This window comes from Argiope bruennichi, chromosome 2 (genome assembly GCF_947563725.1).
Source record: "Argiope bruennichi chromosome 2, qqArgBrue1.1, whole genome shotgun sequence".
In the NCBI taxonomy this organism is placed as follows: Eukaryota; Metazoa; Arthropoda; class Arachnida; order Araneae; family Araneidae; genus Argiope; species Argiope bruennichi.
Window position 1 is genome coordinate 53,820,157 of NC_079152.1, and position 72,089 is coordinate 53,892,245.

The window sequence follows — 72,089 nt, forward strand, 5'->3', positions numbered from 1 at the left end:
TTTGGATATTCCTACTTTCATAAAATCTAGCAAACTCATTTCGCTATTCAAGAGTTTAATTTCCTCCCATAAAATTTCTGAACAGCACAGACAATAATATTTTTATTCATTGCTTTATATCTAATATACGTTCCCTATTCGATTTTATTGTCTTCAAAATTAATATTCTCTTTTCAAAAGAACCAAAACTTTTTTGACAAGACTTCGAACCGTTTTATACTTTTCTAATGAGTCTACGTCTTATGTGTATCTCTTTAACAGCAAGCAGTTTTAACAATAAGGGATCGCTAAAATGCATGTTAAGTAAATAGATATTCAAAAAATGTTACAGTTAGATGTATTCCTACTATATCTATTCCTACAAGTTATTTTGTAAAACATTACAAAAAATTACAAAAACTTGTTTTTTTTTTACAGGAACAACATTATTTTAACAATAACTAATTTTATATTTAACATCTTTAATTCCTAATTAATAAAAAAAAACCTCTTTAAAGAATTCTTCAATCTAATTTTGGCTGCCTGTGATTATTTCAAGAAAAAAATTAATCTAGTACCAAATAACAATTTGTTTATTCAGCGAAATAAAATCAATTTTGATTGCAAGTTATATCAATTAATTTCAACATCAGATTTCTTTTCCAGCTGCAACATTTCACCTTGAACCTGAACCCGAAAATCAACCAGAACCAAATATATAATCTTAGCCTACGCCTCGTCGAATACTAGAATCGCCTCTTTTAATTCTTCATCAGAGGTTCAAAGAGCATTGATTCAAGAAATCTAAACAGCAACTGTAAGTGCGTTGATCTAACTAAAATTTAGACCTGGCAATATTCAAGATATAACTGGAAGTGGCCAAACAGGATTTTTTCAAAGCATCACCAATGGAACTGTCAAAGTATCATTAGAGAGAGATTTGGTTTGAATGCACAATTTGTTCTAAATGGCGTCTCATCATTATCACAATTTTTCCCAGAACAATTTAATTTAGAAATCGATATATATCTTGCAGGATCTTATTCCCCCGATGTGCAAAGAAGAAGTACTCGAAAAACTGTGATAAAAGATGCTGATTTGGGAAATGGTTTACAACTATGGACAAGAGCTGCTACTGGGGAGAAAAATAGTTCAAGAACCAGTATCATTGGAATGTTACAACAGAAAATGAATCATTTTAAGCAAAAAATGGCAGCTCCGGCATGAAAAAATATCAGTATGGATACATTTCCAATAGAATACCAGATACTGTAAAATCACTTAAAGATAAAAAAATACGAATGAACTGCAGCATTTCATTCCGAAAATAAGTACTCCGTTTTTCATCCTGATAGATTTCAGAAACAGAACTGCATGCTCTAAGTCTGTTACCAAAATGATAATTCAAGAAACTTATCAGATATGATAATTCAAGAAACTGATTTGACGTTTCTGAAATGGAATAATCATAATTAAATGTCTGAAGAAAAAAAACCTTCATTAAAAACCATGAGAGTTTTTAATTTGCATATCAGACTTGGGATTTGAGTTCTGTGAATTCTATTTCTTTCAATTATGGTAAATCAATGTTTTACAATTTTGTCATATTTTCAATTCGACAATGATTATAAATAATATTAATTTCTAATGTATCAATGAAAGGGGATTTTCCTGGATGTATTTTAATATTTAAATAAAATATGCATTAAAACTCATTTTGTCCTGATGTCTCTTCTTACAATCGAAAAAAACTATATACTTTCTGTAAAAATTTATTATATACTCTTTCCTCCAAATGTTTACGATCAACTAATTTTGGGCGGGGTAATAATTTTTAAATAAATTCGTATATATGTATAAAATTCGTATAAACTCATTGTCCAATTGTTTTAAATAAGGAAACTTTTTCAAGTTAGTAGTTGCACTACCCAATTCAATTAAAGCAATTCATTTAAAAGATGGAAATGAAAAGTTTACTGAATAAAGGGCTGCATAAATGATATTTTAGTAAGGGATATATTTTCTAAATATCATGTTTCATGAATGGGAAGAGAAGACCACAGCTGGAGAAAATCTTTTTCACTTTCATATAAGGTTAATTGAATGAGAACTTTGAGTATCCAGTTGCCTCTTTAAGTAGCCCCAACGATTTTGAATAGCGCTGAGGTATAGACATGTCTAAAACAATCCATTCGTAGCAAAAGCTTTAATCTTCTTAATATTCGCTAATGAGGATGCTACGCTGATGAAAAACATATAGATCATTAGCATGAATCTGTGGTGGTAACATTATAAGCCAGTTAACAACTTCCGGAGAAGAGTGTACACTTTTGTCTAGTGGTTATGTTACTCGGCTATGAACCCTAACGTTGCGAGTTCGAACCTCAACCCGTACATTGGTGACCCTGGTTCTGAACAACCGCATCCTTCGTTCAGCTGTCGTGGCTTCATCTACCGGCAGCAACCACTCACACACGCTCGCCGTCGCCCGCCATAACACTTGGCGCGATTACAACGTTCGTCGCTCGCCATAACGCCTGGCGCGATAATCACGTTCGTCGCTCGCCATAACTGGCGCGATAAACTCTACCGACTCACTGGTGGGGGACTGTTGTGGTGGTAACATTATAAGCCAGTTAACAACTTCCGGAGAAGAGTGTACACTTTTGTCTAGTGGTTATGTTACTCGGCTATGAACCTTAACGTTGCGAGTTCGAACCTCAACCCGCACAAATCCACCACCGAATTCATCCCCATTTTGTATTTACCAGTTAACTTCATTGAATTTTTGAGAGCAAAAAGACTGTCAGCAAGCTTAAAACGCAATAAATTGTGAGCTTTCGTTGCTTCAGTTGATTAATATAATTTCCAAAAGCGGCTCTGTTAAAATATCTGTAGAAAAACATTGAGCATCTTGTTGACGATGTCTTATATTGCATAATATTTTACAGATTATCTTAGAAATCTTTTTAATTTAAATTTTTCTGTTCAGATTAATAATTTCTTATTTAATCATTAAAAAACGGTGTTTCAAATCTTACCATTATCCATTCAAAACAGGTCTCTAATTTTCCTGGTGGAAAATTAGAGACCTGTTTTGAATATCCAGTTCAAAAGCTTAAGCCAATAAAACTGCAGTTACGCATTTCACCATATTTTGATAATTTTCTTTGCAATTCATTTGGACTATGTTTCATGCTTGTGAAGATAAATTTTGTACTAGATTTTACTCTTTCTTCCCTTTATACTAAGGTTTTGAAATTAGCACTTACGCATTCTCTACAACAATATATCATTCTAAAATATTCAGAATTTCCTTAATAATTAATAGATTAATTTATTTAAATTAAGATTTCGTACATATGGAGCCTCCTGCTAATTTATAAAAAAAATATTTTCCCAAGTTCTAAAATGCTTATAATAATGAATTATAAATGAAAGTCTAAAAAGTGGCAAATAATTAAATTAAAAGAACTCTAATTTTCAGTACACAGTTTTGAACCTTTCTTCTTATTAAATTTATTTTAGTTCAAATATCATGAACAGGTTAGTTGTTTAAGTAAGAATAATTTTCAATATTTCAATTAGATAGATAAAGAAAAATGGAACCACCATAAATCGAATTTTGATCAAACTGTAAAATATAGAAAGTATATGTTTTTAAAAATATCTATTTTAAATTAGCAAATGAGAGTACGTTTTTAAGTTTTTTTAAAAAATTAAGATTTATCTTTTATTTAAACAGCGCGATATTCTGGTGGTAAGATCCTGTTTCAGAACAGGAAGTTTCTTATTTCGAATTCGATTCCTAAAGAACTACATGAAAGCAGGCTTCGTGTAGGCTAATCCCGCCAGGATTAAGTATTTCCCTGCTGATGTGGAGCACATGTTTTGAAATGTGATGTCGGTTCAGGTGACGTCCTTTTCATTTGACCATGATAAAAAAAAATTACTATGTCCATCCAAAAAATATCGATCGTGTTGGGTCAAAACTGTAAGTGAAACAATATTAATTAAACACTTCCAAATTGAATAACAAATACAAATATATCAAAAGGTTTAGGTACGCAATCTTTCTATTAAAAGATCAAACACTGACATTGCTCGATTTTTAACGTACGTAAGGATCGCTTTTGCTCTTTGCCATTTAAACTATCTCATTCACATTGTTTCTTTCAGTAGAAAAGAATTTTCTAAATCCAGTTTTCAGCTGAAAATGTTTTTAAACCTTTTAAACGGCTTATATAGGAAAATAAATGAAAAAAATGCCATGCTCGAATATAAGTTTTTATAAAATATGTTAATGAATAGTGGATAATGGATGTGATTTTGGTTTTGGAAATGAAGAAACAACGATTCAAGACCCAATTCCTCCAACTATCCATTATGTTCGTGGGCTTAATACAAGAAAAATCTGCTCTAAAAGGTCAAGCGTTCTCACATTGATGAAGTGTAGGAGTTTGAAGAGTAGAATGCGGTTCAAATATGGCCCCATCATAAGATCATGGTTCAAAATTATCAAGTCCGTAAATGTAGCTTTCAAAACTGGACGTTGATCAAACTGATCTACTTTTGAAGTCTTTTCCTTGATAGCTCACTGATTATTTTTAATTCTAAATATTTAAAAGAAAAAAAGGTAACATCTCTGGAATTTTTTTATCTCGAAATTTTATTCCATGACTCATTTGGGGTCGGGATCCATTTTCAAGAGAACAATGATCAAAGAAATGTTCCTTAAGCTAAAGTTCGACATCTACGTGTGAAGTTGTTTGAGCTAATACCTTTATAGAAGCTTCTATTTAATATATTTTGTTTTAAAAGAAATCATACTTTGATATTTTTGAAAGTTTTAGTTAAAGTTTGCGTGCTAATTCTTTCATCTGATAACACATGTTGTTAACAGTTTGAGACTTCCCTAAAAAAAGACTTGAAGCTGAAATTGCACGGAAATTTGAAAAGCGCACTTGTCAACAGGTAATAACATCATTAGCTATTACGGAAACAACAGTCTTAAAGATATGCATGATAAAATTTCTGTTTTGTAAGTTCTGCAAATTAAGAAAAATCTTTAAAAATACTCGATTCATGCTTGACAAGAGTTGCTATACCTTTCATTCTAAGATAGCTTCTACTTAATATGAGTAAAGAATTCGCTTCAATTAAATTGCATTAACAATCCATTTTGAAGCCACATAAGTACGTACTTCATTATATTGAACTGTGTTCGTGAAGAAGACGACTCCAGAGCCCACATCTCACATTTCCACATCACAACAACAGGAGGACTGTTGGTCCACTGGGTGCAATTGTGAGTCAGTTTCACATACAGGAAGTATCATATCGAAACTCGAATCCACTAGTCTTCCTTCCTTTCCTTGCAAATGAAACTTTACCACTTCACTTCCATGATTCTAAATAAAAAATTGTTAAAAAATGTGAAAATACTACAAAGTCACTGATGACCTTACAAAATCTTCAATGATGACGTATTAAATTCGTCATTGTTTCTCGATTGGAGTTATAATAAATTTCCAATAATAGTGTGAAGTTTTACTGCTAGAATCATATTTCCGAAATAGGTAAGTGAAGTTTAGACTCTACTGATTAAATACCTACTTAAAAGAATTAATAGCGGCAATATTTATGTAAGCCTAGAAGTTATATATATATATATATGCCGTTTGTTATACATTTGACTTTAAGTTTCTTATTTTTAGGTTGTATATATTAACTCTTTGATGAGTTTGAAGGCTTTATTGAATGAAGAATTGAATGCATTTTTGCATCTCTTGTATGGAAGGAATATAACGAATAATTTACTGTAACGTTTTTAAACTTAATCCAACTTAACGATGAATATTGGAACTGTTGTCTCCTATCTGATTTAACTGCCAACAATAAGTTAATGATAGTCTACTAAGAATCCACCATAGTTAAATTGTTTCAATGAGTCCATTTTAAACTCTCCGAACCTGTAATTCGAGGTCATATCTTTAACGTTATAATCGAGCAATAAAGAATATTCGTTTGTTCAAAAGCATAAAAATCTCTATAGATACTGAAATAATACAGGACTAAAAAACTACTTTTCACTCGTGTTCTTGGGTGAAGCAAGTTTCATATAAATACACAAATCTTGGAATATTTGCTTGAATTCCCATTTGCTTTTTGCTGTCATCTTAACTTTTAATATAAAGATTATTTTGCGTCTGTTGAAGGAAATTTATCAATCTTTTTTTACTCGAATTTCTTTAGTTATTGCCTTTTTGCAGCTTAAAAGTACATATTTCATGGCTATGGATTATAAAAGCTGATGTCTTTGAAGAGAATGGTATTTATTTCATTAGTATATAATTACGTTTTTTTAACATATAAACTCTTATAAATGACCGTTTAAAAAAATTTTTTGATTTAAAGCTTTCTGTAATGTAGTAAATTAGTTTCTGCTTGTCTGTTATTTGCATAGAAATAAGTATCGCTTTAAAATAATTATCCAAACTTCTTGGCTTCAGGAAAAACTTCATGAATCTTGTTCGTGAAATAAATTCTTCCAACAAATACGTTAGAATTGTCATTATAGAATTCTTTCAGATAATATCTACTGAGACTTGAATTATTTTATTCCTGTCTTTATCATTCTGTTCCACTTTGCGGATATTAGACTCGCAATGTATAGACTGGAATAGACGGCAATTTTTTTTCTGTTTTCGTATATTTTGACAATTAATGCTATACAGATAATTTAATGCTCATCAATAAAAACGCTTTTTCTTTCTTTCATCGTATGAAATGAATGGAATGGTTAACTCTTGACATCACGGTGCTAAGACCTTGTTGGTCGCAATTACTCTTGGCGTTTGTTCTAGACTTTCGACAATAATACGAAAAAGTGAAATTGTCCATTTCTACTAGACTTCTGATAGGAATTTAAAAAAACTCTAAAAATTCCTTGATTTCTGAATCTTGATGCTAATAGTATACATCTTAGAAATCCATTTGTTTTAAGAATTGGTATAACCGATGTATATACACAGTGCAAAATGTTGCACTCATATAAGGGCATCGTTTCGTCACAATAAAGCATTTTCGATTATATTAATTATTTTACTATCTTCAGTACCTTGTATCAATTAACACTATTTTTTCCCCTATGTTGATTTCTTTTTTTCTGAGCTCTGTCTAAATTTCCTAGCTTTCGAATGAACTCAACCACTGTTTAATCAACGTAATTGAAATTGCACTGCTTAAAGTTTATAAACCTCGACTAAAATATTTACCGGGCCATGAGTGAAACGGTAAAATGGATACCTCTTTGTATAGTATCAAATATACGTAGGAAAATAAAAATTATGGACTTCACTATTTTGATGTATCTTTACGTTAGTCTGAAAAAGCATAGTTCGGAATCGTATTTGCTGTTCTATCCGTAAACATAACTCAAACGTACGAAGTACTCTAGAAATTTTAGTGCCTCCTATCATAAAGAGAAATAAAAAAAAAAATATTGAAGGTTTTTGATATTTTTTGAAATGAAATTACTAAAAGTTCAATACAGAAGATAAAATTAAGCTAGAATATATTAAGAGGTTTTTCAGTGACTTCGATAAAACATAGTCTTGTAAAAAGCAGCCAAGTTTTATGTTTGAAAAAAGAATTTTATCCTTTCTCCTTTACAGAAAGTTATGGCCACAGAAAATAGAATTCTTGTGAACCATTTGGACGTATAAGTATTAATGTTGAAAACTAATCGGATAAAGGAACTTCTTTATGAACTCGTATTTTCAAACGGACAGCTTGGAGATTCAGCTTGAAAAAAGAAGTGCTGGGCGTTTCAATATTAAAATCCGCCTTTGGTGGCTTTTTGGACTGTTAAATATTAACGTGTACAGCGTATTTTTTAAACTTTCACTTTATTTGAGATCGGAAAAACATGGATATAATGGAATCAGTCTAATACAAATTATAACAGATGAGTATTAGCACACGAGTCGAAAACATAAATACTATTTTCGGATATTATTTATCGCATACCAGGGATTAATCGCCAAAAACCTCGCCAAGAATACCACGATATTCAATAAAAATGTTTCATAATTGCTCGTCTAATGCCATGCAATCCGACATGGGGTAACGTCTTTATTAAATATTATTTGTGAAAATGGAGACCACTTCTGCTGGTTTTATTTTAATTTTAACATTGGCTAAAGAATTCCGATTAAATGCTTCTATGGATGAATTTGGATTCCAAGATAAAAAAATGTGTTAGAATTTATTGCAGTTAAAATAATTTATTAAAAATAAAACATTGTACAGAAATGAAATTGATCATTAAAAAGCAATTTTTTTTTAGTTCTAATGTAATGTAAAAGGCATGTGTGTAATAAGATTTATGATAGGATTGATATGTTGGATATTTTCTAGATAAGTTCTGAAAGATGGAGCCACCAATTCCAGTTAAGTCATAGCCATTATTCATTTCGCAATGTTTAAATTTATTCTTGCTCTCGATTGGTTTTTACATCCACTTTTCTCAGATTGGGAATTTTTAAAGTACTCTCGAAACCACTTGAAATGGCTACAACCTCGAACCTCGTTGAATTAAATGCGTGTAAAGTTATTTCAGGTTTACACTCCGCCAGTTATAAGACGGCCAGCAGGAACGCATGCATAGGAAGGCTGAAAAATGGTGTTCGGTCGATGGCAAGTAATTGTCCCGATAGGACTACATGCAGCTGTATGTATTTTTTTTTCTCCTTACTGCTCGTGCGTTTGTAGAATTTGGCATGAAGAAAAAAATTGATTAATTACATTTTTTGCTCTTTGTTCTTTCTGATGCGAGGCTGTTTATTTTTCATTTCTTTTCTATACTTTTCCAAATTTAGGTTTGTCGACCTTTTTTTTATTTTATCATGTTCCTTTGTGTAAATATCAATTTTAATACGATACGCAGTGAAAATTAAAAATTCTGGAATGTGAAAATGGCAAGCATGGAATGCTTGTATTCATCTTATGAAATTGGGGCACACATAAATCGGTCCCTTTTTGCGAATGCGCTGCCTATAGGCCAGTCTTATAACTGGCAGAGTGTAAACCCGACATCAAATGTAGCAGTCTGAAACTTCCTTACAGCGATGCGTTTCCATTTGATTGTCAGTTCACAATAAGCAAGAAGGGATTTACGTGACATGTACGTTAGATTTTGTGTGCCTGTGCATATCATATAATTATAGACGGCTCACTTTTTTGTTCAAAAAAATTGAACGAGTATAGAGTGGTGACAATCGGCTTTGTACTCGTCAACAAAAACTCGTTACCCGATATTAGCTCAAACCAACTTTAAGATCTTTACAAATTCCTTAATTAACCTTTTGGGCTGCACCGGGACTGCATATCCCACTGATATTTTTAAATTACCGAAAGGAATAAGCAAATTGAGAATTTATTGAAGTGCATGTGCCAGTGGTTTTCCTGTGATTATTACATTCATGTTAGTGCAATTTTTATCCTCAATTTCATATGGTCACCTCAACCCCAAAGGAACACGTGTTCCGTTTAAAAAGACCGCCGAGACGCGCACGTCCCACCTCCAAAATTGCACCTATAGCAAATCTGTTTTTATTTTAGCAGAATATAGCCATTTATACTTTATTTGACCCATTAGAACCCTAAATTATCATTTTGGAGAAGAAACTCGTATTGAAAGGGTTAACACGTTTCAAGTATGGTAACTTACAAATTCTATTGCAGTTTGTGATAAAATTTGTTATCAATTGGTTTCTTTCTGTAGGATTCGCAATGGCAACTGACACTCCAGATGGCGCTCCAAAAGAGTCTCTGTATCTCGTGCCTTCGTTTACCAGCGACAGGTGGAGTGATGGCATATACGATACGGAAACATCGATAGTGTCGCCATCGTTGGTCATCAAAGAGGACGATTTGCTGACTTTCGATCAGAGAGAAGAACGGGAAACGCGCTCCCTCGTCTTCGAATACCAATTCAAGTATGCCGAGAAAGAGTACGAATTGTTGAAAAAGGAATTTAAGAACATTGAAGCAAAGCTGAGTCGTCAAGGAGCTTCTGCTGCTGAACATCCTTTTAAAGAACCAAAAGGTGTGAAGAAACCTTCCAAAACACGAGATCAGAAGAGCTCATCAGAGTCGGAAACGGAAAAGGATCAGTCCATTTCACCCCGAAAGAACACTTCTCGACTTACAAGATCGAGTAAAAAGCCATGATACATGCGATTTGAGTGTCGAGTCTAATCCAGCTGATATTCCGAGCTTGTCTTGTTTTTGATAACGTATTCCTTATTTGAGCCTAATAAACGTGTTAAAGCAGTATTGTTATGAAGTCGTTCTTAAATGGCGTGCATAAAACAAGTATTATTCTTTACAAATTTGGTCCGGTTAAATAACCGGAAGAAATTCTGATACAAAATTGGTCTCCAAAAAAAATTTTCGGAATTTTTAATTTGAAATAAAGGCTAATTAAAAATGTCTTCAGAGGTTAATGAATATACACCACTTTTGATCGACTGGCTTTAAAAAAAGTGAGATTCAGTTCCGATTCTCCCATTTCAAACTTTTCTCAATTATTTTGAACTTTTTCTCAAGTTTAATAAAATCGGAAGTATTAAATTCTCATTTAAATATTGATAACGCATGAATGAATACAAGATGCTTACAAATATGGTTTACTTTTAACCCTTTTATCTGGAATTGGCAAATACTCGAAATTAAAATTCATTCAATTGTATGTCATTAAAATCATCCGCAGTTAAAAAGGTTTAAAACTAGCTATTTCTAATTTTAACGTCTTTCCTGTTGCATAATGTATGAAAGTTTCGATAAAACACAGACCAGACCGTTTTCTGTACTCATGTTTTACAAAATAGGGCACGACTTCGGAACCAAGGATCAGATTTGAAAATGTAAATGCTAGTTATGGAAACGTATATCTATTAATGGTATGGCTATACGTTCTTTTTAGAATTCTTTAGGCTACAATCAGTTGAAAAATTATCGTGATAATTGAGATGGAAATTTCTGGCTGTAGTTTTTGGTGCTTTAATTCCATTGATGCGACTGGTGAGAGATTAACTGTGCATTGAACTTTTAAAGCAATGAATATCTGTGCGAAAGGTTTTGCTTTTAAAATCCAAATAATCATCAAGAACTAATCTGAATACATAATGAATCATAATTCATATGCTTCTGAAAATTCTAAGTTTTCTGTATTCGAATATTACTTCTGCAAATAATGTTACTCTTGCATAACGAGTTTTAAAGCCATAAATTAACGGTTACAACTCTTCTGATAAAAACTCAACAGTTAACTATTTTCAATGAGTACATTGAGCGTTGTAGTTTGTTTAGCTAACCAATTCTTGAAACTTTTAACTAAAGCAAAATTGGCAAGAACATTTTTTCGCAAAATTGAACTAGTGTCCATTTTGAATAACTTCTATTCTTTTTGGTCGATTTATAATTCTTTATCGCTAGTATAAAATTTTGTAATAATATAAGAAAAATAATCAATTTTAAGTTAGAGGCAATATTACGGAAGCCACTTTTTTTCAATTGAAACGGCTAACACATAAACAGATTCTCAATTTCAAAATAGTATATTGTTATCGAAATTGCGTAAATGTATAGAAAGTAAAAATTGCAGCAAATTCGGTAAATGAATAAAAAGTATATAGAATTTTTATCTTTACAAATGTGAAAGTGCATGAAAACAACTTCAAAGACGTATTTTATTGGAAATTCACAAATGGCCATTAACCTCTTACGCAGTAATGACGTGTTGACACGTGCATCGAATTATTGAATTAATATTTAAATCTGAAATTAACTATTGAATTCTCTAAAAGCAAAAAATATCTTGTAGAACGTCAGTATCTCAAGTGTCTTTTATGTTATTATGGGAATGGAATGAAAATAATTACCCTAAATAGGATGTGTCGTCTAATTTGGAGGTTAAATAAATTCGAAATTGAAAAAATGAACCGAGAACTCACTTATTCACACTCGATTTGAACTCGGAAACCACCAAATGTTCGTTAGGTGAAATTTTTCATAGTTTCGGACAATTAATGACTTCGTTTTTTCATTGTAAATAATGTGATATTCAGATTTTCCATTGTAATATTCGATGTTTAAAATTAATCCAGAGTACATCCTTAAATTTTGGAAGCTTATTAAGCTAAAACAAAATTCTAATAATAAATTAAAAAGAAATTAACCCTTTTTAATATTAAGTTAATATTTACCTCCCTACTCTGATTTTTTCAATAAACTGTTCTGATATTGAAGCAGACTTTAGTCTCGTGTTATAACAACCAGATTCTCTAAACAAAATCTTACTCGGAGAGCTCAACATGATTGGGGAAAAAAGATTTCAAATCTGGAAATGTGTCCACTTTTCTATGAAGAATATCACAAACCTTAAAATTGAATTTAATCATCTTAAGAATTAACTTGAAAATTAAGTTCTTATAATGAATAATATTCTTTCAATGCAAAGTAAAAGTTAGTGGAAGTGTGTTTAAGTGGTTAATTTATAAAATTTCTCTTAAAGTAATTCTTTTAATATAAAGATTTTAGAGGAAAAAATGGCACACTTCATACGATTTTATGCGGCAAATTCATCAGTGATATATGAATTTTGTTCAAATAAAATGAGCTCTTTTGAAACCTCACAATGATCAAATATGGGGATCATTCTTTAAGTTTTATAAGAATTCCATATTAATTTCCAATTCTGTAGTTTTTTGTGGCAATATGATTTAAGTAAAATTATTTACCTCGCCATTAAATTTTTACGCAATTAACTATTTTTCCTTTCAGTTTAATTTGGTTGCTACATTTGAATGCCCAACACTTACCCGATTGTTTTTACAGAACTTTGCTTTATCTTACATTATTGAACCGAATATAAGTAAACTTAGTATTCAAACGAGCAATATATATATATATATATATATATATATATATATATATATATATATAGTATGTCATGTATCTCCGAAATGGCTCAGGACCGCGGTGGCCTGGTGGTAAGGTTTCAGGTTCGAGACCCTATTCCACCGAAAAACCGTCATGTAAGCGGGTATGGTGCGCATTAAATCTGTCGGGGCCAAATGTCCTCCCACTGGTGTGGTGTGAAAGTTTGAAGAGAGGGTGCCACCTCAGGTGTCGTTCACGTCATCTGATCGCGGTTCAAAAGTACGAGGTCCGCCACAAAATAGCCCTAGTGTTGCTTTTAAATGGGATCTTAATATAACTAAACTCGGAAACAACTCTAACGATTTGGATCAGATTTTGTATTTAGATGAGATTTTGCTATTTAAGTTTATTTATATAGGTGTCTTCGTTGAAAAAACGCGATTTTACACAAAAAAAACAAAAAAAAAACATTTTTTTAATACTAACTATTAGAATAAATGTATTCAACTTCCGCTTCGAAGTGTGTGAAGTACAGCATAGTGATCAGAACAACACGAATGACGCGTGTGTTGCGGGTTTTCGGTTCGAGTCGCAGTTTTTGCTTTATTTTTTAATTATGTATTTATATTTAATATTTTTGCTTTTTATCTATATAGGATCCTACATCTATATAGGGTATATCTATATAGGATCTATATATTTTTTTCCTGGAAAAAAACGATTTTACACACAAAAAAAGGCATTTTTTATAACTAATTATTAGTATTTTTCTGTCTGCCCTCATGCTGACAATGTCATATGGCGATTTCACAGTAGTAAAACTGAGTGTAAGTTCAAAAATATATATAATGCTAGATAAACTGTAAAATAAATATTGTAATATAGCAGATTTTTTCGAATATTATATTAAACTAAGTTCATTATTTTTTTTATTTAAATGACCAGTTCACATGTAATCATTATGCGATTTCATTCTAAATATTTTCTCCGAAAAAACAACTGCCGAGTGGAACTTGTTTTCCGGATGTTATTTATTATTGTCAAGCATCGATTTAAAAAATATGTGCCAATTTTTGAACAGTAAATTTAGTTTGTTCTTTAAACTTTTAGTCTGTTGAATAAATACATAATCTTCCAAAGTTTTATGTCTCGATTTTCTTGTTTGAGGATCGCGATTTTTCACTAATGTAGCTTAGCTATTCTATCCAAAATATGTTTGAATCTTGTGATTACTTTTATTGAACAGTTGTTACTTTGTTTGCAGTTCTTGAACCTTAGTTTCAAATTAAATTACACTTCCATTTGATTTTTTATTTTGAAATAATTATTCAAAACGGTTTCATTTGCCTTTATGAAATAAAAAAAATTAAATAGGAAATTTTATTCATATTTTTTTTACAAAAGTGAATGGGTTATTTTTAAATGCTCCAAATAAATGTTTTAAATGTTATTAAACATATCTCTTGAAAAATATTTTTTTTCAAAGTCGAATGTAAGAAATCGTTGATTAAATTTAACAAAATAGATTAGAATTGAAAAAGATCTAATGAAGTGATAAATAACAGAATATTATTATTTTAGGCATGTTGTAAAAATATATTATAGCCATATTTCTATCTCGTATTTCTTTGATTTGGCAGTCAATTAAAAATGAGATAAAGATCCATTAATTGTAACACATTTGCAAAATAACATTTTTAAAACAAAATTATTGAATGGTATTAGAATATTATACAAGCCGTTTAGATTTTGGAAGAATTATTTTTTTAATATTTTTTATTTATCTTTTTTATTTACACGTTTAAAATATACAGCAAAATCAAAGGTTTCCAATTCTCTTATTTTCCACGAATAACTTATTCTCCTATTTGCATTTAAGTTTAGTTATATTTTAATTTTTTTCTTCTTTTTTTTTGGCAACGAAATTTTCCTCTTAGCTACATGTATGTTAGCTTTCATAGTATATTTATGAATCTCAAAGTCTTAAAGGTGTTTTTATGAAGTAAGCATTTGGTTGGTGTAAGAGTTTTATTATTTGTTTTTCCTCCATTTTTTTCCCTTACCGTTTTCACTGTGTAAAGTTTCGATTTTTTTTGTGTAATTTATTAATTAGCATTAAAATTAAAATAATTTCACATGCATATAGTAACACTTCTCTAAAACATATTTTGAAAAGTGTTTGATTGAAATATATATGCTTGACAAAGGTATGTTCATTTAAAGTTTTAATTATATATTTAATGAATTGTTTTGTAAGGTTATTATTAATTTATTACTTAAAACTAAGTCTCTAATGTAAAAATTTTATAGTAGTTAAATGTAACTTCTTTTTGAGTATAACATAAATTCTGAACAAGTTAAGGATTTTAATTAGTTGGATCTATTTGTATTTTCTCAAATTTCTTTAAAATATTTTTAAAATTTAAACTTTCCTAAACTTTAATAACTCTTTAGTATTATTCTTGTGAAATTCAAACTGGTCAATTGTCTGTAAGTGTATTTCTAAAAAGCAATTGCTAAATGACAATCATCAAGATGTATTTATAAAATGAAAATTATTTAGAGATCCATGTGATCGTATAAAAAAAAGTCAAGGAGGCACTACTCTTAATTTTTAGCCAATGTTAATTTGAAAGTGAGATTAGCGTTTTCTGCAAAAGATACTTACAGATTAGCTAATCCGTAAGTATCTTTTGATCTTTTAAGATAAAAAAACTATTATTTTTTATATTTTAAGATGAGTGATTAATTGCCAAAGTCCACACCTAATAAATTTTTTTCGTGACTAAGTTATAACTATGTGCGCTAATGGAATGCGTTAATAGCATGTCACCAAGCGACCTTTAATATTAAATGTGAAAAAATATCTTTCATCCTGTTTTTATTCAGTTAGATGTATTTCGCAAAATCCTTGCTTCTTGAAAAAAAAACAAGATTTTTTAAAAATGCTTTAGATTTTATTTTCACAAAATTAAACTATTGACTTAATTTACAAATACCCCCACCCCCTTCCTACCAAAAAAATTCTAATAAATTAGAAGTAGAAAAATTGGTACTTCAGCATTCAAGGCATACCATTTGCAACCATTTTCCTTAATTGGATGCCACTGATAAATTTTAGGTTAAATTGCATGTCATAAAACATAATCAATCAATTAGCATAATAGCTCTGATGATTTTTTTTTGTCAGTGAACCAAGGGCTGCTATAAACATGATATCTTTGTATTAACCGCATGCCACAGATTAATCGTCAGAGTACCAACAATTTTTACAGTTGTATTAAGATATAAATTATATATTTCGAAGAGCAGATGAGCTATTGAAATATCTTTGTGAATAAAAACTAAATTTTAAATATAATAGACATAAAAATAGATTACTGATTTTTTTAAAAAATAAACAAAGTTTTTATTAGAAAAAAATATTTTTTTTTATTCTCTCATTTGCTCTGATTTGTTCAACAAAGATGTTCTGATCTGAAATTTAAGACTTCATGGGTGATTTTATAAAATACCAATTTAACTTTTCGTATTTACTTCTTAGAAAATATTAAAAAGAAAACGAGCCATAAAGAAATCGGAGGACATTTATAAATTCCATAAATGGAAAACAGTGCAGATGCAATTGGAGATGTCGTTGATGCCTGCCCTAAAAGAGTAAGAGCAATAACAGCACAGAACCAAAAATATACTGGTAGTAGTAATGGTTCTGGTTTTACAGAGCTTTCGTCATTTAGAAGTCATGATGGAAAAAGCCAACAGAAGAATGAAGTTGAAATTTCTGTGAATTGTGATTTTAACATCGATAAAAAATAAGAATGTTTCTTATCTTTTTCTTTTTGTTGTTTCAAATGTAAATTATTAAAATATAAATACTGCACTTCAGAAAAAAACTGTTTAATGTGTTTCTCCCAAGATTTGTTCCTTTATGGGCTAAATGTAAATACAATATCGCTTATTATATTTACATGTGGGTTTTTGATCTCCACATTTTTAGAATATCTTAAAATAGGATGGAAAATAAAGAAAATATTAGGAAGGTATAACAATTTGCGTGATATCGAGCGATATCAAAGGCCAGCTAAACTCTAGTAGCACACAAATACTGTACAATATTGTATGACATTGATCAATATTCGCAATATTGTATAATATAGTGGAATATTGATTAATATATAATATCACACAATATTACAATATATTTTGGAATATTGATTAATATATAATATTGTACAATATTGTGCAACAGGCTCTGCTACCTGGGAAGTAATTTAAAGTGGAAAAACTAATGCGAAATGAACAAAGTACATAACTGGTCAGCGATATTTAACTTGAATCTCTCTTAACAAAAATCGCTATTGGCATGCCTTCAATACTCTAGGCTTATCTAAATAGCTTATTAGGATCAAGTATCTAAATCTTGCTAGCTTTAAACTCTTGCAAGTTGCATTCTTTTATAATTTTGATGAATATATCATAAATAATTTGCCCCAAATACACTTCAAATAATTGATTTTTAGTCTGATGAAGCAAAAAAATTGCATAAAAATTTCTGTTGTGAATTTCATGAGGCAACCCGCATATTTCGGATGGATGAATGGCCAGACTTTTATGAACATTTATTTGTTTTACATTTATCTAGCACATTTATAATATTAATAGCTAATATTCACATAATAGCTAGCTAAGAGTTGGTACATCGCCGTATTAAGTATTCGATAAAATTCTACAATAACAAGGGTAACACTGCCAACTCTAAAATGGTAAATAAAACAAAAAAATATGCATAGCCTAGATATTCAATTGAATTTTTAGAAGAACACAGTAATATCCATCTGCCGAAAAAGTAACGTTGAATTTAACCCTTAAATGCATATTGTTGCCAATTGTCTACATCCAGTTCCACTTAATTTTATTCAAAAACCCATTGATGACTATAGACAATAAATCAAGTATGAACGAAAAAAAAATTGACATTACTTTTGGCAAATAAGGTTTTTTTTTTTTTTTAACATTTAAAAGTGGTGAGTGATGAAGTTCGAGGTGTTACTTGAAGAGATAGTTTCTATTGTCGACTTCCCTATAAAGGCATGATTAATCGAATCTAATTGTTAAAAAATTACTTTTCATCTGTTGTCAGGTAAGCTATCAATGTCAGATGTTGTATTTGAAAATTGTATTAGATGCAAACTAGATTTTTGGGAAATGCTGTATGTTGCAAAAAGTCTGCATACAACTTTTTTCAAAATAAATATACCATATTATTACCCGCATTTATTTATTTTTTATTATTATTTTCCTATAATAAACGATTTTTCAAATTCTAAATAAATAATCATTCATTTAAGGGTTAATTCAAAAATTAACTTTTGGGATTACATGGACAACGAACTCTATGCCCATTTGCTTCCGAGTCTGATGCAATAAGCTCGCTTGTTCTAAATAAAATTTCGCATTATTATTATCATCACTGATATATGCGTTGACAACTGATGTTAAAAAAATAATGAAATTCGAAAAATGTATGTAAAGATGTGCAAAGATCTGCGAAATAGTTATATGCAAATATTAAATTTATTTGTTTTACAAATCTATGTTTCAAACATTTATGGAGAATTAGTGATATGGCAAGCATAATAAAGAATGTTCACAAAAGCAAAGCATCGTTTTTAAGGGAAAATATATTCAATTTATCTATTGTTGAAGATTAAGGAAGAAAGATTCTTTTAATTGCTTGTACAATTTTAGTGACTAATCAGAAAGTGAAGTTACATTTTCACTAAAGATAACTTACAGTTTGAAATGTATTGCATTGACACGTAGGTTTTTAATGCCACTATAATCTGAGATCGACTTCAATAGGAATGTTCATGTATGCCAAAAACACAACAGTTATGAAGACATCAAAATGACACGGCTTTAATGTTGGTAACTATTTGATGTTTAAAAGGTTGAATTGAATTTTAGTGTACCCCTGAGTTTGTCGCCAATTTGGTAACCCAACGAAACGATCTTATAACAACCCTAATGCTGTTTTGTTTACTACTTTTACAGTGGTTGAGTTCAACATTAACTTCAACTATTTTATGAAAAAAGTTAAATTAAAAATAATGAAAGAATATCAAATAAAGATTTTAATTTAGTTCTGTATTATAATTAAAAGTTTTTTTTTGCTAATAAGGCATTTTAATGTTATTTTTAATTTGAATATGAACGGAAAATATTTATTCTTTTACAATACTTAACTGTCGGTATGCGTTTTTGAATTCGTCTGAATTATTAATTTAAAAATCTTCTTCAATGGAATTCCTTGCACTTTTCGTAATTCTTTTTCTGATATGACGGGTTCGTTGCTAATTCGTTATGTTGCTAATTGTTCAAGAATGGATGTCTGGTGATGGCAGGAAATATTTTGAACCTGCAGAATGGATGAAGGGTGAGTGGAATATTTATATAAATATATTTTTTACGAGTTGATAAAGTTGGGGAAAGGATGCTTGTTTGAAATTTTGTATATAGAATGCTTTGATTTCTTCTTCCTCCGTTCTTTCTTTTCTTTTGATTATGTAATGTTCCTGTTATCCACACAGTCCTTATGTCAATGTGCTATCGAAGCTACTAGGATTCTATTCCCGCTGTTAGAGAAGCCGTAGGATGCTTTCTTTTAAGTTAAAAAAATCTGGCTGGTGCCTTCTTCAAATGTCGAAGGCATTGTGTGCACTAAATTTTTTTTGTCAACACAACAGACCGGGGCAGCCGATTTGCAGAAGTACTTTATTTCAAAATTGTAAAGATAAACAGTAATAGTAACCTTAAAGGTTCAAATAAAAGGTATTCTCAGATAAAACGAAACTTATCGGTAAAGATCATAATTTTAATGCAGAAAGTAGTAACCGTAATTGTTTTGCAGATTTGTTTATTCGGTCCGCCATCTTTATTGGCGACTTGGCATCCTTGGCATAGCAAACAGCACACTAAAGTACAATTTGACCGTTTAAAAATATTTTGCTAAACTAAGTATGATGCTGTATAAATAAATAAGGCGAGTTCGCAAATTGTGCAGACTAAGTCTATGGCAAAGGATACCGACGTGATCTGATTGGTTTAAGCCTTGGCATCTTTTTGGCAATGTTTTGCACTCATAATAGTGTAGTTTTCGCTTATTTGGCTCAAACCTTGTACCTTTCATTAGTTTAATGGAAGATACGAGTTAATATCAACACGATCTAATTTTTATTAATATAATTGTTTTCTCTAAATATTACTAATACTACTAATACTAATTAATAATAATAATAATAAATATTACTAATAATACTAGTAATACAAGTAACTAATGTTGTTTATGAACAGAAGTATAAAAACTAAATGAAATTAATTACTCAACATATAATGCAGCAATTAAATAATTCTTATTCTTTTATGATTTTCGTACCTTTATTAGATAATTTATGCAGTCATTGAAACTTGTTGCTGAACGTTTGTTACTTTCCCATCAACTACATATGGGGAGATGATTACTCAATGCTCAAAACGTATAAAGATGTAAGCTTTAACGGAATATGTGATTTTGTAGCTAATTTTTTTTAGTTATATAAAAATAATATTAAGAAACACACACAAAAAATATTTTTAATAAATTCCAATTTTTATATTTCCTGAATTTCGGTTTCAGGATTTGATCTTTTCTGCTGTATATGTGTTCCAGATTAATATTACATGTACACCCTAAAAATAGGGGGGGGGGAGATAAATTTACATATTTTATTTATTTTTATAAAAATATATTTCGGTATGGCATCTTTTTGGCGAAACATTGCCAAGGCTTAAACCAATCAGAGCACGTCGGTATCCTTTGCCATAGACTTAGTCTGTACAATTTGCGAACTCGCTTGACTGTCAAGAACGACTAATCTTTCCTAAATAGTTGTAGGCGTCCTGATTTAAAGCCAAATAATCATAAATGAATTTTACAACGTGGAGGCAATTAATTGCATCCCCGTAGACACACCAAAAACTTCAACTTCTTTCATTTTTATATAAGTAAGATAGAAAATATTTTTTGATACATAAATTATCGTTAAAGAAAAGTTAACCCACGGTATTAAAATAAATTTTGTACCCCAGTATTTGCATCATATTATTGAGTCAAGATTATCACCTTATTTTAATTTATCCAGATAGGAAAGATTACTTTTAAAGTATTGGTTAATTTTTAAAAAAAATGCAATAAAATTCTTCAATAATAAAATGTTTCTTTCAAAATTTTGAAGCAAATAATAAACTTAGCTCGAAAGTTAAGTTGGTCCTTGAAATCTAAATGGATGCGAAAAGTACAAAAACTGCTATCGTAGTAAAATAAAACCTAAACCTGGTCATGTTGATTTTTTTTACGGAAACAGTAAAAATTTCTCAGAGGAACGAAGAGGTATTATTTTTCAATTTTTAGTCAGAAGGAAAAATAATATAATACGAATCTGATAAAAGCATGTTTTGTTTTAATACAAAGCTGCTAATTTCTTAACATTACATACAAACTCAGTATTTTTTTCTTATTCCTTATTACCGAATTCATAATAACGACTCGTTTGATACTTTAGATTTTAAATCTGGCTTAAATTACTTTTGTATCAGAAATGTATTTATTAATTTCTCTCTCTATTTAAATTTCCAAAAATATATAACTCAAATCACATGAACTGTATTTGCACAATACATGAATTAATGGTATATTAGATTCAATCTTTTTGCATAATTCCATGCGTTATCTGCTTAATGCCAAAATTAATTATTTCAATAATTTATAGTTATTGTGAGTTTCTGAATTATTTATTAAATAGATTTCTGTAAAAGTTTACAATTGGGTGCCCCTTGATTTTTTGGCGATTTTTTTACGCCAAGATCGGCGATAAGGAGATTTTTGATAGGTAACCCAATAGTAATGTCAATGAAAATAAAACATTATGGAAACCAGAAGTAGTGCTTCATCGCTGAAATTTGTCGCCAATCGAAGGGGCACCCAAATCTACACTAGAACCTAGATCTTTCAAATCATTGCAATATTTGAATAGTATTTTTAGGCTCTCTAAAAACGCTCTTCAAAAGCCCTGACAACTTCTATTATTGTTTCGATTAAAAAAAAAAACTTTAAAATTTTAAAAGTTATACAAGAATACAATTTTCTTTTTTCTTAAAAGAAAGAATATTTAGGATCTTTTGAAACCATACAATCAATCGCACCTTCAAAAGTATGTAGCTATAGAAAAATTATTTATATACCGGCTCCATAAATTTTAATATTTTTCAGAATGCAAGCCATGACCACTTATAAGGATTTACCAGAAAATAATCATTTCTCAGGCCAAAGATTTTGCAAAGAAAATAAAAGAAGTAGTAAGTATTATTACACTTTTCTTTAAAGTTATTCTTTTTCGAAGTACAAAAGCATATTGAGTTACGTACATATTCTCAGTAGGCCATTTGCATATTTCAGGATTAACCACATGGCATTGGAAAACTTCTGTATTAATATCATGCAATAGTTACATGGTTTCTGGCAATTTTTGGCGAGTAATCACAGGCATGCTGTTAGTACATCAGTACTTATATCTGAACATACCAGTATAAACAATTATTCAAATATAAGGCAGGAACATTTAGCAGAAACTGTCGAATTTCATAAAATCATTAACGTATGTAGATGAAGAAAAAATTAGCATAATTATTAATAGAAATATATTTATGTTTCTTAACATTTTTATAATTATTAACAAATGCATAACAATTAGAATTCTCTTTCTGAAATAATTGTTTTAATAAAAACATGTTAGGGTCATCAAATTTTTGGTGTCAGATTTATTACGATTAATATTTAGCGATTGGTGAAACATGTTAACAAATTTATTCTGCTAAGAAACTGTATTGTTTTTTGTGTAACTCAATTCTTTATTGGTTACTTTAGTAATGAATCTATTGAATAAAATGCATTAGATGAATTAAACTCATTTTGGGTTGCAATCTACTTTAATGTATTTCTTGATTTTGTCATTAATATGGTAACTTAAACAATCAAGCGGTGTATTTCTGTTAACAACTTTGTACATTTAAATGTTACCTGTTTATACATTCACATCATGAATTTCAAATGAACTGAGACTTAAAACACATAACAAATGATTATTTATTTAAAATTGAATTAAGATGTCGATGTATTTTCTTTAAAATAAAATTATTAGTCTGATTAAAAATTAATATCATTCACCAAATTTGAAAAATTTTGGGAACGAATTTTTGCCAAATATGTATTGCTAGCAATTTTATATTGAATCCTTAGAAGCTCTTTATTATTATGTTTTTCAACTATCCAAGGCGACAATCGTTTGGGAAGTTTTTGAAATGTTGGCACGATTTTATTGTACTTACTGAGGAATCAGCAACTAATTTTAAGTCTTTGCAATTTATTTTGTACAATAATATTTTGGCGCTATTTTTCTGGATAAAATTGGAAAAGGAATTGATTTTCCTTTGTAAATAAAGGAATTTTTGAATTTATCATTTCAATTAAAATTCTGCTTCCCAGCTTTTTGGAATTGAGGAAATGTGAAAGAAAGACAAACATCTCAGTATAAAATCTTCATTTCAATGGAATTTTTAGAATTTTTTTTTTTTATGTTTTTCTAGCTTTTTTGATTCTTTTTAAAAAAAATCCTTTAGTATCAGTATCTCATGGATTACTGAAAATATGCGTGGAACCGATGGTATCTGGAACAGACACGTAGTAACGGTACATTTAAGATCAATATGCAATTTCTCGCCAGAACATAAAAATCGTGCCAATCATCCAAAAAGTCCGCCGTCTTCGATGGATACCAGAAGTAATAACAGATGGCTTCGAGGGTTTCAACAAAAATTGCTATGATCACATCTGACGAGAAATTGACCCAGAATAATTCGACTTTGACGACAATACTGTAATCTTAAGTCTAGCCGGTGGCTGACATTCTTTTAGTCTGCTTTTTGTACTAACTTTTGCTATCTTTATTAAGATTTTCGGAATCCTTATTTTCAGTGTGCTATTAAAGCTACTAGATTCTTGCTCCTGATGAAAATTAACAATTATTAATATTTGTCTCATTCATTCCATAAATATGAAGCTTTCAGAGAATCTGGAATTTTCTTGTTAGCCGCAAAGAAAATAAGATAATACCGCAAAATAAATAAATACAGATAAAACAGCAATATCTAGTAAAATTGCCATTCTTTAGAGGACATAAATGACTCACGTATAAATGTGCAATATGTATAACAAAAAATAATCAATCAATTACTAGTAGTTAATTATCTTCCCTTTTCTTCTTTCGTTAATTGGTTTTGGATCTTGTATAACCATTTTATTCATTTCTAATTGGTACAAAAAATCTATGCATTTTACATTAACATTTTTATTTTATCTATCTTTTTTATTGAGCTATATAGTCATTCTATTTAACTATTTATTTTTAATCCATTATATTTTACTTTTTTGCTGTTATGCAAACCTCCAGTTGTAAACTCTCATAAGCAAGAATGGCCATAACAATATTTATGGGTCCTGAGCAATGAATAGAGAGAGGGATAACAACAAAATAAAAATTCACAGCTGCTAATTTCGCACTGGTCCTTTAAATTTTCAGTAAAACAAGTAATATATTTAAAAAAAATTAAATAATTCCTACTTAGAACAACAATTTTTTTTTATTATTTCAGTTACTTTCTATTAACAATTACAATTAATATAAAAATATATATACATATGACAGATTTACAATATTAAGTGGCAAAATAGAATACTAATTTTCTTACAATTTTCCATTTTCCTTTCTATATATAATGTTGGACTATTATTTTTGTTTGTTACTATTTATTCGCTTTCTTTCTTTTTTTTTTTTTTTCGTTTTTAATCTAAAAATACAAGTTTTATATATTACTTATTAAAATTTTTAGCTTGGCGACAAACTTGACGACCGTTTGGCAACATGGCGACGGATTTGGGCGACTTTAGCGACAAAATAGAAATTACTGGACAAATTTAATTAATTAATTAATATTCGGAAAAAAACTGTATTTAACATCAAGTGTCATCCACTACAAGTTTTAAAAAATGTATTTGAACTTGAGTGGATGAATAAAACGTATTTTATTAACGATTGAAAAAGTGTGAAAGAAAGTTCATTAATAAGAATTCATTATGCTTAGACTATTAAGTATATTAACTATTATTTAAACGTAAACTATAAATGCTACACATATATACGTTATTCTTGAGTTGGCTTCAGGTACAAATCAGAGAAAGTCAGCTCCTCGAAACTTTCTAAAAGGTACCCTAATAAAGGTATTATACCTCCCTCACTCCTATGCACAAGCTCAGAGAACTAAACAAGGTCATTGAACGCTTTGAATATTCAAATTCTTATTTTCTGTGTCCAGGTCATGAAAGTCACGTATTTCGTAATATAATAAAGAAAACCGAATGCCCAACGATTAAAATCAAATCTGACACAGAACTATAAATTTAGTAACAAATCAAATACAACATTTTATTTATCTTAGTCGTTGCTTTTTTTTTTAATTACTGCTTTTACACACATGCATACGAATGTATAGACCGTTAGACGATAGACTAACTCACTGACGGATTTGGTTTCAAATATGATATGGATTTATACTTTTCATGCTATATCTGTGAGCATGAAAATGTTTTGTACGTAAATTTTTGTTTTGTAGTTATCGTTCTCACTTGTATCCAAACAGACAGACAGACAGACACACAAATTTCCTGTGGATGTATTTCGTTAAAGATTTCGGGAAAAAATTACAAATTTGGTTTAAAAACCATAAACTAACTTTCATTCATCAAGATGTTAAGTAAGTAAGTAAAGTAAGAAAATAAAATCTAAATATATCGTGGGAGCACGCACGCACACACACACACGTATAACGTTTTGTCCAAATTATCTTGTGAACAGGATAAGTAGAGTAACTTTGTTCACTGGCTTGGAGCATGTTAGAAATGTGAAAATCTCGGACGGGTTCGTAAATGGGTCATCAAGTTCAAAAGGGTAAAAATGATGGGGGTGGGGGGAAGAGAAATTTTGATTTTGCTATAGCTTTCTGAATAATGAAGACAGAAAAATAATTCTAATCAACCAAATGAATGTCTCATTGAGACAAACAACTTTTGTATTTGAAGACAAATAATCTTCTCGTTAAAAGTTTAATAATTGCTTATGGGGGAGTCTTAATTTTGAGACCAGAGGATTGTGAGTTCTCAAGACTAGGTTGTGTGGAAGATCCAACATGTAAATCAGTAGCGCACCTACATTTTTTCTTAACAAAATGAAATAAATCTTCAGTTCGCCGACAGGCTCAGATTTTATTGATTATTAAAGTTTTATAAGCAATATTTTGGAATTAAAATTCTCAAAAGTATCTAGAATTTCTCATAGCTCCATTACATTTTTCGAAATGATCACTTCAATAAAACAAAATAATTTTAACATAAGACATAGCAACTTATTAAGTGGATAAAAATGGCAGAAAATACAAATTTATTCGCAACAAAAGAAAAAAATTAAAGTATCGGTGTCCTGGCATAGGGGTAGTACGTCTTCTCCGTGATCTGGACACCCGGGTTCGAGTCCCGGTTCGGGCATGGTTGTTCTATATCCTGTGTTCTATCTATGATGTGTGTGAATGCACCCCCTGTAAAAAGGGGTTGTGCAAGCGAATGTGACGTATAAAGTAACTAAATCGTACTCTTGGCCCCAGATGGCGTTATTGAAAAAACAGGAGACGCTCACTCGGCTTAAATCGCTGGCAGATCTGTCAGCGGGCTTGTAAATTGCCATAAGTAATAACAAATTTAAGTATATGATTTACGATGTCTGTGTGTGTTTTTAATTACACGATTAAAAGTATTTGTATTTTTCGTGCGAAACTTGAATAAATTCGAAACGTTCACTGCGAGGCTGTGATTGCTATACTTATAAAATGTTTGCACTTTAATAACTGCTCTTTTCATATATATATATATATATATATATATATATATATATATATATATATATATATATATATATATATATATATATATATATATATATATATATATATATATCAATCCAAATTCTCATGTTGGGCTGCGGTGGCCTAGTGGTAAGGTCTAGGCTGCGGAACTGGAGGGTTTCGGGTTTGAGATCCGATTACCCCGAAGAACCATCATGTCTGTGTGTCTGGTGCACGTTAAATCCGTCGGGGCCAAACGTACTCCAACTAGTGTGTTGTTGGGAAGTTTGAACAGGCGGGTGCCTGCTCAGGTGTTGTCCTCGTTATCTAATTGCGGTTCAAAATTACGAGGTCTGTCCCAAAATAGCCCTAATGTTTCTTTAAAACGGGACGTCAATATAATTAAACTAAACTTAACCAAAGCTTCATGTTGGTCGACGGCTATACATGTCATATAAAATAAAAAATTACCATTCGATATAAAAAAAACACAAAATTTCTGTAAGATGTAATACAAATGTCATTTAGTGGTATGTTTTCTTCATATAAGTAAGCCTATTATAAGTTTGTAAAAAATTATATTAAATTCTTAGGTATAGAAGTTCTTTCCCATATAATGTACCTCTCTTTACAAAATGAATGGATAATTTTCTTCAATGCATCCAGTATTCTCCATCACTTGTATATCGGAATTTCTCAGCATTTTATTTGTATATCGCGTAATCCTCGGTAACACTTGCTACAAGGTAAATAAAATGAGCGAATAATGAATAATTTTCTTCAATGCATCCAGTATTCTCCATCACTTGTATATCGGAATTTCTCAGCATTTTATTTGTATATCGCGTAATCCTCGGTAACACTTGCTACAAGGTAAATAAAATGAGCGAATAATGAAGGCCCTTAGTAATTTCTGATTCACAAAAACAACTTTTCTTGGATTTTTTTTTTTAAATTATTGTAGATGTTAAAATCTGACGACCTAGTACAACTACAGAACCTACTCATTATTCGGAAATTATTCCTCCAATTTTATACCAGTTACAGAATCAATATTTACATTTGCTTCTTCGGCAGTGTTTTTTTATATTATTTTTTTTAATTTTCAATAGCAGTATTTTTTCAGCAATGAAGGACAAATTTTTTTATCTAATAAGAAAGAAGTCGCGTTCACTTTATTATGATTTTTTCGTAAAATTCATTATGCAACCTTTTATATTGTGATGGATCAATATACACGTCAATGCTTGATTTTGATTAAACATCGCATAAAAGACTTAAAAATATAGCTCGCATTTAACTGATTAAGAGATCCACAACACATTTCATTTCAATCTACATCTCATCAATTCACTTTACCATAGCAAACGATAATGTTACATCTCACAGATGAGTTGATTTCTAATTTCTTCTTCTAAATTTATTACAGATATTAAGATCAGAAAATAACTACACTCGATGTAAAAGCAACCGAACTGCTTCAGATAGCAAAACTCTTTGATCTAAAATCTAAAAGAAGCATTACCCATTTGAAATAAGATTGTCTAGTAAGATGCAATAGGTTAAGATAGTACCGGCTGTTGCAAATATTAAACTTCTTTTAACTGACGCTATCTTCCAAACAGTCATAGTCATTCCCTTTTCTGCGACACATAAAAACCGCTGTTGAATTGGACTTGGAATTTGATTCGCATTAATAGTTTCGTTTACTTTATCCCATATACCTGATGAGGCTTCATTGACAAGCGATCCAGTGCCAGCCATCAGAATGAAAGAAACAGATCCGACACCAAATAAAATGAATACAACTACACGAGGCAGTGTACTGTTAAAGTCTGCATATTCCCCATAATGTAACAAAAGAGATATTCCAAAATATATGTTGCATGAAAAATACAAGAATGATAAAAGCATTGGAAGGCATAGATCCGAATCAGCTTCTTGGACAGACTTCCTTAAATTCATGTAAATTTTCCATTTGGAATGGTAACTTAAAATGGACGTGTTCTCAAGACTTTTTGTAAAATGTAATATTCTATAGTAGAAATGAAGGCATATTACTGCATAGTACATCGCAAATATGGTGACAGGAAACATCATGAATATAGTAAAAGAAACTGAAAAAAATATTTCTGTTATTAATCTTAGATAAGGGTATGGCAGAAAGTAGTTGAATGTCAATAAGCTCTTATGATAAGAGTAAGAGATAATTGATGCAATAACGGCAAGGAAAATGTGAATAAAAAATGAGATATAAGTTCCAATGTAGATGAACTTATAAATGCGGTATTCAGAAAATTCACAATTGTTAAGTTTCTTAGTAACTCGAACATGTAATTGTTTAAATCTTTTCTCGTGGTAATAAATTACGATTCTGACTCCTATAGTTGTTACATGTAAAACTATGGTACCTCTGGTAAAAGATGCATCTACTTCACCATAGATTAATGAAACAGTACTGGTTATAGTTATCAAATTCAAGAAAATATTCAAAATGCTCACAAGTGTAGCTCTAGAACAAATGAATAGATTATGTTTCATTGTTTGGTGTCGAATCAAACCAGAAAAACATAATAAAGAGAAAAGGTGTTTCAAGACGCGTATTTCATCCTTAGGTAATGAGTAATTTGAATTCACCATCTTTAATTCTCCAGAATTCACTATTGGACTTGCTTCACACGCGTATATTTCTTAAAAAGAAATCGTAATGTAAATCATTTATATTCAGATCTTCTGCCAGATTATCTATATAAAATTCTAGTTTGCAAAGTGTTTTTCTTAGTAAATTAGCATAATTTGCAGATAAATAATATTATTCATTGGACAGCAATTTATCTAGAATCTTTCAATATCATCGCTGTAGATATTAAATAGGTCATTGTTTATCAAAGCGTCATATAATAAACATGATAATTTGAAAGCTTTAATCTCTAAAATGAAATTATTGGAACATTCGATTTTCCTATTTGAAAATGGTGAAGAAAGGCTTTTAAAGAAATTTCATCTTTATGTATAACATAATCAAAGTCTGGTTTCTAAATTGTTTTGATTCTGATAAATCAAAACATCAGTTTCAATAAAGATTGAAACTGCAATCTACGAAATTATTTTTTCCTACCATTTTACTTAGGAATCGAACTCCAACAAATAAAACTCCTTATTGAAAATAAAATCTAGTGCGTTTCTAAGTGTTTTGAAATTATAGATTGTGTCGCTTTAAACCCGAAATTTGTTGATAACTTTCTTTAAAAATCAATATCGAATTCATTTGGAGAGACGTGTTTATAAAAGACTGCTATTTTTAACAAAATGTCGATCAATTTTCATTCTTTGATTTTGTTATGAAACACTTTAAGATTCTCCGAAACAGAATGTTATGATATTTTTTTTTCTTTATTATCTATGTAGGGCGACACACAATTTTATTTTCATAATGATTATTACTACACTAGAAGAAATATTACGTTATTTTGTACTCATTTATTAGTTTTTGATTTTTTACTTTCTCGTAAACACAGTATAATTTAGTAAGTTTAGTAATCGTCAAGCCGGCTTCCTGGCATAGGGGTAGAGCGTCTTCCCCGTGATCTAAGCGTCCTGGGTCCGAGTCCCGGTTTGGGAATGTTTGTTCTTCCGTTGTTCTATCTGTGAGATGTGTGAATGTGCCCTCCTGTGAAAAGGGGTTGTGCAAGCGAATGTGTGATGCTTGAGCAGCAAAGTCGTCCTCTTGGCCCTGGTTGGCGCTACTAAAAAAAACAAGAAACGCTCCCCCACCGGCTTAAAATCGCAGCTTTCATAACAGCCATGTTAGTTTGTCCATGGCAAGTGCCATAAGAAACAATTACAACAACAGTAGTCGTCAAAAAGAATTCGAATCAAGATTTTGACTAATATCTGCATTTTAGACCACTCTGAGTTCGAAAAACACATTTTTGGAAAATGTCCGTCTATCTGTCTATGATAAAGATAACTCAAAAACGCTTTGAGCTAGATGTTAGAATTTTGGAATATGGTCTTCACATCAAATTTCCAGACTCTTATTAAATTTTGAGTAAAATCTATTCAAAGGAAATCTGTCTGTCCGGCTGTTCGAATATTAGTTAACTCGATAACTACAAAACGAAGAGAGCTAGGTGAATAACACTTGGTACAAAGATTTAACATCCATCTTTAACATCTACAAATTTTGAACCAAATCCAACCATGAATTGTACGTCAATCGGTCTATTTCAGAAGTACGTAAAAGCGATGACACAAAAGCGCAATGGCTGAAATATATCAAATTTGGTATGTGATTTTGTAATTATAAAAGTAGTTCTGTGTCAGATTTTGGTTTCAGTCAGTTGAGAAAAAAGTGTCCAAAACACAAATTCGATTTTTTGTATTATTAACCGAGTGCAAAAAATTCATCAAAAATATGACAAATTCAGTAAAAATGTTAAATTCACACCAGAAGTTAATATTTCGTAAGTATTGTACGCCAATGTCACGTAAGGCATTCTCTGGTATGAAAAATTTATTAGAAAATATGCGAGAAAGTTTAGAGGGGACACCACTGCCGCTGGTTATCTAATAAGAATGAAACACGTCATTGCTTGATTATGAATATGTGCCGAGTGAGGACTATTAAAAATAAATCTCGCAATCAACTGAATAACAACCGACGTCCTGGCCTAGGGGTAGCGCGTCTTCCTCGTGATCTAAGCGTTCCGGGTTCGAGTTCTGGTTCGGGCATGGTTGTTCTCTGTATGAGGTGCGTGAATGAGCCCCCCTGTAAATAGGGGTTTTGCAAGCGAGTGTGTGCATGCTATCTTCAATAGAGCTAGAAGTCAGACTTCTGCCCTCGGGTACTCAGAGGTCTTTACCCTCAGAAGCTACTGCGCAAAAATTTGGCTTAAAATAGTCGCACGACAAAAAAAAAAAAAAAAAAAAAAAAAAAAAAAAAAAAACTGAATAACAGATCTACGACTCATTTTATTTCAATCTGCATCTTGGCAATGTCACTTAAAGATGAAATGTCTCCTAATTTCTTCTTCTAAATTTATTACAGTTAATTAAGATCTGAAAATCACCAATTTCATAACACATTAGATCTAAATGAAACCAAGTTGCTTCAGATTCATTCAGACAAGAATGGTCAGTTTTTTTATCTAAAAACTAAACGGAGCATGGCCTACTGGAAATAATATTGTCCAGTAAGATGCAATAGGTTAAGATCGTACCGGCTGTTGCAAATATTAAACTTCTTTTAACTGACGTCATCTTCCAAACGGTCATAGTCATTCCTTTTTCTGCAACACATAAAAACCTCTGCTGAATTGGACTTATATTTTGATTCGCATTAATAGCTTCATTCACTTTATCCCATATATCTGAAGAGGCTTCGTTGATGAGTGATCCAGTGCCCGTCATCAGAATAAAAGAAACAGACCCAGCAACAAATAAGAGACACGCATCCACATGAGTCAATATACTGTTAAAGTGTCTATATTCCCCGTAATGTAACAAAATGGATACTCCAAAATATGTGTTGCATGAAAAATACAAGAATGATAAAAACATTGGAAGGCATAGATCCGAATCAGCTTCTTGGACAGACTTCCTTAAATTCATGTAAATTTTACATTTGGAATGGTAACTTAAAATGGACGTGTTCTCAAGACTTTTTGTAAAATGTAACATTCTGTGGTAGAAATGAAGGCATATTACTGCATAGTACATTGCAAATATGGTGATAGGAAACATCATGAATATATTTAAAGAAACTGAAAAAATTATTTCTGTTAATAATCTTAGATAAGGGTATGGCAGAAAGTTGTCGAATGGGAATAAGTCCTTGTGATCAGAGTAAGAGACTATTGTTTCGTTAATGGTAAAAAAAATGTGCATAAAAAATGAAATATAAGATCCAATGTAAATGAACTTATAAATGCGGTATTCAGAATAATCACAAATATTAAAGTTTTTAGCAATACGAACTTGCAGTTGTTCAAATCTTTTTGACTGATAATAAATCATGATTCTGACGCCTAAAGTTGTTGCATGCAAAATTACGGCACCGCTAATTAAAGATGCATCGCTTTCAACATATATTATTGAGAAAATATAGGTTATAGTTATCAAATTCAGGAAAATGTTCATAATGCTCACAAGTGTACCTCTAGAACAACTGAATAGATATTTTTTCTTTGTTTGATTTTGAATCAAACCTGAAAAACACAATAAAGAGAAAAGGTGTTTCAAGACGTGTTTCTTATCCTGAGGTAACGAGTAATTTGAATTCAGCATTACCAATTCCCCAGAATTCTCTGTCATATTTGCTTCACCCTCTTATATTTCTTATTTTAACATATATCATTTATTTTCATTTCTTCTGTCTGATTATCTGTATAAACTTCCAGCTTGCAAAGTGTTTCTTTTAGTAAATTAGCATAATTTGCATATAAGCAATATAATTTCTTTAACAGCAATTTATCGAATATCTTTCAATATCATCGCTGTAGGTATTAAGTAGGACACTGTTTTATCAAGGCGCTGTATAATAAACTGAGCTTTTTAAAGAAAGCTCTGAAAAGAATGTAAACATCTGATTCACAGTGCTATGGTAGAACTCATTTTTGGTTCGTCACGTCTGGCTTGTGTATCTTGATATTTTAAATGTTTTAATATCTATAATAACATTGTTTGGTACATTCTATTGTCCTATTTAAAAATGTTAGAAAGACTTTTAACGTAATTTCATTTTTATAAATAATATAATAAAAAGTTTTCATTTGCAAATTCCTTTCACCTTGATAAATTGAAACATAAGTTCCGATAAGCATTGAAGCTACCAGCTTAAATTATTATTTTTTCCACTATTTCATATAATGATCGATCCCAACAAATAAAACGCCTAATTGAAAATAAAATGCAGTGCGTTGCTAAGTGTTTTGAAATTTTATTCCTTGTATTGATTTAAATATGCAATTTGTTGATGACTTTCTTTAAAAATTCAGTATTGAATTGAATTGGACAAGCATGTTTATAAAAGTCTGCTGATTTTAACAAAATGTCGATCAGGTTTCTCTCTTTGACTTTGTTATGAACACTTTGAAACATTTATTCTAATTATTACACAAAGGTTCTCTGAAAAAAAAAAAAGATATGCTCTTCTTTATTATCCATGCCTCGGGCAAACAATTTTATTTTCATAATTATTATTATTTAGTGAGATGAAATATTACATTTCCTTCTTTTTATTTATTTTTTGTTTGTTTTTGTTTTTTCATGCTTCATTTCATTGCTTTTTTATGTTGTAATGTATATTTTTGGCAACGTTTTGTTCGTTCTTAAAATTTTTACGATTATGTAGGGTTTACATTCTGTCAATTATAAGACGGCCAGCAGGGAGCGCTTGAGCAGAAAGGGTCTGATTTATGTTTACCACAATTTCATAATATAGATTCAGGCATTCCATACTTCGCTATAAATTGACGTTTTGGCGCTAATTTTTCTTTTTCACTGCGTATCGTATTAGAATTATGGATATTTACACAAAGAAACATGGTAGAATAAAAAAAAAAAAAAAAAAAAAAGGTCAACATGCCTAAATTTAGAAAACTATAGAGAAAAAAGGGCAAATAAAATGAAAAAAAAAAAAAAAAAAAACTCGCATCATAAAGAACCAAGAGCAAAAAATGTTGGAATTAATCTATGATAAGTGATCAATTTTTTCACGTCATAAAAAATAAACCCGCCAAATTCTACAATGCAAGCGCAGTTAGAAAAAATGCAATACAGCGGTATGTTGTTGTACAAGTACTTGTCATGGACCGAACAGCATTTTCAGCCTTTCTACGCATGCGCTGCCTATTGGCTGTCTTATAAATGGCCGAGTGCAAACCCATCTCTACGATGATTCCTATTTGTTTGAAAATATTTTTAGTAGAAGCTTTGCCAAAATTAATTGCATTTTTTTCCTCTTTTATTTTAATTATAATTGATTAAACTTTTGAAAAAAAATCGCTGAAGAGCATATTGCTGCAATACAAATTAAACGAATGATATGAAAGTTTGATAAAGAAAAATATTTTGATGTATTTGTCAATTTTTTCTTCAAAATCTAATATTTTCAGTAAATATTTTAGGTATGTTCGGATTAAAGAAAAATTCATCATCTATTCATAGAAGAGCCAATTTAGAACAATCTATTCAAATAACTGGATTTCGAATTTTTCTGGGAACAAAACACTTAGAATCTTCAAACAATATTATTTGTGCTGATTATTCTAGGGACTCTTCAAAAGATTTTCATAGTTTCAATATGAAAGTAAGTATGAATTACTGCAAAACGTTTCTTTTCGTGCTAAGTAAAAGCAAAGTTAATGTTTTTTAGTAATTACAAAATTAACAATTAATAATTACAAAATAAATCACTTTCAGATATCCGAACCACTGATATCTCGGGTTTTATTGCACACCAGTTCTTTTGGCGAATGTTGTCAAGGAGAATTCACAAAGCAAAAAGAATCAGAAAATGACTTACAGACTGAATTAAAATCTAATGTTGAAGTAAGTTTGTATTCTTAACTTTTGTTTTTAATTAGACAGTAAAAAACATCGGTTCAATGAGTTAGCTGTCGAAAGAGAGCTTATTCATGCATTTTACAATCTGCTTGGATATCTGTTTTAGCACACAGCCAGCGATGTATGTCTTGCTCTTATAGTTAGTAATTACTATTACATAGTAATTTAAATTTAATTCGTGTAGTTTTGAGTAAAAATATGTGCCAGAAAGATACCTCAGAAGGATTTACTTTTGAGTTAAATTATGAATTTTAAATTCTGTGTATCGATGCGTATATTATTTATTCTAATCATTCACTGGTTCATTTAATTTTTAGTTTTATGCGTGCCTAAAATAAAGAGAACCAGAGAGCACAAAAATAATCAGTACTGAATCGTTGCACTGAATGACGTTATGATGGAACTCATCAAATTCATCATAAGTTTGATGTCAAATCTTTTAAAAAATATTTTAGTCTCAATTTAAATCAATTTCACATTTATTTTATAAATCACGCACAGCAATTAACCTATGCCCTAAAAAGATTTTTTTGAAACAACTTAGCAAAAATCAGCTACATTTTTCAATTTCATTTCAGATGTACCATGATCCATTCAATGAATCTAATTATACAATAAAGTTGGAAACTCTTTCTTATAAACCACAAACAAATTTCTGGCGGCAGCCAAAAAAATACCAGTCGAATAATTTGGATTTCAATCGGAATAAGGGAAATGGCATCCGAAGTTTGGACGAGAAATCAGATACCTCATCCTCTTTCACTACTTCTTCAGAATCTCTGAATTTAGGTAAGTATACTCAAAGTCACATTATTGAAATTTTATCAAAATTTTTATTTCGCATGCTATATAATTGCTCTGTAATTATTTCATAAGCTCTGTAGTTTACAAAACGTATAGATTTTGACCTAAGTTAAATAGCAATTAAAAAATAAACTTATTTATAAATCGAACAATTTAAGTAACATTGAAGGGCCGGGATAGCCTGGTTGGTAGAGCGTTGGATTCGCGTCCCTTAGTTTGCGAGTTCAAACCCCGCCGGCCGAAGATTCCCAGCGTGCTTGGGTGGCTCATGCGCGTATAAATCTGTCGTGGTCACAAAGTCCTCCATGTCGAGAGTAATACCACTGGGGGTACTGAATCAGAGGTGATCGTTCTCTGTTTCAGGTCTAAATTACGATCTATGGATGAGTGAATGAAATGCATGAATGAAATCCGCCCCGTAAAAAGGGTTGTGACGTGTGTGTAGCTAAGTCGTTCTCTTGACCCTAGATGGCGCTACTATAAAAAAAGGGATGCTCCCCCATCGGCTTAAAATTGCTGTCTTCGTGACAGTGGGCTTGTCCATGGCAAGTGCCATGAGAAACAACAAGAAACATTGAAGATTAAAACACATGCAGATAGTTAAATAAATCCGAAGGCAATGAAAAGGAAAATAAGACATATTATATAATTTGCAGTGTAAGTTGTTGATCAAAAGGTTATAGCGGATATGTCCAGATTTGAATTCAGAATGTCTTTAATAATTGCTGGTCAGCTGCCTCTAGCGACAAATTGGCTGATCGAAGATATTAACTGTGTTTAATTTCAATTAAAGATCTGATGAATATTTCATGGTATGTTTTTTAGTGATTGATGAAAAATTAATGTTAGCAATTTGAAATAATTTATATTTATTGTTAGTAACGAATGTACTGGTTATAATTAAAGTGACCCTATTCAGACCCCCTCTACAGCCCGTTCTGCCTTTTGGATTTTGATGAAACTTGGCATAAACGTTATGTAAAAAGTGGAAAAAAATTTCTACAATAGAAAAAGTAGTTCAAATTATGACTACCAGGGGATTGTGGCAATTGTGGCTCCTGAAAAAGAAAAAAAATCCTATCAGAATCATTGAAATTTATTCAGTTACAGAATGTGCTCAACGTGCGCTCCATTAACATCAGTTACGTGTTGAAAACGCATTATAGCATGTTTAATGGTAGAACGAAGAAATTCTCGGGGGATTTCAAAAAATTGAGTGTAATGCTGGTAAAGTCATAATTCCTCATCCATAAGCACGGTTTTTTATGAATCCCCACAACCAGAAATCACGGGGACTCATGTCGGATGAACGAGGAGGCCATGCATTTTTAAAAGCTTTGCATATTACACGTTTCTTGCACTCCTCCCTTTGTTTAGATATTAGACTCTTGACAGAGCTCCTTTTAAGACTTTAAAGAGTGCAGAGTTTCAAAGAAAAATGGTCCAAGGATAAAATCAGCAGTAAATGTACACCATGCAGTCACGTAATCAGAATGCAGGGGATGTTAGTGCAAGACATTAGGATGTGAAGCACCCCATATGTGGCAACTTGGATTATTCAGAGTTTGCCTCATCTGACCATAGAGTTTGCACTCAATTTCCATTCTCGACAAAAATTGGTAAGCGAATTTATAGCATGTTTGATGGCAGTATTTGCACCACGAAAATGGATCGCGGAATATTTCGTACTGTCGAGCACGGAATCGCCAACTCAAGTAACACCGAACGAGCACTTATTGAAGAATAGCTGGAATTGGAGGTTCTTTCAACCGCAGCAATAGCGACTCCTTGGACAGTTTCATTCCCAAGAGATTCCCGTCCTCTTCCTGGCAGCCCACCCAAGTATCTATAGTCTGTGTATTTTCTGTAGGCGGTTCAAAGTCACATTTTCTACCTCGTTATTGGTTGTCTGGTACCAGTAAATGGTAAAAAATGTGACCTTGAACCGCCTACAGAAAATACACAGACTATAGTCTCTTCAAATTTAATAATCATCTTCTTCAAACCATTCTTCGACATGGACCCTTTTCGAAATTCTTTTAAACGATGATATTCAAACAGTGCAGCTAAGCTATTACTTCCCTTTTGATAAAACAGTTTTACAAGTAAAGCTTTATCTTTCTTCAGAAAGAACATTATTAACAATGACAAAGGCACGCAAAATGATTTTCGGACTCTGACTGCAAGTGTCTTTAAAGGTTTGACTAATTTACGTAGGTAATTTTTTTAAATGCCGTCTGGTGGTCGAAATTTGAATTATTTTTTCATTGGAGAAATGTTTTATCTCCTTGGACCAAGTTTAATCAAAATCCGATAGACAGAACGGGTTCTAAAGAGGTGTAAATAGTGGTACTTTAGTTATAACCACTCTTTATTTATAATTTTATTATTAGCAGAAATGCATAAATATAAGACAAGAAAGCTAGTATCATGTAGTGATCTCAAAAGAATCATAACGTGATTTTTGGGGGTTTGTTAACAAGAAGGATTTGCAAACCTTGCTATCAATATAGATTATGATGCTATTTTTCATGATACTATTTTAACTTAAACCAATTTTTTGAAGACAAAAAAAAAATTGTTTTTTCACAATTTTTGAAACAAGATAAATGCTTAGTTACTGAATCCTACTTACTGCTTAATTTTTATGCTAGGTAACATATCAGATATGTCATCTCTGGTTTTATCGAATATGAAAACAAGTCGCTTATCTCGAATTGCAAGTATTATCAAAAACATTTGGAACAATGTCACAACCAACAAACGCGCAGGACTGAACTCTCAGCTGAACCATGGAACTTTTAATAAGAATAAAGCGCTGAGCTTACCGCAAAGGTCATTTAATGATTTGAATAAAACATTCATGCAAAACCGAAGCGATATTCACCAAGACTTTAACTGTATTTCGTCGAATAAAAGCAATTCAAACGGTGCAATCGTACAGCCTTTTTCACATAATGTAACAAATGGAAATAAAGTTTCTTACGTCCAAGTACCTCAGAGTTTGAAGAACCAAACATCTACATTCGTTCAAAATGCTTTAGCAGAATGTACATCTGGCGTGCATGACACATCTGTTGTATCCGTTGAACCATTCAATATACCGATAGCTAATGAAAATTTGACTGTAGAAGTGAATTCAGTGCCAAATTTTCCTCGCCCAGTCAATCCACTTGATATTTCAATGATTGAAAATATAACTACTACGAAAGCTTCTCGTGAAATGTGTATTCAAATTAAAGAAAATGGAGAAACTGAATCAATAAGCCATGGAAAGTTCAGCAAAGTTTCTTGTATTAAAAGTCAAATGGTATGTACTTTTTTTTTTTTTTTTGCTATAGTTTCTTTTTACTGAACTGTTCTTTAGAAGAGTCTGTTGGTGATGGAACATAAATATTATGATTTGGTTTCATAATATTTATGATCCATTTCAAAGTAACTTGAGGGTTTTATTTGCACGGGCGTCGTTATTTTGAATCCTGGTCAGATGATAAAAACATCTAAGTCAACATCCCTTCACCAGATTTCCTCACTACAACACTGAGGAGGCATTTGTCTTCGACCCATTCAACATGTACTCGATCCGCTTTCATCCCAGTTCTTCGATGTAATCAAGTCTTGAGTTTGTAACCTTCCGGTACAGAAGTCGATATTCTACCATCAGGCCACTACAACCTTCCTGCTCGCAATACGAATTCGTGAAAATTGAATAGAGCTAGAATGGAGTCAGGTTTTTAAAATGCGTTTTTAGTATTAAGAATATATATATATATATATATATATATAATGCTAACGTACTCGGTACAGAAATCGCTCTTGTAATTTATTGTAGAGTGGCAACGCCCTTTGTGAACAAAGCGTCATACAAACTTTTCAGGCTGCTTTATTTTTGAAAATAAGATGAAAATCTGGACATGTCTATTTTTAGTGCTTAAGTTATGAAAAATTCAGAACCATTATAAGGAATGAGTTTCGATGCATTCCACTCTCTTGGAACTGAAAAACTTTTCGAACTTTAGTCGAATCAGCAAATTTTTACCACTTAACCACTTAACATCTAACTTTTAAGCGCGATTCGTACCTGATGTATTTTTATATTGATTACATTTCTCTCTCATATAAATATTGCTGAACATTTTTTGCACAAGAAAATGACAAGATTTCGAGGACGGGGACTCCAGGTTCGAAATTCGATTCCATCAAAGATCCGCCGGGTATGTGGATCAAGTTAAATTTGACATCGTAGTCCAAACGTCCTTCTGTTAGTATGGTGGGGAAGTCCCACTGGAATGGTCTGGAATGGTGTGGAGAGAGGGTCGTCAGTTCAAGTATCTTCCTCATCATCTGATCAAATTTCAAAATTACAAACTGCGTTCCAAAATAGTAGTATACTTTCAAATGTATCACTTGTATACTTTCAAATGTATCGTTAATATACCTGAACCAATTAACTAGAATAACAAAATACGAATATGGAAATACTATATTTACGTTTAAACAAAAAATGTAAGATAATTTTTACGGTTAAGCCAAGATAAAATTTAAAATAATTCTATATAATTTTAATTTTTATAAATGCTTTTTATCTTAAATCCCATTTCTGTTCAAAAACAAATTATCGTAAACCGTTAGCTCCCAGCTTTCTCTTTAGTGTATTAACTCGTTCATAAAAGTTTAAAAAGATTTTGTAAAAGAGCAATTCTTAAAAGTAGAAAAGTATTGTAAGCTTTCTAAACCATAGTACCAATGAAGGTAATTTACTTCTTTTCCGAACCATATTATTCATATGATTCTAATAATTCAACATCACATGAATAAACATCTTAAAAAACCATCGGTAAAAACATCAAGAAGGGTGATCACTCCTAAACTTTCTCACATACTTTCTAATAAAAATGTTATCGCTCCTCCCACCCTTCTTAGAATTGGGAAACCGTGGCGTAAATCCAGTATTTTTGTAGATTTCTTTTGAAACTTGAACGAAATCCTCTAAAAAAAGGAAGACTGTATGCCAAATTTCATCTTTCTGGTTTAAAATATTATTGGCGTTGGCGTACAATTGAACTATTAACCTTTGGCGGGAATTTGGCATTGTTACTAAATCTGTCGTTTGATTTTTAGCGAGTTTCTTAGCGATTAATCTCTGACCTGCAGTTAATAGCATCCGAAAATCAAATTTGCGATTTAGATGCGTTTTTTCCAGGCGATTGAAACGAAAAATCGGACACAGAACTACATTTGTAGTCCCAAAATTACATGCCAAATTCGATATGTTTAAGTAACAACCTTTTTGAATTATCGCGTTTAGATGTTTCTGAATTTACGGACCGACAAATGGTCAACCCCTCTATGGATTTGACTCCAAATTTGTTGGGCGTCTACGTTACAGATGTAAAATATGTGTAAATTATTTTAAATATCTAGCTTTCTTCGTTTTGTATTTATCCTGTTAATTTCTTCTCGAGCAACCGGACAGATAGACCCATCGAACGGATTTTGCTTAAAATTTGATAGCAATCAATAAATTTGATAGAAAGGCCTTACAGCAAATTTCATCGGTTTAGCTAAAAGCTCTTTTAAGTTATCTTTGTCCCAGCCAGATATTTTTTTATGCTGGAATTTGGAATTCTTTGAGATATAAAACGTCTCGATTCGTCGAATTCTCGATTTTTGAACATATTCGTCTCGATTCGCCAAAATTCTTTTGGCCACTACAATATTTTCTCTATGCTTCATATAGGAGAAAGTAAAAATGATGAACCGATTTCTTTTGAAATGCAAATAAAAAGACTCAATGTCAAAGGCAATTTTCCTTAGCAAATAATTGTTGGTATTTTTACGCAATGTTTGTGTAATATCCAAAATTCATGACTTAGTTTTTCGACAGGGCTCGCAAGACTCCAGTATAAGAGTACCGCGCAGTTCAAAAAGCGTCGTCTTCTGCTCATCATCCCATAGCACGATAGAAAACGCCAGTGAGACTTTGATTAAGCTGTGTGATGATTGCTATAAAAAAACAAAGACAGCAGTGAAGGAAATGCAGCAGAATTATGGGCAGAAACCTTCTTTTATGAATGGCAGAAGTGATGATCGTAGTGAAGAACATCTTACTCACATTCCAGCAAATAGGTCACTGGAGTTCAAGAATTTAACTGAATTGCCTATAGATAATCTTCCTACGAAGCGAAAGTAAGATATAGATAGTACTCTTATAATGCAGTGAATCAGAAAAAAACTTTTTCTCCTCAATACAAAATTTCACCCATTCAAACTATACAAGTTTATTTCAAAATATTTCTTACTAGAAGATACTAGATATTTTCTTACTAGAAGATGTGCCCATCTTGGCAGGCTGTTTTTCTATTAACAATAACTCATATCTGATTGTCAGATAAAATAATGAAGTTGTAGTAGAAACAAACATGCACATTCGCACAGCACTTATGAAATTAAAAAAATACTATTTGCAGTACACTTTAGATGTAAATGTATAGTAACATTAAAAGTTTTGTTTCCAGTGATTCATTAACAGGAAAAAAATGCAATAATTACTACAGAATTAAAAAAAACTATTAAAAAATATTAGCAATACTCTCATTCGATCTGTGAAAGGAGATATACCAAATCAACAAACAATAAAAATTGCAGACCTCTTCCCATTAAACTTTACTGTTCATTCGCGCTTAGGTTTATTTACATATCAATAAATCAGTCAATTGAAATGTTAAAAAATAACCTGTCTCAGAAGATAGAAACCAAAATAAAAGTTGAGATTTCATATCCGCTAATGGCATAAATCAAACGAGCAGGGATATTTTTAACTCTATTCAGTGTATCAGACAACGATGGACGATAATATATACTGATTCCAAAAAAGTAGTAAAAACTCAAACAAACCAATTCTGCACCAATATTAATAATAAATTATTAACTTCAAATTAATTTATCGTGACTTGCTTTAAATTTGCTATAAATACTTTACTTTCTGCATTTGAATCTTCATTTAGATATTGAACACGTGACTAAGCACTCCATCTCAGATTGAATGAGTTAAAAGTTCTTTAAAAATATTTTAATCATTATTTTGATACTTTAATACTAAGTTAGAGAGGTGCCTTTTATTAAAAGATTTAGCAGCAGAATATTAAAACTTAATTTTATAAATACTTTAGTAAGGCTTTCTCTAAATAGAGAAAGATGTTAAACGAATCTCACCATACTAAAGTTTTCTCATTCGTTCCCACAATTGGTTTCATGCATATAGCTAATTTCATTGAATTGGTCTTTTTTTTTAAATTTTGATTCTTATATAATATTCTTTTATATCAGTAAATTTCTTTATTAATTCTTAATTAATGAATTTCTTTATCAATTTTTAATTAATAAATTTCTCGATTAATTCTTAATCTCTTTATCAATTTTATTATCAATTATTTTTAAATTAAAGGCATTTGGTGTAGGTTCAGCAGTACTCCAGCCTTACTGTTGAAGTTGCAATTACAAGAAAATCAATTTAAAAGTGTTGATTATGTAAAAATAGGAATGACTGAAATAAATTGGCCGATAAAAGCTTGGGAACAATGAATAAATTTACTCATCTAATTATCCTTAAAATATTTCTAAGAGTCATTTCATAATAAATCTTTGCGAGATATTTATATGTTTAAAAACTTTGTGTTTTTGATAATGGCATAATATTGTTACGGAAAATTCGTCTGGCAGGTATACAATAAAAAGTCTTACAAGTTCAGTAAATAATAACAATGTTTTAGTTGATACAGATAACAAAACATAAACGAAGTGCACGTAAAACAGCACTTGCAAAAATCAAGCAGGGAATAATTATTAAACAACCGCAACAGCGAAAAACTCTTAGAGGGAACTTATTGGAGGCTTCGCTCAAATACTTTTACTCAATTCAACTGATTTCAACTCTGTTACTCGACTTTTTATAGTTTCCGTGGCAAAAAAAGAAGCTTCAAGAAGATATAATCTCGCTCTTAATAAAAATATCATCAAATTTCTAAAAGTTTCTCGAAATTTCCTCTTTGTTGTCAAATACTTACTAATATGGCTTCCATTCAGCATTCTTTAAAGCTATCCTTCTTACCATGAAACGAAATGCGCGGGAAGCAATATTACAAATTCAAAATAATACTTTTTTGGTTCATTCCATGCAAGTAATTTATTTTCTAATCTTGTTATACACGTTAAGCGATTCGATCCAATTTAATTTTAGAAACCACTGAGCATCTTATGCTCTCTACTTGAGGTATTAGAATACAATACAAAGTAATAAAATGTATTATTCTTAGCGATTATGAGATGCGCAATTATATTTACCATGAATTTATCAGATCACCAATATAGTTTCAAATAATTAGTGAAATATAAAATAAGTCTGCGAAATTATTCCCTCTTTATGCAAATTGATAGAGGCATGCTTTATGTTAACAGATTTCCCTTTCTCTTTTGTTCAAAATTTGAAAGAATTCAAAAATTTTGAGAAGCTATAATAAGATAAACTAAAATTGATCAAGACCATAAACTAAAAAAGATCAAATATCCAGCAAACTAAATTCCGTTCCGTTAAAAAATTAAAAAACAAAAAATGAGTATAAAAAGTATTTGTATTGCATTATGAGGTACAATGCTTATGCTATTTTTCAATATGCCACCATTGATGAAGTATGACAAATATATGATTCAATATATCTGCCACCACATCATAGCGAGGCACGAGCTTCTGCATGCCTTCATCGTAGACAGGTGCCACATACAGTAATGAAAATTATTGTTATGGCGAATCCTTGGTTCTCCTTAATTTTCTCTCTAACTTCTGTAAGCAAATCATCATTAGAGATTGTCGCCCAGTTCATTTCTGATCGTTAACATGTCCACGTCTCTCAACTTCAACTTTCAACCCACTTCCTTATCATCAAATCACTCATCGCATTTTGTCAGTAAACTTCACAAATTTTGCTATGAAGCTATGGTTCTCCTTAATTTTCTCTCTAACTTCTGTTAGCAAATCATCATTAGAGATTGTAGCCCAGTTCATTTCTCATCGTTAACATGTTCACGTCTTTCAACTTCAACTTTCAATCCACTTCCTTATCATCAAATCACTCATCGCATTTTGTCAGTAAACTTCACGAATTTTGCTATGAAGCTATGGTTCTCCTTAATTTTCTCTCTAACTTCTGTAAGAAAATCCTCATTAGAGATTGTCGCCCAGTTCATTTCTGATCGTTAACATGTTCACGTCTCTCAACTTCAACTTTCAACCCACTTCCTTATCATCAAATCACTCATCGCATTTTGTCAGTAAACTTCACAAATTTTGCTATGAAGCTATGGTTCTCCTTAATTTTCTCTCTAACTTCTGTTAGCAAATCATCATTAGAGATTGTAGCCCAGTTCATTTCTCATCATTAACATGTTCACGTCTTTCAACTTCAACTTTCAATCCACTTCCTTATCATCAAATCACTCATCGCATTTTGTCAGTAAACTTCACGAATTTTGCTATGAAGCTATGGTTCTCCTTAATTTTCTCTCTAACTTCTGTAAGAAAATCATCATTAGAGATTGTCGCCCAGTTCATTTCTGATCGTTAACATGTTCAAGTCTCTCAACTTCAACTTTCAACCCACTTCCTTATCATCAAATCACTCATCGCATTTTGTCAGTAAACTTCACAAATTTTGCTATGAAGCTATGGTTCTCCTTAATTTTCTCTCTAACTTCTGTTAGCAAATCATCATTAGAGATTGTAGCCCAGTTCATTTCTCATCGTTAACACGTTCACGTCTTTCAACTTCAACTTTCAACCCACTTCCTTATCATCAAATCACTCATCGCATTTTGTCAGTAAACTTCACAAATTTTACTATGAAGCTATGGTTCTCCTTAATTTTCTCTCTAACTTCTGTAAGCAAATCATCATTAGAGATTGTCGCCCAGTTCATTTCTCATCGTTAACCTGTTCACGTCCTTCAACTTCAACTTTCAACCCACTTCCTTATCATCAAATCACTCATCGCATTTTGTCAGTAAACTTCACAAATTTTGCTATGAAGCTATGGTTCTCCTTAATTTTCTCTCTAACTTCTGTTAGCAAATCATCATTAGAGATTGTCGCCCAGTTCATTTCTGATCGTTAACATGTTCACGTCCTTCAACTTCAACTTTCAACCCACTTCCTTATCACCAAATCACTCATCGCATTTTGTCAGTAAACTTCACAAATTTTGCTATGAAGCTATGGTTCTCCTTAATTTTCTCTCTAACTTCTGTTAGCAAATCAACATTAGAGATTGTAGCCCAGTTCATTTCTCATCGTTAACATGTTCACGTCTCTCAACTTCAACTTTCAACCCACTTCCTTATCATCAAATCACTCATCGCATTTTGTCTGTAAACTTCACAAGGTATGCTATGAATTTCTATTCGTTTAGCATTCCTATCATAAAAAAGTGAATGAAAAAATTGAAATTATATACGGCAGAATATTCAGTTTTTTAAAAAGATATTTTTATTGCTCAACAAAACCACTGACGTAATATTCAGCGATCTTGTAATAACTTTTATAGTTTGCCAAAGAGTCAACTAAGTGAACGAATATACTTGAAATGATAAACGTGACATTTTCAGTGACAAAAATTGAAAATGAAATTAGTTTCTGAATACCCCCCCCCCTTTTGTTCGTTAAACTCTTTCTATTTTTGAGTTCACAGACAAATTAACAAACGTATTTCTAAAAATTATTGTTTCGGGTTCAAAGTGGTTTAAAATATTAAGATTCATGAAAATTCCGAGATGGAACTTTTTTAAAAAATTATTATACTTCGTATAGAGAATAGTAAAAGTTCTCTATACAATACAAAAGAGATTTCTTTTAACTGCTATACATTTTTTCTCATGTCTTACAAATGTTCTTTTCAGATTCAATATCGAAGATCTTGCTATAATATCTGAAGCAGTAAATAATCATTTGCTAGATTTGAAACCTGCTGATGGAGACTTTTTGGTCAGTGAAAATTATAGATATGCTATTAAATATTATCAATATTTATCATGCTGAATATTTTTTATATTCAGATTCTGTATTCAAAATATTATAAATTACTTTGACTTGACGAAAACTTACTAACTTAGAATTTTACTTGACAGCAATATTAAAATTTTAGACATCAAGAAAAATTATTTTAGCCCTTTCACCTAAGAAAACATGTTGCTAAACTAATATTATTTAAAATATTTTTCGGTCATCTAACCAATTACAAAGATACTCCAACCTGAATTTTTTTTTTTTTTTTTTTTTTTGGAAAAGTAACATCTTCTTAACTGAGCACAGTTTTCATGCCAATAGAGTAAAGAAACATTTATTTTCAAAATAGTTTTTTTTAAAGTTTAAAACGAATAAATTCATGATTTTTAGTTTTTATGGTAAAGAAATGAATTTTTATTTGCACTGCAAATAAAAATTCTAAATTTTAATTGCAAAGAAAAGGCAATAAAAATTTAGAATTTTAGAAATTAGCATTTAAAGATTGAAAAATAACGTTAAAAGTTTATTACACAAATATAAAAATCAATATAACTTCACAAAGAAGGAACTTCGAAACCAAATTCAAACGGTTTTAGGAAACTATTCAGAAATGAAATTATGGATTAAAAAGAGATTTGACAATTTCGGGTAAAATCGCTTTTCTATCGTAGTCAGCGACCTTAACTAATATTAAATAAATTTCTAATAAGTACATGGAGGGAAAAAAACGCCCATGTGATTCGAGAGTTGAATAAAATAATTAACAAAGAATTTAAACATTTTTTAAAAGATATATAAAAGACAGATGTTCTTCATTTATTTAGTTCAATAGTACAAATAAATGATACAGTAACGAAATAAGTCACAGTCTCACACGTTCTCTAACTTTCGTCTTCTCTAAATTTTAGAAAGATGCCTTGGAATTTTTGAGGAAAAGATGGATTCGTGTAGTTGCTAACAAAAACTCCAAACTCGAAGAAGTTAGCAATTACTTAAAATATTTTCAAGAATTCTCTGATAAACTCCTCGAGGCGGTGATACTTTCTACAGACAGAGAAGTAAGATTTTATTTACTCATTGATTGTATAATTTTTTATTTCGACAACTCCAATGACCTTATTCTTTAGTTCTTGGAGCAACCGAAATGAAAATAAAGAAGTTTCCTCATTAATTCCATTTCATGTCATAAGACATTTGATGCAATGAACAGCAAAAAAAAAAAAAAAATAGTACAGGCATGCATATGTAAGTACAGTGCTATGCAGGCAATCAGGGTAACAATATGTGGTCTGCAGCGTAAATATAAGACAAAAGGTATCTAGCAAAACTGTTAGATCGGTTTTTGCTGCTTCAATAGCAGGTTATCGAGATTTAAGTGATTTTGAACGAGACGTTAAAGTTGGTGCAATAGAGATGGGACAAAATATCTTCGAGGTAGTGATGAAATTTAAATTTTCGAATGCGACAATTTCACGAGTGTACTGTAAATATCGAATATCTGGTAAAACATCAAATCTCTGACATCAGTACAATCGGGAAAAAGACCTTGAAAGAACGAGACGATTGACGAGAATCATTAAACGAGATATATGTGCACCATTTCCACAAATCTCCGCGTATTTCAGTGCCGCGGACAAATGTTAGAGTGCGAACTATTCAATTGACGATCACTAATATCGGTTTTTGGAGCAGAAAAACCCACTCGTGTACTATAATGATGGTACAATAGTTAGTCTAATGGCATGGTACAAATCCTTGCCAAGGACCTCCTTCACAATTACTGGATAGCTCGAAACAAGTTGGCTTATTTGACGAATCTAGTTTCCATTTGTACGAGCAGATGGACATGTATGGGTATTGAGAAAACCTCATAAATATATAAACTTCACAGGTCAACAAGGGACTGCTTGATTTGAGGGAGCTTTGGGATGATATGGGGCGTGTGCAATTAGCATGATATGGAACCCATGAAATGTCAAGAGATGAATCTGACAACTGACAGGTACGTTCATCTGTTCACCAACCTTCATTCATGTCCATTGCGACACCCCACCCATCGGGAATTGCTTCCAAGTGGCTCCCGGAACACTCTTGAATTTTGCCACTTCCATTTACCGCCTAAATCTCCAGATATGAACTTTATTGAGCATATCTGTGACGCCTTACAACGCGATGTTTAGAAGATATCTCCATCATATCGCACTCTTTTAGATTTGTGAGGGACTGTGGAATTCATGATATGAATTGCCTCTATATACCCTCAGGCGTTAGTCGAGTTCATGCCATGTCGTTTTGTTGCACTTTTGTGGACTCTTGCGGGCTCTGCACGATATTAAATAGGCATGCTATTTTTCATGGTTCTTCAATGTATAATTGTAAAAGCAACTGACCATTTGCAAATTGTTGGTAAGGGGCAAAACTGAAACGAGTATAGAAATTAAATTGCACAGTATTCTGTTTATTTCTGGAAAAAATTGGAATTTATCATAAAATATTTTATATTGTAAGTTTCTATAAAAAAATAACACACTAAATGATATTGCCTATCTTAGAATCTTGAGGTCCTATTGGTAACTACCGCTTATAACTCATGTTTGAAATTATAAAACCAATAGCAAAATAGTCTTCATCTAGCATCAAAACGGAACGCAGATTAACAAACCAAAACAACCTGAAACAAAAATTCTCCTTAAAATGTCACCCAGTAAATAATGCTTCTTTTTTTATAAATCTTAAGAAACTTTAAAATCTTAAGCACTTCTCTTCAGTAAAGAAACTTTTTGTGATACTTTTCACCTATAATTAATTTTCTGTTGATTCCCTTTGGTTGTCATCAAGGCAAAAATTATAAACATTTCTCCTTTTTTTCTTATATTTCCAGACAAGAAATATAGCATGTGATCAAAAAGTATCGTGCATTTGCGTGAGTCAAACAAACAAATTTTCTCGAATTACATTAAAAAAAAATCTTTTTAAACATTTCAAATTGACTTTTTTCTAACCAGAATAAGAATTTTTTTTTTCTCGAAACGTTGTACTCTACAGACGATTAGTTCAAATCATATTATTCTAGGAAAAAAAAATTATACACAGCCTTAGATTTCCAATTATTTTTCTAAATATAAACATCTCATTTACTAAATTTTAACAACTATTAATACAAAATTCCATTGGACATTTGTTCCAGGTTATGATACAAGCTAAATGTATATAAAATGGGGCAAATAAAAAAAAACATCGAATAAATTTTAATGAAAATAAAAGATCTGTGACAATTTTATACACTATAGAAAAAAATATTGGTAAGTAATTTTTGCACTTTATTTTTGTACAATATTATACTTTTTAATATCTAGCCATTTATTTTTGCAGGGAAATAACGCTCTCCATTTTGCATGTGGCAATGATCGATTTGATATAGCAGAAGAATTTTTGAAGTATGAGAGTGGATGTAGATTGCTAAAGCAAAAAAACAAGGTCTTTTTATATTTAACAGTTTTGTTTTTTAAGGGATACAAAACTGTCATTCTTTTACTATAAATTCTTCCTTAATCAGTTTATTTTCCTTTATTAATGTAATAATTTCATATTTTGCATTCTTTATCCTTGTTTGTTTAAAGAATTTAAACATACAAATATGCATTTAAAAAATTTTAAAAATTATTTTTATCTTAAATAATTTTTTACGGCTTTTCTTATAAGTAATTCTATAACGTTAAACAGTAACAGTCTTTGAAAAGAAATATAACTTTTACAGAACAAGAAGAATATAACATAGAAGGTGTAACACTATCTAATAAATTCAGTGTTAAAACCAGATAATATGAAATTATTATTATTTTTACTATTTTTAATATATATATATATATATATATATATATATATATATATATATATATATATATATATATATATATATATATATATATATATATATATATATATATATATATATATCGTGCCTAGATCATAGTCAATTATTTTCTTCTGTTAACCAAATGTAGAACGAATGCCGGACAACTATTATCAGTTTTTACAAAAAAAAAAAAAAAAAAAAAAAAAATCCTTTTTTGTGATCTCTACTATTATTATCTTTTGTTAGCTATTTATTTATTGCTCATCTTGATTTTCAACTTTTTCATATTCATTCTAAATCTTCGGTTCTAAAATGAATGCATGTTGTAACAAATGAGTTCGCAAAGCACTGTTATCTATATATCTTTGAGCGATGGAAAATATTTTTTTTTTTTTTTCGTGTTTCTCAACCGACCCGATTCATCCTAAGGGTGGGAAGCTTAAAGTACAGGAATAGGCGGGAAACAACATAACTCATTTTGAATAAATGCAACCATCGTCGTTCTACTCATTGCCTATTCTATGTTCATTTCAGATATCTTTAGCTAATATTACAAAGACCTATAAGCGTATCCCACGGTTTATTAGTATGTAAAAGATTATATTTTTATAATTGTATTTTATAATATATACTTTTTACCGTTATTTGTAAAATAATGACATAATTCTTTCATTTATTGGTTCGAAGCAGTATCAAATCCTCCACTAAAATGTTCAGTTCGGCTAATATCAAATCCAACAGACACTTTGTTGCTAGCACTGGAAACGCTGAGAACTTAAACTACCGAATTATAAAATGCACATTGAATTTATTTCCTCCTAAGATGTATTTTTTTAAAGCTATTTATTTGTTTAATTTTAATTCTAGGAAATTTTTTTGAAAAGTGAATAAATAAATTCATGTTTTTCTCTTGAATAATCAATTGCTATCATAACCTATTAACTTACTTTTCTTTCTTTAGTTAGGTCATTCGCCTTTGATGGTTTGTTCAGTTTCGCAGCCGAAAAGTGACCAGGAATGGAGCACAGTTAAGAAAATTTTAGGTTTGGGAGATGTTAATGAAGCATCGAGTTTGGTACGATTAAAATTTCATTTCTCGTTCGTCCATGTCAAATTAATTGAACATTTTAGTGAAATGTCAAAATTTAATTGTCTACAAAATGAAGAGGCGCTTTTAATTTATTGCTGATTTTTGTTTGTTTGTTTTTAAAACTTTTATAATTAACCTCAAAATTACCCTTAGATAATCAGTGGTCTTTTATCCAGTTGTGCCAGTTACATTAATTTACAAAAATGAATAAAAATCTGGTTCAAGCAGCTGCCGCCAGTTACAATTACAAAAAAAGTTTGTGGAAAACTATTAGATACATCAATACGCTCAGTTATATAGTTCCTAGTAGTTTCAAATATTTTGAACAGTTATTTGATGCATCGGAACAGAATTTAGTATTAAACACCAGTAAACAATATTCTGCATGATGGAATTATGTTTAAAACAGGAGCTATTTAATTACATAGAACACAGCTTATAATTGTAAGACACATAGAAAGAAGTACGATCTCGAACTTTTCTGTCTATTGACAGGTTTACCTCTCATTGATTTGTATTTTCAATTCCTCGCGTGCCATATCTAAACAGATAACATTACTATAAAACATATTTTAAATTTCATTAACGAATTTCTTGTGTTATTTTCAAGGTAAATGTCAGATTCTACAATTAATTACTTAGTATTTCATTTCTGGTACTTTAGATTATCTCTAGAGCATAATATATTTGTCAGAAGAGCATAGGAATTGACAGTCTGTCCATATTGAATCATTCTTTATCCTTTCGTCTATAATAATATAAGTATATACAAAGAGTATTTCAAGTGACAAAAGTCGTGGGATAGCAATATGCAAATATACAGATAGTAGTTGATCGCGTGTAAAATCTATAATTGGGCAGCGCAATGCAGGACTTTTATTTGTATTCAATTATTCATGTGAAAAGGTTTCTGAAGTGATTATAGCAGATTAACTAACAGGCCTTGAACATGTTATGATAGTTGAAGCTAGATGCATAAGGCATTCCATTTCTGAATTCCTTAGGGAATTCAACATTCCGAAATCCATAGTCTGCCGAAAGTACCTAATTTCAGGCATGGCCTCCCACCATTGATAGCGCAGTGACCAATCACCTGCTCTTAATGATCGAGATTAGCGACGCATGCGTAGAATTGTCTGTGTTAACAGACAAATAATACTGCGTGAAATAAGCGCAAAAGTTAATATAGGATATATGAGGATGTGTGCGTTAGGAGAGTGCGACGAAATTTAGCTTTCAAGGATTTATAGCAGGAATGGATCGGCTCAAATGCTTTTACAGATAGCAATGACATTGCCTGCAGCGCCTCTCTTGGGCTCGTAACCATATCGGTTGTACCCTAGATAACTGAAAAACAGTGGTTTGGTCAGATGAATCACGATTTCAGTTGCTAAGAACTAATGGTAGGATTCGAGTGTGGAGCAAACCCCCACAAAATCATGAACTAAGTTGTCAACAAAGCATTGCGCAAGGTGGTGGCTCTGTAATGGAATTACATGGATGGAATTTTTTTACATGGAATGGATTGCCGTCTCATCCAATAGAACCGATTTTTAATTGGAAATGGTTATGCCCAGCTACTTGGATACCATTTGCAGCTTCATGTACCTAAGCAACGATCGAATTTTTATGGATGAAATGAGCCTATCACCAGGTCACATTCTGTTCGCGATTGGTTTGAAGAACATTCATGACAATCCATTGAATGATTTGGTCTTCTAGATCGCCTGACATGAATATTTATGTGACAGAATCAAGAAAGACAGTTTCAACACTTTCGCAATTATGTATGTCTATAGATGCCTCATATATATATATATATACTGTGTTACTGCGTACTGTGAAAGACCGAATAAAAAAAATGTCTTTTTCGGTGAATCCTTAATTCACCGAAATGGTGACGACTGTCTCCATTAACTGCTGACATTCACCAGAGAAATCGACATTTTCTAGATATCGGACTTGCACTGTAACATATAAAATCTCAAATCAAATGGAAATATAATAAGTAGAATATTGTATTTAAAATGCATCGACGTTACATCAAAGGATGAAATTGGTACCAATCGCATTAAAGAAATATAGTGATTTCAGCAGGCAATATTAGCCAATAACATAAAAATAAAAGATGTTGTTGCTTCTAAAATGTTATAGATCAATGTACTAAAGTGAACTGATATCAAAAAATTAAAAAAAAAAAATTAAATTATACATCATCAAAAGCGGAGGGGGAGGGAGAGATTTTTAAATAAAAAAAATATAATATCACTTATTTTTCAATGTATCTCATCTAGGTATCCCCCATTTTGAAAGAAAACAATTAAATGCAGCATTTTATTGCAAACAAAATACAACTTGAAATTATTGAAATTTGAAATTGTTTGTCTTTTCTGGTCATAAATGTTGCTGATTGCAAGGCACACATGATATAAATAGAGAATAAGGTGTAATAAATTAAAAGAAAAAACTTACGCTCTAAATAGTATGGCACAAATGTCATCAGAAACTTGATTCCACATAGAAAAATAATTTTTCCTGATAAACATTCAAATACGGTTCTACAATGATTTCGTATTTAATGATATCTTTTCATTTGACAAAGCCATTTAATAACAAATTTAACTCTTCCAGAGCAAGCAAACGCCTCTTATGAATGCTGCATCCCGAGGTAGCGTTCCAATGGTTCGGCTGTTGCTGTTAGCTGGAGCTGATCCAAATCTACAAGACAGCGATGGATCAACAGCCCTCATGTACGCTGCTGTTCAAGGCCACGAAACCTGCGTTAGTCTTTTGTTGGAACATCCAAAATGTAATCCTAGCATAAAAGATTATGTAAGTGTCTAAAAGCATTGATCTATTTGATTTAGTATAAGACAATTTCAATGATTCCCCTGCATGTTTGCAAAAATAGTGCTGAAAATTTCCAAATACCGATATTACTAAGAGTTCAACGATTGAAATAAATGCAGCCTGAGAAGGATTTTCATTCCCACAGTACAGCATTAATTATCAAGAAAACTTTGTTAGAAAAATTTCTATATTAACAATTTTAATTGCGTGAAAAGTTTTTCTTTTGAAGCATCATAAATGAAAGGTCTTTTTCAAAAGCAAAAGATGAAATCTCAAAATGTCATGTATCGAGGAGAATCCACTGCTAGAAAGAAAAATCATGAGAGCCGGAAAAATGAGATCTATCTAATTTTATTTTCTATATTATGCATCTCCTTTTAACTGTAATCAAATCAAATCATTTCATTGAGATTCTTGTGAATTAGTTCTACACTCCAAACATGGGATGCTCTTTATATATATATATATATATATATATATATAATCAGTATGCTCTTTATGTTAATACGAATGGCATATCAATGACTTTCAATGATATCCAATTAATACTCTTAGAGGACATCATTCGATCTTGGAATGATATCATATAGGATATCTTTCGAAGATCTTTTAAATCTCGTTAATTAATATAATCGCTTACTTCTTAACAACTGAACTGAACTAATCTTTCAAATCAAAATAATATTCCCATTGATTTAAAAAATCCAGATCAATCAACTGTTTGTGATCGAACCTCAGCAACTTTGGGCAAAATCAAAACGCATATCATCCAAGCTGCATCGAATTACCGGCAGTTATCTATTGCTACTATTGCTCTTTCATTAAACATATGATGTAAATCAGTTTGAAACGTAACGTGAAATTAAATTTCACTCGTGTAGTTTTGTTCGTTCGATTTTGTTTTCTCTCTAAAAAAATCGTGTTTCAACTGAAACAGACTTTCTTTTCTTGACATATTCTTATGACAGCCCCTTCTAGAACTGTAAAATCGCTCTACAGCGGCCACCCTCCATTTCAAGCAAAACTGACAGTTCAGCAGAGTTATCCACTGTAATGGTTTTAACCGTAATTTGAACCTCTTAATTCACCATACATTTTATCTAGGGGGGAGGGGGTACTTTACTCCAGGATTGTTTCTTAGAATAATGTACTTGCTTAGATCTACTTTTTCAGTGGTAACTTTTTTTTCGATTCTGTCGCTATTCGATTCGTTGGTACTTGCGGCAGGTTAGTTAATAATGTCATCGGTTTTCCCTAAAATCTATTTAACTAGTGATTAATGATTTAATGGATTTTTAATTACATTCTCCCGCAGTCGGAAGACGAAGCTAAATATCTTGCTGAATTTCCTACTCAACATTTCATGCTCTTTCATCATCATACTGAAGCAACAATTCTATAAGGCGATCTAAAGTCAGTAAAATACGTTTGGAATTTGTTTAAAGATGAAAAAGCTATTTTTGTGATTAATACGGCCTTATATTTTATCTTTGGTAGACATAGTCGCTTGAATACCCACTTCAATAGAGACCCAAATACATTTTTTTCCCTGTACAATGGGTAAAGGGTGTTTATTTTTCGATTTGATTGCAGGCGTTATTTCAGCTTGCATATATAATTATTTCTCCTTTCTTCCTTTTCATTCTCTTAATAAAAGGTGCCATAAGAACAAAAGAAACTTCATTGCAGTTTATTAGGTGATCACTCCAGAGGGGTTCGGGATACTTTCCAACATGTTATATTAACAATGTATATATGGACCAAAAATTCCGAGTCAAACCAAAAATGGTTATTGGGAAAGGCTGACGGCTATGCAAGGAGAGGGGGGGAGACAACAAAAGTTTTAGTTCACTTTTTAACAGTATTTATGACGTTATGTTTCGGTACGATTTTTATTTGCTTTCTTAAAGTTAACTTGTTATTTAAGTATTTTGATATTATTTTAAATGGCCCTGCTTGTAAAGAATGACATTAATAGTCACTTTCTGTTTTAAAATTCACTTTAAAATTTTAATAGTTCTTTGAGAGATCTTAAATTTATTTAATAAAATCACAATACAGATTCATCTTAGAGAAATAATAGCATAGAGGTCAATTCTACCAGAAAATAGATGTCCAGCTTTATGACATCAAATATCAATATTTGATATAAAATGTTATTAATAAACCTTAATATGAACTCTGTTCCCCTGCTTTCCTACTACAACTGAACACAATTTTATATTTCAGTGTTCATCATTTCCTCGTTGTTTCCTATCTAATCATTTCCACGAATACTATTGAAGATCAATAACATTCATGAAATTTTTTAAATAACTGAAGAAATCTTCTTTTTTTTTTTTCTAAATCTTCACAACCAATATTCAGCGGTGGAAGATATTCTTTTGTTAAAATACAAAGGGGAAATCGATAAACAACGCATATAATTTTGAACACAATAATAGAAAAATGCAATGAATGATAACATGGAAATTAAATGAAAGTGTTACCAATTTTCTATTTTGTCATTCACAAGAAGGAATTTGCACAACTCTGGATCAGTTTGAAAATCCTCTAGATAATGTCATCGATCCGTTTGATGTAATCACCAGTTTTAGCAGGAGCGATGGGAAACTGCAAGGATTTAGTTGGAAAGTTTTGGAACACTCATCATACAACCAGGACATGGCATCTTCAGGTTTTCATCTGTTTGGACCCATGAAGAGATTTCCTAAAGGTCAAAGTGTGAATCTAACGACTTCTCAAGCGAACCTAGCAATGCCCCCAACTCCCTGCTCCTACAAAACTTGCTAGGCTAACGGTATTCTATGAGACCGGCATTTTCAGAATAATCCAACATTGGACAAATTCTTCAACAGGAATGGCAAAATAGTAAATTGGTAATACTTCCACTTCCTTTCCATATTACCATTCATTGTAACTTTTTTTTAATTGTGTTTAAAATTCTGAACATTACTTATTGACAATCTCACATATGAAATTTATTTTTGTCTAGGATCAGCAAACAGCATGTTCGGTGGCATTGGCAGCAGGACGCAAAGAAACGGCGCTTCTAATTTATTTGCATTCTAAAAAAAGAAGCAAGGAGGGTAAAATAGGTTGATATTTATCTCACAATATTAATTCAGTTTTTATGTCAATGATGAACATTCTAATGATATTGAAATTGCTGATAGAAATTCTATTCTTACCAAAAGAATAACGTCCAATTAGAAAAAAAAAAGCATTTTTCAAGGGGCTGACGTGATACGGCGTATAAATGAAATATATCACAAAAAAATTTAATAAACGACTTTATTTAGAACAAAATTAATGCTGCTAATGCAATACTTAATAATTTTAATTTTTTTAAGAATCTCCTAATATATTACTATATAATATTAAATTTTTAACATTTATGTAGTTTTTCATTGATTATAAAATCTGGAAAAATTATACTTTTATTGAATATCTTTAGTACTAATTAGATATTTCTTAATTTAAACGATGAATATGCATGTGATTAGGGGTTGAATAAAGAATAAAAAATCTTTTAGCGTTGCTTAACAGACCGTTTATCTGTATTGAATACGCCATTATGAATAGAATTCAGTTGATTGAATGTCTTTCCACTCCTGTTTTAACAGACAAAATCAGAATTAGAAGTCTTTCAACGACCACTGGGCCTTCAAATAAAAATGAAATAACTACTACTTGATCTCCCTTCATCATCGCTTACATTAGCTTTGGAAAATTTGTCTTCTATTGAATCATCAGTTAAAGGAAGAATTTTATCTTTTAAATTGGAATGGAGAAATAATTACTGATACAGAAAATTATCTAATTTTAGAAAGGGGAGAAGTAACATGTAATCAAAAAGTATTGAGAATACTTCATTTGAATTGCATTTATCTAAGGTAATTACAATCATTAAACTTTTATCAAACATGTTTACGACTTCTACAAATATTTGGTAACAGTCAGGAATTAATCCTATTTTATCATTTGAAAATAAAATTGTTCTTAATGAGATAAGTACTTTAAATTTATGGGTGTTATTTTTAATGGCGAATGTGATTGAGTAATGAAATGCAATCACATTTGTTTGTCCAAAAAATTATTATGGTAGAAAAATATATGAAATATTGTAAAGAGAAACAAGAGTGATTATGTGGAATAAAATATTTAAAGAAAATAGAAATTCTATCACAGATGAATCACTCTCTGGAAGATCATCCACTTCATTTTATCATCAACATTTCAATCCGATCAACGTACCAGAACTTAATCGTTGATCATCGTTTAATAATTGGAGGCACTATTCAACAAGTTCCTATGTAGAAAACGTAGAAAATAACGAACAATGTGAAGGGAGTTATTCAATCATTCTTTTTATGGCCTTTGCAAAACGATAATGCAACACTGCAAATGTTATTCGCTAATTTCAGACAAAAAAAAAAATATCATCAAATACGGCTCTACAAGTTCCGTATACACGTCATATAGCACAGGGTTTTTTTTTTTTCTCTGCTGTTGAAATTGCCTTTTCGTGGTCAACATTTTAAGTCCATTATTTAGAAAAAAACTCTCTACTAAATACAAAAAGATTTCACTCAAATTACTTTAATACATGTTTGAAAAAATGTTGACAGAAATGCATTGCAGTCAGAGGAGATTACTTTAAAAAATGCGATCACACGATATTAAATTTGGTATTATTAAAAAGATAATTTTTTTTAAATTTTGAAACGGTGTAAAATTAATTTTTGTGCAATAATATTATTAAAAGATATGGTGGATTAACTTCAAAATTCAGACTAATTTTTAACTGATAAAAATTTTAATGAAAAGTTTATAAAATCACTCCGAAGTGCACATTCTCATTCTCTAAGGTATATATGTCCCAAATTTCGTAGCTGTAAATCATATAGTTTGGTATGTACAGCACCAATGCAAACATTCATTTTTATTATTGGTAGAGATATTATTTCTGTTGCTAATATCAATTTATCTCCACTAATACAAACTCTACGGCAATGAATAAAGTATCAATGGGTGGAATTTCTTACAAACTTCTAACATGATACACTAAGTATATTTAAAGTTTATTGTTTGAATAAAATTTTAGCTAAAATGATAAATTACACAGTCATAAATATTGGGGAGAATCAAAAATCTATTGATAAATCATCCAAGGAACGTTTTTGAAAGCTATTCAGTTGAATTTTCAACCTTCAGTGAACCTTCATCTTTATCAGTAAAGCAATGACTATGACTATGACTAAAGCGCGCTCTATTTATAGTACCTAGAAAATTGGTATTAATAATAAAATTACTGTTCCTCATGAAAAAGTTTCCTAATATCATTTTCATAAATATCATACATAATTTTTTTTTTCTATTTTTCAATCTGTATAAATCATGAAACTTACAACTTTCCCAAGGTCGTTCAATCAAACTGTATTTTTGAATTGAGTACTGAAAATAACTCTAAATGATGGATTTCTGACATCAAATAGTTAAACAATAATGCATTGTAAATGTATTTACAAGAAAATATTACTATTTTTTGAAAACACTCCTGAATTTGACTTGAACAAGCAGAAAAAATACTTAATCATTTGATAGTCTTGGAAACTGCATGGCAAAATGCTCACGCAGGTTTACAGGCATAATAATATAAGTTCTTTTTAGCTCATTCAAATATTATCTGAGTGAATTAAAAGGGCCTGTATGATGCAAGTTTTTGTTGCTTTATATGAAAATGTAGTTTCTCATGCACACACACGGTGTTCATATAATCATTTTATAAGTTAGCCCTATCAAAACCGAAAGGCTTTAAATGCCTGATTTGCAAAATTACGGGCAGCGTCAGAGATATTTGGATATCAGGTTTGGATGCGAATTTCGACTATTGGGAGCCCGTGCTTTATTCGTTAGAGACACTCACCTAGATGGGATAGGGGGTTTTCTGAAAACACACTGATGGAAGTCCAAGCATATATTTTCTTAAAAATCATCAGATAAATAAGGTCCTTTTTCTTTCATTTATATTTGTTAGTTCGGCTGTCCGAGTGCAATGTACATAGTAAAACAAACGAAAAATGCTAGATAGATAACATTTGGTTCACAGATTTACCATTTATAAGGTAGATTCTAAAGGAATTTTGTACCAAATCGGTCAGAGTTGACCATCTATTTTTTTTCTCATGTATGCAAGCGCAATCACTCTAAAACGCAAGAACTTAAATAAATAAAACTTTGTATGAAGTTTTGTGATTACAATTGTAGTCACAAAATTACAATTGTAATTCTATGTCAAATTCTGTAGTGACTACAATTGTAGTTCTATGTCAAATTCTGGTTTCAATCTGTGGAAATAAAGGTGTCCAAAATATATATTCGACTTTTTGGTACTTGTGTATTAACAAATTCTAGCAATTAATTGCCAAAAAATCTCCAGTTAGATTCAGTAAAACGTCATTTTCCAGCTAAAGCTCAATCTTTTGTGACTATTGTTCACCACTAACATACACTAAATATTCTAGTGTCGATTTTCTTTACTTTATAATGAAACGCACAACTAAAATGTTTGAAGAAGAAGAAGAAAAAAAAAAAAACATTTATGGCTTTCACAGCATTGCCTAAGGACCACAATTTCAGGAGACAACCCCCCACTGGTTATTAGAAGCCATATATTTAAATATCTCCTTTAAATCATTTCGCTGTAAAAAGAAGTAACTACAGATATGGATACGTTTTTAAAGAAAGGTTCATTCGAACTTTTTTTCAAAATTTCACAGAATGATAATGTTTTAGGGTTAATTCGTCTGTCATTGATTGTTCTTTTTAAAATTTTATTCTTTGTAATAGCAACGATAATATGAAAATAAAAATTGTTTTTAATATCATCACAACGTTAAAGCAATAAGTAAAACAAAAGAAAGTATTGCCATAAAATATATTTAAAAATATTTTTAAAAACTATTAAAACTTAGTTAAAAAAATGAAAAAAATAAAATCTATATCACTGAAAAGTGATTTTTTTTTATTGTAAAGTGGCGCAAAGCTTTTTTTGATAAACAAAAATATTCGGTGCATCGCACAAATGTTATTAATTAAAAATTCAATTAAAATTTCGGAAAACCTTCTCTTAATATACACAAACATCCAAGAAGTTAATACTGCCAAATCTGATCTCTATGTCCAATGATCTTCTCTACATTGCCCCAATTTCAAAGATTTTTGCATTTAATTATTATTAATATATTGAAACTGATGGCTAATTTTATAATTTAATATCTCATTTATTATTTACTAATAAAATATTAGTTAACAGATTGCTTTCTTTCGCTTTCAGCTGATGGCAAATTACTCGCAGAAGAATAATGACCAACTGGAGACGAACTCAGAAATATATGTCGACGCCATTTCACAATTCCACTCCGACCATTAATAATAAAAATCATTAAAAAAAAATACCCGTGAGAATTTTATTTTTTCTTGTCTGTAATATCCACTCTAATTAAAAATCCCGCAATAATAATAATAATAATGAAATAACTCCTTGCTATCTAGGACACACATTCTAACGATGTGTTTTAAATATTTCTTTCTTCATGTTTCAAAAAGTCATCCTTCCTTAATGAAAGATATGCTGAGTGTGCATTATAATTTCACCTATTCAGAGCTATTTAAGGTCGTAAATATTGTTATAGAAAAAAATATGCCTGTTGATATACGCGAAAATATCCAATAGGCTCAGTAAGGGATGATGACCCTTCTTTGAACACGGAAACAAAAATACACAATAGCAAAACACAGTCGATGCAAGATACAAGAATAGCACTTGCTGTTAAACAGCAACGCACAAGCATTAAATTCTAATTAAACAACTGGACAAAGCGCTCCAGAGTGAGAGTTTGCTCAACTACTGATTTCTCTAGACTAAACTGCGCCTCTCCTTTTATAATTCCCGTTACAAAGCATCGAATACTCAAGAACAAACGGAGATGTCGACAAGATCCTCAAACTTTCAAGATTCTTCATTTTTGCCGCCAAATTCGCACCAAATCACTAGTCATTGACCGACATTCATTCAGCATCTGTTATTTGTGACTGTAGAATGAAATAGACAACTATAGTAGAAATAAACTGCGCAAAGAAGTAGATTCATGACAAAATTCACCAGGAAGTAAAGAAATTATAATGTGACTTGATAGCAAATAATAACTGTGCGAAACTTACCTCTAGGTAGCACTTTGCCATTTTATTCAGATTTTTTAATTATATTATAGAACTGATTCCCCGAGAAAAATCTTGTATTGTAAAGTTGGATATCCAATTTTATAATTCCCATGTTTAATTTCCATCGAGTCATTTGTAATGAATGATCACTGAGTGCATAAGGGAAGATTTGGAATTAATAAGGGAAGAATGAGCAAAGCGTTCGTCGCTGGGATCGGAGTGAAGGCATATTGGAGTCCTTGAATGACGATACTGTCAAAATCATCACCAAATGAACAGACGAGGGGGGGGATGAAACGGCATGAATACTCCATATCACTTTTAAGATTAGTGGTATTAATAATCTTAAAGGTGATATGGTGTATGGAGTATTCATGCCGTTTCATTTACCCCCCCCCCCTCCGCCGCCAGTTCATTTGGTGATGATTTTGATACTCCATACCACATTGATATTCGATTAGTGAGGTATGAAGTGGTGAATATAACTAATCAATTTAAAATGATATATGACCAACTGACCAGCCCTATTGGCATAGAATGCTCAATTAGAATGTTATGATATCATCACAATATTGACCGGCATTTAGAATGTCAAACAATATTGTGGAGATATAATACAACATCTTGTACAACATCGAGATTAAGAGCTAAATCTCAAAAAAATTCTGGTTTGGAGATCGGTCTGGCCAGGTACCTTCAAAATATTTCCTGATTAGCTCCTATCGAAATGTATATAATTCCGTCCTGCAAAAGAGAAATGTTGTTCCAAGCAGTTCACAAGAGCCCTCCTTCAGTATTTATTTACACCTTTTTTATCTATTTATTTTTAATATAAAAACTAATAAATCACTAAAATAATAATTTTTGGAAAATTAGTCAAATTATTAGTGTATAATTTCCTTACTTACGAATAAAAACATTATAATTTATATATAATGTAACGTAATAAATTAAAACTCCAAATAAATATAGCAGAAAAAATTATTATTTTACAGTGAAATACAACTTTAATTTCTTTAAAAATAAGTTAAATAATTTAATGCAACTTCAATCCTAATATTGTATAATTCGTAGAATTTCATTCCTTTATAAATATAGTTATTTGGCAGTTAAAATACAGTCAAACATTTTTATGCGGTCCTCTTTAATACGATTTTTTATGCGGTATATGAATTCCAACGGTGTTTGCCTTATAAACCATTGCAATGTTTTCTATCAGAGTATGTATGCACACTACAAAGTGTATGGCATACAATGCATTTACATATGACGTCAACTAATTCCAAGCTCCAAAATAAAATGAAAATATATTCCAAAAATAAATCACCTCTAATATCTTCAAGTGGCGAAAATGATTTTGAACCAGTTCAACACAAGAAGATGCATGGATTTAGATTACGACTAGTAGTATTGAATTTCTACATTTTGAAAATTTCTCCATGTTTAAAATGAGAAATTAATCTTTTTTTAAAGAAAATGTTTTCATAAGTAATTTAATTATTTGTCTTAATTAGGAAGCACTTTCTTATTCGAGAGATTTTTCTAAGTGAGACAATTTTTTTAAGGGGTTCTCCTTCACCGTATAATTTTTTCCCCTTTAATATGCGGTAAAAATTATTTTATAGTAATTTACAAAGTTTCAGGATATTTTTGTGTGTGTAGGGGGGGGATTTTTATGCGAACCCTATCTGCAGCACGAAAAAAGATTTGATTGTAATAGTAATAGCATTTTATGTTCTATGTCCATAACCTCTACTCCACCTTGCACTTTTAACGTTTACTGCCATCCCAAGAGTGAAAATTTGTATACTGGTTTTACAAACGAACACAGGGCCAGGATAGCCTGGTTGGTAGGGCGTTGGATTCGCTTCCCTTGCGTTGCGAGTTCGTACCCCACTGGCCGAAGACTCTCCGTGTGAGAGGTGGCTTGCGCACATATAAATCTGTCGTGGTTGCAAATTCCTCCGTGTCGAGAGTAATACCACTGGGGGTACTGGATCAGGGGTGATCGTTCTCTGATTCAGGTCTAAATTACGATCTGTGGTTGAGTGAATGAAATGCATGAATGTAGTCCGCCCCGTAAAAAGGGTTGTGACGTGTATGTAGCTAAGTCGTACTCTTGGTCCTAGATGGCGCTGCTAAAAAAATAAGACATGCACCCTTGGCTTAAAATCACTGACTATTAAAGATAGTGGGCTTGTCAATGACAAATGCCATTAGAAACAACAACAACAAAGAGCACCCCTTGATTTCAATATTATAAACTACTTTGTTCGTAAAATAAAAATCAGCATTTATATCAATACAGTAGCAGTTTATGTTACACATGACAAGATGCAAAATTTTCAGTCATTTCTAAATAATGCAGCTCTCTCGAACAAACAAAAGAAATCGTAAGACAAAATCAAGAACTATTTTTACTATTAAAAGGTTTGTTAAATAACCGATTTCCAGAAATCCTTTTTTGAGCGAATTTTCTTTGCTTGTAGGAGCTTATAAAATTAGACAGCAATAACCATTTAATTAAAATATCAAATAAAATGAAAGACCTAAATTTCAAACATTTATTTTTCTAAAAAGAATCGTATAATGTCAAAAGGTTAGCAATTTTTATACAAGATTTTCAATATGGTTCAATAGAATTTTTAAAAGCTTTAAAAATCAATAGATTCCTCTTCTATAATAATTTATTTGTTTCTATCCAAAGAAAAACATATTTACAACTAACTGAGATAGAAACCCAAAAATTTATTTACTCATTTATTTGAATAAATTTGATGCATAGCAAGGCACACTTTAAAAATAATGATGATGATCTTCGTGAACATGGAAAAGTTCGAAGATTTGTTTTTTATTCAGTATAATCTCAAACTTACTTTATAAAATTAAAATCTCTCTTCAGTTCCGCAATTTTTAAAAATGGTTCTTTTATGTAGTAAGAATTTTAATCAGCTTCGAATTCTCAGGTGAAGTCTGAACCATGATTTTCGTAAACAGAACTTACCTGAAACAAAAACATAAATAAATAAATGAATAGTTTATTGCAATAGTATTAAACTGAATTTTAATTTTTAGTTCGACGCTTGCTTTTAGAAAACCAGAAATAAATTATGGGATAGATCTAATAATTTTGCACTGTAATTGGACGAGTAGGGTTATATGAGTCAATAGCCCTAAGGAGTTTGATATTAATGATTTCCATATTAAATGTATATCTCCATAGTAAAATTTCTAAAAATGTAGTTCTCAATGAAAAAATGAAATAGTTAAAGAAATTGCATTTCCACCGTTTGAACTACAAAAATATTTATTTTAATCAACTCCGAAGAACATTGAGCTTTTAAAAATGCCACAGAGATAAATAATAATGCCAGGTTTACACTCGGTCAGTTATAAGACGGCAAGTAGGCAACGCATGCGTAGAAAGGGACTGATTAATATTTGCCACAACTTCATAAGAAAGATTCAAGCATTCCATGCTTGGCTACAAACTGCCGTTTTGGCGTCCCTGAATTTTTCTTTTTCGCATTAAAATGATTGATAGTTACACAAAGAAACATGCTAAAAAAAATTTTAGAAGGTCAATATACCTAAATTTGAAAAACTTTAGAAAAGAAATGGCAAATTTGTTTTTTTTAAAGCACAACCTCGCATCAGAAAGAACAAAGAGCAAAAAATATCAGAATTAATCTACTATTAGTGATCAATTTTTTCATGCCAAAAAAAACCCCGCCAAAGTCTACAAACGCATGCGCAGTAAGAAAAAATACAATACAGCGGCTTGTAGTTGTCACGTCGGGACGATTACTTGCCATCGACCGAACAGTATATTTCAGCCTTTCTATGCATGCGCTGCCTACCCCTCTTCCCCTCTTGACAAATTATCTGGTGTGTACTTCCATACAGAACTATTGACTTACACTAATAAATCTTCTCAACATCCTGAATTTCTAAGACAAGCTGCTCTTGAAGTAATCAATAATATCCCATCTGAAGCTGTACTGATTTATACTGACGGTAGTAAAGATGAAAATGGTCACACTGGTAGCGGGGTTGTAATTAAATCCAGCAATGAAGAGACTTTCCTTAGTCAGCGCAACCCTGACTTTAGTTCCGTCTTTGGCTCAGAATTGATAGCCATTGACATGGCTCTGGGCTTTTCTTTAGATCACCAATTAATCGGTGAGATTTGGCTTCTAGTTGATAGTCGTAGTGTCATACAGTACTTAGAAAACTGGAGGAATATTGTAGACCAGAGAGGCATCCGTGTTTTTGAAAAATTAAAATTGATGTCCAAGTCCTCCGCTATACATTTTCAATGGATACCATCTCATGTAAACCTTAAATATAATGACATCGCCGATAGTCTGGCTAAGAAGGGTTCATCCCTGACTCTGAATTCTGCTGAGCCCTTAACTTTCCAGGAAATGCATTCCAGAAGTAAGGCCCTTGTCAACTCATCTTGGAAACTACCACCTTCCCATCCTTGGTACCTTGGCTCTGGCCCTGGTGGTGCTCTGAGCTTTGGCGGTGCTAGACAAGACCAGACGGCTCTGTCTAGATTTAAATCTGGCCACCTCAAGACTATTCGGTTCTCCGGTGGGAACAAGATCTTCCCCATCTGCACAAAGTGCAATTCAAGCGGGGCCACTGCTGAACATTTGCTTCGCTGTATTGGCTTTTCCCGGGAGAACCTGCTTCATAGCCCCAATAATGTCCTTGATGGTTTGAAGGCGAATGGTCTCATGGACCTGATCTGATTCCGATCAGGGGATTAGAAAGAAGAAGAAGAAGACTTGCCATCGACCGAACAGTATATTTCAGCCTTTCTATGCATGCGCTGCCTACCTGCCATTTTATAACTGGCCGAGTGTAAACCCGACATAAAAATACGAGCGAAGTGGCAGAAACTGAAAAACGTTCTGCGTCACAGTTACAGTTAATCTAATGCTTAAATAGAAATAATATTACAATTAACAATTGGAAAATAAAAATTATACAGTCAAACAGTTAATGAAATAATAAAAAAAAAATTTCAATTCTTTTGTTGCCAACCCGTTACAACCCTTTTCTTCAAACTTTTACACAAAACCAGAGGAAACATTCCACTCCAACATATTGAAAAGGATTTATGTACGGCAGATTTTCAACTAAGCTTCAAATCATCTTTCCTCCATCTCCAAAGTACAGAATCTGCAGATAGACTTTCATGGCTTAAATAAATAAAAGTATTGATCTAAACCCTGCCAGTTGGTGAAGTGACCGACGTGAAATGAAAAAATTAAATATTAGGGGATAAGTTTTTGTTTAAACCACTTTTCATACATTAATGATGATGCCCGTTTAGCATTAAAAGTAAGATATTTAAAATCAACTTTTAAAAAAGTATGCATGACGAGTGAAAACTAAAGCTGTCAATACAATTACATCTACAAAATGTCTTTGTATCGCATAGTTACAATTAAATAGTCCTAGTTGGTTCGGTTATATTCTAAAGTAAATGAAGTAATTTAACTGAATTGAATTTAAAATATATTATGTATAATGAAACTCAATATTTAGAATGAAAGTTCCTTGTGTGTCGTTTATGATGCGTTGCGTAGTTGAAAGTAACAAATAATTCGATCGCAAATTCGCTATTAATGGAATATTGAGGAAAAATTCGTAAGAGTGCGGTTATTAAGAACACAAAAAGTCGTTAAAAGAATAAACTTAAGATGTGTATTGTATGAGTAGGCTAGTTAAAATTCAAAAAAAATTCGAAAATACGAAATGATATTTCGCGCTTCTTTGTGGCACATAATTGATTTATTCAAAGTATGAAAGCAAACAATAAATTAATACCGTTATCTGAAGGTCTTAATAAGTTAAAGGAAACCACTGAAAGTGAGGTCATATCATAGAAACTGGGAACAATTTGTTTTCACAGATATCTTTGCCCATCTTACAATGACCTCTTGAGGAGTAGAAATGCACATTATACCACTCATGACTGACAAATTTTAAAAAAAAAAAAAAAAAAAAAAAAAAAACTAATAAAAATTTTAGTGGCTTTTATTTTAAATGTGACGATTCATTAAACGTTAGTGCATAGTACATGAGATTTTAAATAACAGAAATACTCACATATTATACATCTAACACTATTGAATCAAATTTTGGAAGCTCAAAATATCCTTTTTGGGATGGATTTGAAATTTTGAATTTGAAAGTTTGATGAAGTAAACAGCACGTTTTTCTCTGCTGTCCTTTATACAATATTAGCAGAACGTTTTACTCTAAATTCTCATCAAATCTTGGTTCGAAACAGATATCTAATCGTCGATCCCAAGGGCAAAATTTCCAGCAGCTCACCGCGGTCCATGTGGTTATGTTGTTTACATTCTTACCTGCTAATAAGCTGACACAGACCCAGCTTTGCGGAGGAACAAAATAAATAAATATATATATATATATATATATACTTCGCTGTTTTCAATTCAATTATTTAGATATAACTTCTATGTCCATGATACCGTGAAATCGGCCAGATATTAGAAAGGTTTTATTTTGTCTAAGTTAAATTCTATTGTATACACGAACCTTCCTAATGGAGAAAATCCCATAAAAGACACTGCGAAATTAAAAATAAATGTTTGGTTTATCTATCATGTCGGTAATGTAACTAAATTTTGTGATCATGTACTTTACTTCATTATTTGTCCTGCACACTATTCAAGTATTAAATAAAATACTTCTATAACTTTCAACAACGGACGTGAACCACTTGATTAAATATTTGTTTAAACAATGAAAAAGGTTTGAATTTCTGGGCAAAAAGGTTATCCGTTATTGGAAATTATTATATGATATCCCGAAATTCAGCAAATATTCTAACGACTATTGAATTTGTATCATCAAAATGAAGATTTTTTTTTTTTTTTTTTAATTTTGAAACAATGTTGTGCGATATTTTTGGGAGTTATTGCAGAAAAATGCCTAAAAAGAAATGGTTTAGGTGCACATTCGCACCCTTCAAGATCTATATGTGCCAAGTTTGGTAGTTCTACATCAAATGGTCTGATCTATACAATGCTAAAGTACATATACATTAGTGTATGTTATAAACATCTTTAGCTACTTTTTTATAAATAGAGTTTAGAACAGATTTCTCCATAGCTCTGAAGAACGTAGATCTTAACTTCCAAAAAGCATTTTCTTATTTTTCTGATCCTGTTTGAAAGGAGATCTTGGATTTCACTTAATCTTAATCTACTGTAATATAATGTTAAAAATATTGCTATCAGATGTTAATAAGTTTTTCAATAACAAAAATAAGAAAAAGAATCAATAAAAATTGAAGTGGACTTTATTTGAAATATGATGATTCATTAAACATTAGTGTATAGTATACAAGATTCTAGATAACTGAAATACTCATAATTAGTACTCAACACTGAAAATAATGTACTTTTGAGGCATGCAGTATCCAGTACTTGATATGAAATACAAAAATCTGTACACGTCTTAACATGGATAATACCCGTTATGCTCTAGAAGGCTGCTTACAAAAAAAATCCTAGTTTGATTTTTTTTATTATTATTATTTATACTCTTCAACTCGCCATTACAATATTACACATGGCTCGGTTTTGGTTTTCAGACATCAATCTTTGAAAGGATGGTCCCTTTACAAGTTGAACACTTAAAGGTACACTGCAAAAACATGATCACAAAGCCCTGAGATTGGTTTGCACTGCACACACACGCACACATCAAAATGAGAACAAATAGTTCCCTGCACTGTTAATGGCTGAGATAACATCATAATTGCTATCATATACTATGACTCTCAGCCACATGTTAGCTAAATAAAAATATATCCATCTGTGATGTTATAACATGAGAGTTTGCAATTTTACATTAGAAATTCTGAAAACAATTCATTAAAAAAAATGTCAGATTTCAAACACAATAACTGCATATTTCTGTGTAAAAATAAAAAGAATACTTATAATAGTCTGAAATTAAAAACTGTAGAAAAATAAACACAAACAACCATGTTATATCTTCACACTGGATATTAAAAGATGTGCCAAATAATGGAGCAATCAAGTGATTGAAATTGAGGTAAATAATTAGTGTATAACACAATGTGCGCGATATATAAAAATAATTGTGAGGCACAAAGAAATAACACAATGGCACTACAATGCTCTACAACACAAAACACATGACTGTAATATAAATGAAACAAAAATAAGTAAAATATTATTATAAAAGACCTGCAAAGCACAGAACAAAAACAAAAGATTTTGGTTTAAAGAAAGCACTTAGGTTAAAAACACAGTGATACATAGATTATATACAGTTCAAAATTGCTGCTGAATGCAAAGCAGTGTGGAATTGCTTATTTTATCAAAAACTGAGTATCCTTAAATTTAAAATTTTACATTAACCCAGAAAAAATTTCACTGAAATAAAATAAAAATTAAATTTTAATAAAACCTTCATTTTATTATATTTTTTAATAAACTTCAAAATCAACTATAGTATCATTTTAAGAAAAATTAATTATACAAGGAGGTAGTAGGAAAAAAAACTAAAAATGAAATCCAGCAATTAAAAAAATTTAATTTAACAATGCAAGCAATTACTTTCTAATACAATTAAAATTCAAAATTTTGAGTTTT

At 31.0% G+C, this 72,089-nt stretch overlaps 3 protein-coding genes across 6 annotated transcripts in view; all 3 read left to right on the forward strand.

The window, feature by feature from the left end:
• Positions 1–1,515, forward strand: part of LOC129961586 (uncharacterized) — a 7,068-nt gene extending 5,553 nt beyond the window's left edge. For all 4 annotated transcript variants that reach the window (XM_056075085.1, XM_056075088.1, XM_056075087.1 and 1 more), the window contains exon 3: positions 646–1,515. In XM_056075085.1, the coding sequence (XP_055931060.1) occupies positions 646–701 (56 nt within the window). In that variant the 3' untranslated portion in view covers positions 702–1,515. The remainder of the gene's footprint in view (positions 1–645) is intronic.
• A 7,314-nt stretch (positions 1,516–8,829) lies between these two features.
• LOC129961794 (uncharacterized) lies at positions 8,830–10,320 on the forward strand. Its single transcript, XM_056075363.1, has 2 exons — positions 8,830–8,861; positions 9,767–10,320. The coding sequence occupies exon 2, from the start codon at positions 9,775–9,777 to the stop codon at positions 10,213–10,215; it is 441 nt and encodes a 146-aa protein (XP_055931338.1). The 5' UTR covers positions 8,830–8,861; positions 9,767–9,774; the 3' UTR covers positions 10,216–10,320.
• An 8,899-nt stretch (positions 10,321–19,219) lies between these two features.
• Positions 19,220–58,294, forward strand: LOC129962189 (uncharacterized). Its single transcript, XM_056075929.1, has 13 exons — positions 19,220–19,363; positions 22,235–22,320; positions 35,100–35,281; positions 35,395–35,523; positions 36,117–36,327; positions 38,997–39,652; positions 42,230–42,531; positions 47,290–47,374; positions 48,304–48,453; positions 50,768–50,872; positions 52,213–52,326; positions 54,973–55,173; positions 58,187–58,294. The coding sequence occupies exons 1-13, from the start codon at positions 19,353–19,355 to the stop codon at positions 58,292–58,294; spliced, it is 2,340 nt and encodes a 779-aa protein (XP_055931904.1). The 5' UTR covers positions 19,220–19,352.
• The last annotated feature ends 13,795 nt before the right edge of the window (positions 58,295–72,089 follow it).

Coding starts and splice junctions, on each gene's coding strand:
- LOC129962189 (XM_056075929.1), top strand. Junction 47,375..48,303: donor CTGCTGATGGAGACTTTTTG/GTCAGTGAAAAT, acceptor TCTAAATTTTAG/AAAGATGCCTTGGAATTTTT. Junction 52,327..54,972: donor TTAATGAAGCATCGAGTTTG/GTACGATTAAAA, acceptor TAACTCTTCCAG/AGCAAGCAAACGCCTCTTAT.
- LOC129961794 (XM_056075363.1), top strand. CDS start 9,775: ATGGCAACTGACACTCCAGATGGCGCTCCAAAAGAGTCTCTGTATCTC.